The sequence below is a fragment of the Xenia sp. Carnegie-2017 genome, unplaced genomic scaffold (assembly GCF_021976095.1).
Source record: "Xenia sp. Carnegie-2017 unplaced genomic scaffold, XeniaSp_v1 HiC_scaffold_6, whole genome shotgun sequence".
Classification (NCBI taxonomy): Eukaryota; Metazoa; Cnidaria; class Anthozoa; order Malacalcyonacea; family Xeniidae; genus Xenia; species Xenia sp. Carnegie-2017.
This window is the reverse complement of record NW_025813526.1, coordinates 4,382,951-4,455,039: the sequence shown is the minus strand read 5'-3', so window position 1 is coordinate 4,455,039 and position 72,089 is coordinate 4,382,951. Positions and strand designations below refer to the sequence as shown.

At 33.2% G+C, this 72,089-nt stretch overlaps 2 protein-coding genes, 3 non-coding genes and 1 pseudogene across 6 annotated transcripts in view; all 6 read left to right on the top strand.

Annotated features, from left to right (window-relative positions):
* LOC124457672 (calumenin-like) overlaps nt 1–6,570 on the top strand; it is a 15,027-nt gene extending 8,457 nt beyond the window's left edge. Inside the window, exons 4-6 of one of the 2 annotated variants that reach the window (XM_047007882.1) lie at nt 2,914–3,032; nt 3,564–3,653; nt 6,341–6,570. In XM_047007882.1, the coding sequence (XP_046863838.1) occupies nt 2,914–3,032; nt 3,564–3,653; nt 6,341–6,445 (314 nt within the window). In that variant the 3' untranslated portion in view covers nt 6,446–6,570. The remainder of the gene's footprint in view (nt 1–2,913; nt 3,033–3,563; nt 3,654–6,340) is intronic. The other variant, XM_047007883.1, reaches the window with a different exon arrangement.
* Nucleotides 6,571–32,742: 26,172 nt separating this feature from the next.
* LOC124458355 lies at nt 32,743–33,681 on the top strand. Its single transcript, XM_047008385.1, has one exon. It carries the CDS (start codon nt 32,792–32,794, stop codon nt 33,437–33,439), a length of 648 nt encoding a protein of 215 aa, XP_046864341.1. The 5' UTR covers nt 32,743–32,791; the 3' UTR covers nt 33,440–33,681.
* A 9,276-nt stretch (nt 33,682–42,957) lies between these two features.
* On the top strand, nt 42,958–71,885 carry LOC124456931 (annotated as a pseudogene).
* Nucleotides 54,865–54,937, top strand: Trnav-uac. Its single transcript has one exon. It is a non-coding gene; the product is annotated as a tRNA-Val (tRNA).
* On the top strand, nt 56,524–56,596 carry Trnav-uac. Its single transcript has one exon. It is a non-coding gene; the product is annotated as a tRNA-Val (tRNA).
* Trnav-uac lies at nt 58,347–58,419 on the top strand. Its single transcript has one exon. It is a non-coding gene; the product is annotated as a tRNA-Val (tRNA).
* Nucleotides 71,886–72,089: the final 204 nt, after the last annotated feature.

The window sequence follows — 72,089 nt, the reverse complement described above, 5'->3', positions numbered from 1 at the left end:
TTATTTATTTTCACGTCATTTTCATCAGACAAACAGATACACACAGTCATGACTCACACTTTCACTTTATGATGCAAAGATTTACCATACACACAGTCATGACTCATAAGTAAATCTTTGCATCATAAAGTGAAAGTAGCTATTTTATGTTAAACTGTTTAGTATTAAAATGCACACTGCATTTGAAGAAACACCAAATGTCATTAATAAAACAAGAAGCATCAAGCAGAACATTACCGCCATTATCTTTGTTGCTTACATTCTTACGTTTTTACAAATAAAGCAGTGTAAGTAGTATAATGCTTGAAATGCTCAAAAGCAGTCAATTTTAACACAACAATAAACTTCACATTTACTCATATTTTCTGAAAAATATTTTGAATAATTCCTACTTGATCCATGTCTTGAGTACGGAGATTCAATTCATACGTGATGAGTGAGTTTCGTTTGATGGAAGGTACGCTTATTTCGAAAAGAATCGGCTGTTTAAAAATACTGAACATTGTAAATGACAAACAAAATTATCTGGCTTTCCGGTGTGATGAAACGTTTTCTTTTCTGGCACTAATTCCCCAATCGTTTACCACAAGTTTTCAGCATGTTTTGTTGATGAGATTTTAAAATAGTTTGCGATTGAAAGCATCGTTTCAATATTTTATTTCTTTTATAATCTCGTCTATTGAAGTTTTGGGTGAAATCCGGAGGGGAGAAAAAGTTTTGAAAACATTTACCTTTCAACTAGATACTTCAGCAAGATCGTAATAGAAATTTTAGAAGAATTTTACAAATATGTCATTTTTTAAGAAGTAAACCGAATTTATCTTAAAAATTTTGCTGTCAAATTGTGTTAGACAGAAAATACACTTCAGGAAATCAAATGAAGTTGTATTTATTACATGAGAAGTCTTTATTACGCGGGAAAATTCGTCGAAGTCTGAAGTTCTTATTGACATTTCTCAGGACAGACGACAACAAACATTTTCAAACAAAAATCAGTTTCTACTTCAAATGCTTCTTAATGAACTACGGGTTAGATTTGCATGATTGTAGACACATATGTTTCATTGTAACATAATTGCTAGACGATTTGTTGCTGGAAATAATTCGCGACACTGGAGGCATAAGTGAAATGGAATTGGAATCCCTAAGAGTTTCTTGAGAATGTGTGTACTAACATTTTTTAAATGATTATCTCCAAATAGCAGAAGTTTGGGGATTCAAGTCACCTAAATTTATTCTTCCATGTGCTTTACAGGAACAGGAACAAAATAACTTTCCACTGTCTTTAACGCTATTTGATGATAATGCATGCTTGCAACTGGTGCAGTTTTGAATCTTAGATGACTTTTTGAGCAAGTAGCCCGTAACATAATCAACAGGATTGTATTGTATATTATTTGAGCTGAAAATTTATTCTCTGTAGTCTGGTGGCCCATTTGATGTTGATGATGTCTGAACATTGTAAACAGCTTCAGAACAATACAAATGAAACGCATTTAGGCTTTTCCCTCATCTTTTGTGGGAGAATAATAATTTATTACAGATATGAATGACGGCATTTAAAGTAACCACGCATTGACCAAATTCATAATTGTTATTAAGACATTCAGAACTTTTGTTCAAAAGGTCCTGACTCCTGACAATGCAACTTAGTACCCATTCTTTCATTTTGAAACAATGCAAGATTTATGAAGAACAAGCTGCAGTTACCGTTTCTTATTGTTTGACAAAATATATTTATCATGTTCCCAAAAGTCACAAGTTATCTTGTGTGGTGTTTTGGAAACAATTTCAAATCTGACCTTGTTAGCTTACGTTTAAAACAGTTTATTTCTGAACAGTGTGTTCTTGTCCCATCTTTAATCTTTAATTGTTTTTTGTTGTCATTTGCAACTTTAAGATGGTTACAGTCAAGCATGTGTTGGTTTTCAAATTTGTTTTTACTTAACAATTTTTTAGCCTAATTCTCAATGACAACATGCGCCTTTTACTAAAAAATATTTGCAACTTGTTTTCAGCAATTAGTGTCAAGGACATGGATCAACATTGTTGTGACTTTGATGAAATAGGATTTCTGATTTTCTTTGCCTTTTACATAAAACTTATATGTAAAAACTTATATGTTGTATACTGCATAGAAATAATAAAAGAATGTGTTGCATGAATGACGAATGTATGATTGTGGCGTGCCAAATGTCCTTATGTATCCGCTTCGTAAGTGCGCATACAAATTTACGTTTGTTTACGCAATCTTGATAAGCACTTCTCGAAATGAATTTCAGCTTAGAATTTTTTGAAACGCAAAGGTTCGATACTAAGCTTTCTTATTTTATTTGCCATGATTAGGAACATTTTTTCTTAGAAACTTTGCACTATCCTTGGATCCTTTGTTATATTTATTTACTCAAAAACGTGGCTCACTAAAGCGTTCAGATAAAGTGCGATTTTCTCACTCCTTTTGTTTACATTTTTGCGCTTTGCGAGTTCTGATTAGCTAAGTTTTAAAAAAGTAAGCAAACCGCTGATTGGCTCAAAACGAAATTCCCCCTTGTTCCTGTTCCCTTTTCTTTTTTTTCTTATGTTATCTTAGTAATAAGTTTGAATGTATAAGTTTGGTCATGTTATGAAGATGTTTCGGTATTTTGTCACTGTAAAAAAAATATGTTTGTCTTTGAGACATAATGCTTAGCTATTGTGATAAAGTCATTATTGTTCAGATTATCATGTATCTTTCATTTTATGCGTACTTTCGATTTTTGTATATTTTTTATAGCTTATGAAATTGGTAAGTAGGTAAATGTGAACTGTGTTTATGGGCCACAATTTGCTGGCAATATTCTTTCTGTGTGTTTTTTAAAGGATCGCTTCTATAATGCGTTGATTATTATGATGTTGTAATTTTCTTTTCTCTAGGTGACATGTATTCAGAGGAGGAAAGAAAAAATAACGCTGAAGAACCCGATTGGCTAAAAACTGAGAAAGAACAGTTTTCAAAATATAGAGATAAAAACATGGATGGTTATTTGGATAAGGTTTGTAGCTAGAAGCAAATCTGCAGTTAAGATTATGGAACCCGCTTGTGTAGACATTCATTGCTGAAGCAACAAAAAATAATAATTGCATTACGTCATTCTGACTAGATTCTACGCACGGAAATAGTTCATGTCGTGTCTCTGAGACACGCAGCTTTATTATTTCCAGGAAAGCTAATTTACCAGTAAAAGGAAAACATACTTTCGATCATATGTATTGGTGATCAATGTTGTTTCAAGAAAACCAACAAAGTTTTTCAACAGTGGCGTAACCAGCTAGATAATTAGGGGGCTCATATATTCATGTTTTACCGAATTGAGTTTCTTTAAAATCAATTCTTTTTGCGGATTATAACATGCATTAAAAAATATTGCCCCCCCCCAATTATTGATCTTCATACACCACAGCTTCTCGATGGTCATCATTCAGAGTTAAATGTTATAAATTGTGCAAAGACTTGCTTATCACTTATAAGAAGCTTGTTTAACTTGTATGCTCATATGATTTCAACAAACGACTTCATACCCCAGGCTGAAGTGAAGGACTGGATTCTACCCGCAGAATATGATAATGTTGCTGCAGAGGCTACTCATCTAATGCATGAAGCTGATGCTAACAAAGTGAGTTGTAAAAATTTTGGAATAACTACTTAACCAAATACACGTGATTGATTTGTTTTATCTATGGCACAATATATATTTCACGTTTACAGATTTCCTCCTCGCTTTCTTAAAAAAAAATCTGCACTTATTTGTCTTGCATTTTTCTTTTCGTAAACGTCCATTTTACGCATGTATCGAGCTTACAATTACCTTTTTACAATGTCCTAGAATCCAATCTTCTAGTTACCAGACTCCGCCAAAATTCTGTTTTAACGTTTGCGCCACTGACCTGTATAGAAATTACCTGGACTGGAAAGTACATCAAAATTATTATAGATTATAAAGCGCAACATAACGGATTAGGATCTCAATAGTTTTTTTCCCTCCTGATTTCTATCAACACATATATATAGATGCGATTATAAAACATATCAAAAGCATTCCAAACGGAAAATGTTTTTAAATTTCATCTCTAAGACATTCTAAAAACTTATGTGCTATACTGATGCTGAAGTCGTCCAAGAAAAGGAAACAACAATGGTTTTGCAAGACTGGTAATCAAAATAATGTTGTTTTTCATTCAAAGTGTTCAGTATTTTCACTAATTTGTTTGCCGTATTGTTTTTACAAAACTTGTAGTTGTTAACATTTTTTTATTACTAAGTTACAAGATTGATGTTGGCCAATCATTTATATTTATTAAGTAAATGCTTGTCAGACATATGAATTTGCCAATTCTTTTCTAGATGTGCATATCTTGCACAGAAAAAATTAACAAAATTCTCCCATTCATTAGGAATTGAGTTTATGTCCAGGAAATGGATTAGGATCTTTTTAAAAGATAATTCAGAAAATATGAAAGAAAAGTTAAGAATAAATTTGTGTTGAAATTTGAATGAAGCACTTGTAAACAATATTCAAAAACACTGAGATATGTACACGGTATAAAACCAGAAAAAATATCTTAAAATAAACCCTTATCTGATTTTCCCAAATTGAGAGATTGTAATCAATAAACATATTGGGGTTTAAGGATTGTTGATGCTACTGGTTTTATAAATAACTCTTGGTTTTTCTGTAAAAGAAGCATGCATTGTAATAGTGAACAGGTTAATACATCAAAACCAACATAACAGAGCTGCTTCGGACAATACTCAGCCAACATTTGCTTCTACCTAGAAGTTTTTATTCAAGGAGTGCTTATGACTGTCTGCATGAATAGAAAATTGTAGCATTGAGCTTCAATTATGCATGACAAAATCCAACCTTGGATAATTCCAGGTGATGCAGGACTCACTTGGGATGCATAAGTTGTAATAAAGTTGAAGGCAGAAGAAGCAAAAATGGATAGAAAACAACTTCTATATGTTTGATGAAAATGAAGTATAAATAGATAACATAGTTTAAATAAATGAGAAATCATATACAGTTTTGAATTGCTAAGTATGAAGATGAACCTGTACAAACATGTGGCCCTGCCAAAGTCTCTTTGTTCAGTTTATGTAACGTTATGGTTTCTCTAAACTAACTGTAGACTAACCTGGATGATCTATATATCTACAAACATGATTTTTAGTCTCTGGAACAAACTTTTTGTCCAAAATTGATTGTTAATTCATTACAAAATGCCAAAACCTTACATATAATGCACCATTATATTTATAAAATTTGTGAAATATCTTCATTCAAACTCTACTATTTAAACATTGTAACTCTCATGCAGCCGTGAAACAATGATATGTGAAATAAGCAAGTAGACACTATAATTTCAGTGGTGATTTCTATAAAAAATAATGTAGTGCTCTTCTGCAGTTGGTACTGAGTTGTGGTGAATAGTTTTCAATCCTGTTGAAATATCTTGCAAGAATATCAATTATTATACACGAGCCAGTATCCTAGCAGAGTTAACTCAAATTTAATCACTAGTTGATTACAAACTTAGTCAAGATATATTTTAATACTTTGCAGTTGACATGCCGTAGTTGTAGGGGGCGAGGCCAACGTTTTCTCTTGCCTTTTAGACGTAATCGATCAAGATAATAGCATTAAACTGTTTGCAGACATTTATTAATAATACGTGTGTTAGTGTTTAAACCACAGTTTCAACAAACGTAAACTTGATATTGACGGTCACCTGAAGAATGCCGTCTAGTGTTATTTTTACATTAAATTGTTATCTAGACACAACAAAAGTTCTGCGCCTTACATTGTTTAAGTATTAATATGTGTATGGGGACAAGTAGCAAGGCTTCACGTGCCGTCCCTGATTTCGACTGATTGCTACAGCACGCGCCACAATTCCAAACTTCCAGCCCGAGTTTGGATCGCCCTGGCGCGAAAAGATATGATGATGATGAATGTTCAAGCCGAAAGGTGGCTTATATGCGCACGTCATTGAACTTTTCAATGAAATAATCACATTTGGTCCCGTTTCAAACGTTGTACTTTACATGTGACGTATGCATTTAAAACTAAAGATAACGAGGAATTTTACAACATTTACTGTCTTTATTGTACCCAGCGCATGCAAAGTTTCGTGTTTGAAACGGCCTAGCGTTTTTCATTTTTTATACAAATTTTTTATTCCGATTAACTTGTTCACAAATAGTCAGGAGGAGCGGGAGAGAGGTTTAATTCATTTGATCATGCGTGGGAACGGTCATTTTTATGTGAATTCATGCTAAATATGTATTCTTTCTTTTAAGGATGGCACACTGACCAAGCAAGAAATTTTAGAGAAACACGATATATTTGTGGGCAGTCAGGTGACCGATTTTGGAGAGGCCTTAGCTCGACATGACGAGTTTTGAACTCAGTACGGGAGCGAATTATCTGCACTTTATAACAAAAATATTTATATGAGAGTATTACGAAACTACATTTGATATCCTTTGTACAGGAGTAAACATTATAAAAATACTCAATTTTTCTCATATGTGTCGGCGTCACTGATCTAATAATAGACTGGATATTGCAACATCGAGTTCTAGTCATAGAAATGTTCACAAATCACATTAGATATACTCTCCAGATAATCTTCACGTTTTTCTGTTTTGATGCTCTGATGTTCTCGAAAGATTTCTGTTTTCTAATGTGTTCTAATGTTTAATGTACGGTGGCCCAGAGGTGCAATACACAAATTCAAATACATAAACACAAATTCAAATACACAAACGCAAATTCAAATACACAAACGCAAATTCAAATACACAAGCGCAAATTCAAATACACAAACGCAAATTTAAATACACAAACGCAAATTCAAATACACAAACCCAAATTCAAATACACAAAAGCAAATTCAAATACACAAGCGCAAATTCAAATACACAAACGCAAATTCAAATACACAAAAGCAACACAAGCGCAAATTCAAATACACAAACGCAAATTCAAATACACAAACGCAAATTCAAATACACAAGCGCAAATTCAAATACACAAACGCAAATTATAATACACAAGCGCAAATTCAAATACACAAACGCAAATTATAATATGCAAAATTCATATCCGGTTATTTGCTAGCAAAATGTTTTCTGAAATTACCAAATAAGTTAACCTATCCCTATGCCGAAGCGTAGATTAATTTTATATTCTCATACTTTCGTTTGATTTCGAGAAAGAAAATCTATGTTTCATACACTGATGTAAAATAAATACGGAACATCCAAGAGGTGTTTATGGTGTTTAGCGTTTGTGAATATGTTCGTATCATCTTACCCGGCTACTAGTTAATTTAAACCAGTGATTTAAACAACATGTTTTGTACTGTATGTGGGAGTTCACTAAATACAAGGGGTAATTTTTGCGCTCACTGTGGGGCTGATCTTCGAAAGCACGACGAATCAAAGACCTTTCAGAACAGTGACCAACATCAGCTGGGTCTTCTACTGATCATCCTCGTTCCACCAAATCTTTGACCTTTAAAGAGTATTTGCCAGATGTTTCATTTGCCACCGTTGAGAAAAGAAAGCGTAAAGATTGTTTTGTCTCACGAAAAAGGGGAAGAAGGATGAGACTGTCAAGGTTTGTGATTTGCTTTTTTATTCATACCATCAATCCTAACCTTTTATTACTACCTCTGCAAACAGGTCATGTCATAAATTATTTCAGGGTTGCGTGATGACCGTGAATGCTTGTTTTTATGTATATATTTGTTCTGTAATTGCCACCTAGTTAAGCTGAAATATAAAATGCCTGCTATAAAAAATTGGTTTTTTTTGCTGTTATTGGAACCAACACAATAATATTTTTGTGGCATGCTTTTAAAGTCAGGCTCAGGTTTTCTTCACTCAACACTGTTTAGTGCTCACCAACCCCATATGAAATGGAAAAGGATAGAATAGTTTTTGCCATTACTGCTCTTTTCATATGAGCGCGCCGAATTTTCTGATTACTTTGTATAGTGTCAACGTAGCGTTTGTATTGTGTGAGAGTAACGTTTAGTCAAGGTCAATGCAACGTTTGGCGGTTGTCAACCAAGATGAAAACAAGATAACCTCGTTGAACATGAACGTTGGAGTTAGCAAACTTAAGCAATTGTTATTTCGACTCTCACTTTGATACTTCACACCATTGATAAAGCCATGTAAAATCGTAAATATGTCAATCAAATGTGTTTGTCGTTAATAAAAAATATAATGATAATAAATCAAATGAGCTGAACTGTAAAGCTAAAAATAGGAATCTTTTTTGCTGTGTTATCCAATAGCTTTGATATTCTCATTTATTAATATAAAAGTGACTGTTGGTGTAAACGTACGTTTTTTCAAGTTTTTGTGTTACCAGCCCAAACGTCGCACTTTACTAAACCTTGACTAAACGTTGCTTTAACACAATACAAACGTTACGTTGACACTATACAAACTCGTTAGAAAATTCAGCGCGCGGCGCGCTAATATGAATAGAGCAGTAAAATGTCTAATTATTTTTTTCATTCTTCATCACACATTTTGTGATGCCAGGTTATGAACATTAAGATGGGAATCAATTGAAAATTAAGCGAAGCTCGCTTCTTCCTATTGATGTAAAAAAATGTGATTCTCATGTTGTGGTAAAAACTGCTGGGGTGGAAAAGCAACTGGCTCACAATAAGAAACACCGTGATGAAAATTCAGAATGGGTTTTGTTGTACCCAGATATGGAGTTAGTTTTATATTTACCAGGAACTATAGAACCATTTTCTGTAGAAAAGTACGAGGAGTCCCTTGGCTGGCCATACAGTAGTGTCAATTTTTATGTTTGCAAGACTTTGGATTATGAAAACGAAGAGGTTTTTCATTAATTATTAAAAACACTTTGTTAATGAATAATTATGAGCATTTAATAATTAATGTAATTCTATAAGGTCAGGTATATATTAATTATTGCACCATTTGGTTAATTTTATGACACTATCAAGATGCAAATAAAATTAAACAATTACTTTATAAGGAGCTAATTTTAAATATGACAATAAATACTGCGAAAGGCAACATTCATTCAGTTGTTATACTTGAGAATTCCAGTATGAAGTGCATATGTCAAGCAGTAAAAGTGTTACATGCAGCAATCTTTATTTAAAAAAAATGCATATTTGATAAAAATACAAATATTTGTTTTATAGTTACTAATGAATTGGTAGATGTTGTGGAAGAGCAATTAGATTTTGTAGAAATCGCACTAGCAGAGACTCAAAATGAATCATTGTGCGCTGAACCGCAACTTGGAGAAGAATCGCATTCCACGACTTTGGCTGGACAGTCATCTATTGATGATGCGACTTTAACACTGCTTGCACTATAGAGCCTCCAAATATGTGATGCTTTTGAGATGAATTCTTTCCAAGGTTTGTGAGTAATATATATTCTACTTTTACTTGTCAGTCTTTTTAAAAAAAAGATGTTCCAGTTACATATTATAAGAGAAAAGCATCTACTAATTTGATGTCCTATTTCATGAAGTGATAAGTATTGTGATAATGGTGTAAAATATCATTGGGAAATCATTCAAGTGGAATTTAAAAATAGAACAGTCAGTAATAATGTGGCTTGCTGCCCATATTTACTACATTAAATTTTGTACGTTGCAGGTGAAAATTCTGAAGGGGCTACTTTTTTTCCCAGAAAGTATCGCAAATGAGGTTATGGAGCGAGAAGTATTGCTTATTGCTTGACTGGTTCGACGGATAAAGGAGTCTATGAACGTCAAAAACGCTTATTTTAATGGTCAATGGCCAGATCAGTGGTCAATGGCGGCTTAGCTTCTCAAAGACAATTATGGGCGAGATGTTGTTGATCAACAAGGTTTTACCTTGAGTTTTTTAATCACATATGTATCTTCCATGGCTAAGGCTTTTAGAATAAAAGCTTTATGGACGGTGTACTACATTCGTCAGTAGTGTTAACATCCCAAGTTTTGCTGACGAAAAACAACTTATCCGCGTAACAAATCCCTTTTTACACAAGAGCATTTGCATTTTTGTATTGTCTTTTCTTGCGTCCGGTAGCTCTTTCATCTTATTAGCGAGACTCTCAATTGAGATAGAGCCACTTCTTTAAGATTAGTGCACATAACTCGCTGACATTGTCTTACAAACACGTAAAATTTGTTCAATGACAAAAAAAGAAATAATGTTATTCGAGCAATGAATCCTATAGCCTTGGACGTATCAAATATTCAAATTGCGGGTTTTCCCCTATGCATTTTGCATATCATATGCATCATTTAAACGTATTTTTCCATGGAAAATAAGCTAGATTATGTTAAAACAAAGAGGTAGTACAGTATGAATGTTGTGCTAAGTATACCAATGATAATACATATAGATACACGAGCTTTACAACAGTTTATATTCTTGACTACTTATTAGTGTATCAGCTGCATGAGATACAATGATGTTAGTTTTTTAAATACGTAAAACATTTCATTAGCATGCATGGTGAAGGTCCATGTTGCTTGATATATATACATTATCCATTGCACATGGTTTAGAACAGAAGCAGAAAATATACATGACAGTCAATTAGTGGGTTTTATTGATATTTCATCATATATTTCCTATGTAAAAATGTTTATTTTTAATGTACATACAATCTTTCCTGCCAATATTTTTCTAAGAAGCAGAAAGCTCTAGGTACTGTAAGATGATTTCCCAAGCTTTAGACGAAAATAGGCTAATAAATCACAAGGACAGAAATAAAAGTTTCATAGCTAAGGCTCATTAACAAATATACCCAATAGTTTTTATAACTCAGTTTCTTGCAAGGCAGAATTAAGAACAAAAAAGTATTTTGTGTACAGGGGCGGATCTAGAGTATGTCAAATCCGTCGCGCGACTGACGTTTGAAATTCAAAAATTACCTACTCATATTAATTAAAAACATTAATTATTCTTACTTTATTATCGCATTTACTTCGTGATAAAAATCCCGCTTTATTTATTATTGAAAACTAATGACTAATCCAATGAATATCTCGTTGGTAACCAGAGCAGTTGAATTTTAATTGACCTGGAATAACCGACTAATAAGCGGGGTGGCTTGACTGGTTCGACGGATAAAGGAGTCTATGAACGCCAAAAACGCTTACTTTATTGGTCAATGGCCAGATCAGTGGACAGTCTGGAATGGTCTCGACTGATAAGAGGGGTGGCCGGACGTATAAGGGAGTCCAATTGCTATCTTACAATTGGTTCATTTGAATTTTTGTTTTATTGTGATTGGTTTGACGGATTTCGACTGATAGCCAACTGAACTAACATAGTCAAGCTCACTGTCTGAGTTGAATGTTGGATCGTTTCATAGTAATTTTTATAAGCATGATAGAAACTAAACTACAATCAGATGGAATTTACCGAAATCTTTTACAAATTCATATATTGACATGAATGCTGCTGTCCAAACCGTGAATTTTTTCAAGAGGGTGAAAAATTTATGGATAAATTGTAAATGCTTGGCAAAGACGATCTCGCGAGCGACATTTCAGTCATTGATGTTCAAAAGAAAGCCAGGGACAAGTAGCAAGGCTTCATGTGCCTTCCCTGATTTCGACTGATTGCTACAACACGCGCAACACTTCCTAACTTCCAGCCCGAGTTTGGATCGCCCTGGCGCGAAAAGATATGATGATGATGAAAAGAAAGCCAACATTGTTTTGAGTTTTATCAGCAGAAATTTACATCGAAAATCGTAAGTAAAGGACAACTGAAGTGTATGCATGAATGTAATATATCAAAGTCAATTTATGCGAGTGTGTGACGCGATTTATGTTAATATGGCGTATGGTAAGCAGATTGATGCTTCTAAAATTGTTGTTGCCGAAGGACTTTTAGCTATGATTTCTTTAGTGCAGGGGTTCTTAACCTGGGGTCCATGAACCGCTAAGGGGTCCATGATGGTGCTTTAAGGGGTCCGCAAATCCAAATAAGAATATCTACAGTAGGCTACGTATTTCTATTGACCGATTAGAACCTAAAAAAGCAACATCGTTTAATGATCGTTCGAAGTATATGCTCACAAATCTTTGGACGGAATAAAAACAAGATGTTTTCGCCTTCGATATGTATATTTAACTGAAGTATGATTGACATGTTTTTCTTTTCTATTGTGCATTTATAATTAGTAGTCTAATGTTTCTTACACATCGCATTTGTGATAAATAGGCCTATGTAATCATACACAATGTCTATGACATAGACATTGTGTATGATTCTATTACGGCATTGATTTAAAAAGTTATTTGCGTTCTACTTATTGGTTACTGCACTGTATTTTTTGATTCTTTATGGTTTTGTAATTGTTGTATAACTTAATTGACTCGGTAATTGATTTATTATTCATTATTATTCGTTGAATTATTAATTTGCTTCTGTTTGGTCTGCAAATTTCTGGACTATATTACTAAGTTAATTAAAAGCTAATTTTGACAATTGCGATGTGTTTCTTCTAAAGGGGTCCAAAGCTTTCATTAGAATGTTTTGGGGGTCCATGACCAACAAAAGGTTAAGAACCCCTGCTTTAGTGCTTGGGGAATCGTGGCCGTTATATGGCAGCGAAATCCTACATTCCTGCAAATATATTTCAATGGACAAAAAATCTGTAGCCATAAGGCGCCATACTATTATTTACTTTATCATAAACAAATGTTTGGGGCTATTGAGTTTATGATCATTGATCATTCATTCATTTTGAAGAACTTAAAACTGCCATCACAGCAAAAATAAGAGCCATCCCGAAAGAGGAGTGTATAAAAGTGATTAAAAACTTTGCCAGACGAGTACAGGTTTGCTTGCAACGAAATGGTGGACATTTGGAACACATCTTGGGAAAGCCATAAATTGACTAGAAATTGACAGAAATAGCCGAAACTTGTGAATAGTCTTCCATAATCTGAATGATGTGTGGTTGTAATTTGAAATAAATAGCTTTTTAATTGAAGCCATAATTGAAATTTTCATGGGTACGAATCTTTTTGGGTCACCCTGTATGTGTGACTTATGTCTGTGTACAAACACATTTTGGACATTTTCTTTTGTTACCTTCGATCTCTCAGTTTTAAATTCTCTAAAAGCAAGGCCATTTAAATATTTAAATCCTTGCATCAATTTGAGAAGAGTTCATTGTTTTGTTTGCCCAAGTCCATTATGTATAATTGGTACATGAAAGAAAGCAGTCTTTGCCGAGACGCATATCATTCATCAACATCGCACTGTACTACACAGAAGATAAGAGTCGATTTTCTTGAGAAAATAATTTAATCTGGTTATCATGTCACCGTGAATCGTTAATTAAATTTTTTTTTCGAACTATCAACATCCGTAAAAACGCCAACAGTTTGCCATATTTTAAGATTTTTACATAGGCCAAGAGATTTTTCTTGATTTTAAAGTCACTTTATAGTTCACTTGCCCGCCATTACAGAGCATAAATTGATTAAACTTTATGTCTTTTAACGTAATCAACACTACACGCAATTTCCACGCAAGTTAACTACGCAGTTACTTAACTATCCCACTAACTTCGTTTAGTGCAACGCGGTTAAGTCGAGCAGTTAAGTTACAACGGTAAAGGAGTTAACTACGGTAGTTAGCGTTAACTATAGTTAAGTTAACTACGTTTTTATACAACCGGCCCCAGATCAGTACATTTTAACATATATGGAATTATATTAATTGGCTGACTGATAAGCGGGGGGCTGGACTGGTTCGACCGAAAACGGAGTTCAAGAATGCTCATTTAAGCCATTCCATTAGTCAATAGCCAGATCAGTGGACAATATGGAATAATCTTGTCCGATAAGCGGGGTGGCCGGACCGATAAGGGAGTCCAATTGCTATCGTGTACTTGGTTCGTTTAAATTTTTGTCTTACTGTGATTGGTTTGACCAATTTCGACTGATAAGCAACTGAACTAACATAGTCAAGCTCACTGCCTGAATTGAATGTTTGATCGTTTCATAGTAATTTTCTAAAGCATGATAGTGTTAAGATACGAACATTAAACGAAAAGACATAAACAACATAGCATTAAGTAGATATGACACATGTCATATTAAGTGACATTCAGAACTTGTTATGGTAATATTGTTGTTCGCAGATACTCAACTTGTTATTTTGTTCAAGAATAAAAATCCTAATATTTCATACATTTTCCGAGCGTTATTGCAGAATCGCGAATAATTTAACAGGTTAAGGGCCCAGGAGCGTTTGATTTTCTGTTTATGACGGCAAATACGGAAAGTATATGAGATTATCGCGATTTCATGAGAATATAACTTAAATAAGTGCGAAATATTGAATATGGCAACTTCGGGAAATTACGAAGCATTTACACGGATCGAAAAGTTCAATGGCCAAAACTTTCACCTTTAGAAGTTTAAGATGCAGATGATACTTGAAGAAAAGGATCTCTGGCAAATATTTATCGGCGATGAGGTAGAAGCTAATGGTGAAGGAACTACTGATACTCAACGTAGACAATATCAAAGGCGGGAAAGGAAGGCATTTGCAACAATATGTTTGTCTCTCGGCGATGAACAGCTATCTCTCGTGCGATCAGCGCGTACTGCAAAAGATAGTTGGGCGAAATTAGAAAGTCATTATGAAGTCAAATCTTTGGCCAATAAGTTATTCTTGCGAAAGAAATATTTCACTACAAGTATGGGTCCTGATGATTCCATGACCGAACATCTCAACAAGATGAAGGATATTGCAAGTCAATTAGAAGCATTGGGTGCGTCTGTTTCTGAGGAAGATCAAATGGCGACACTCCTTCGTAGTTTACCTGATTCGTACAGTGGCTTAATAACAGCATTGGAATCTAGAGCGGATGACTTATCATTAGAATTCGTTACTGCTAGACTTCTTCATGAAGAACAGAAACGTAAAGAATCCAATGAAAGTAAGGATATTGGTGAGAAAGCACTACTATGTCAAAAGTCCAAAAACGACAAAGTAAAGAATACCAAATTCAAAATACCATAACTGCGGGTTACGTGGACATTGGGCTAGAGAATGTCGCAAACCCAAACAAAATCAGCAAAGTTACAATAGAAACAAAACGGAAGAAGCATCCTACGGAGCCACAGTTCAGAATTCATCATTGTTTACTGATAGCAAAGAATCTGCATGGTACATTGATTCAGGTGCATCATCTCATATGTCATATAATAAGGACATCATTATTGATTTCATCCCATTCAAATTCCCTGAAAAGGTAAAGCTAGGAGATGACAGAATAGTTCAAGCACTGGGAAAAGGAAATGTACACATTGAGATTAAGTCTAAGAAGAAGTATGAACCAAGAAGATTGGTTGACGTTCTATATGTTCCAGATTTAGGAAAAAATCTCTTCTCAGTTAGTGCTTCGGAAAAACGAGGATACTCAGTTGAATTTAATCAACACACGTGCTTGATACTTGATCAAAATGGATCTATATCCGGATCAGGAAGAATGATGAATAACCTGTATGTTCTTGATGTTAAAGAAGAGCAGGATGATTCGAAGCATGCGAATGTTTCTACAAGTGATACTAGCGAAGAAATATGGCATCAACGGTATGGCCATCTAAGCCTGAAAAATTTACGTCTACTTCGAGATCAAAAGTTGCTTAAAGGTCTTAATTTTCAATCCGATGACCACTTTGAAGTTTGTGAAGGATGTGCACAAGGAAAGCAGATACGAGCAACCTTTCCTCGAGAACCTGCAACGCGTGCTAAAGATGTACTTGATCTTGTCCCTAGCGATGTTTGTGGACCGATGGAAGAAACAAGTCTTGGTGGAAATAAATATTTCATAACATTTACTGATGATAAATCAAGGTACACAACAGTCTACTTTATGAAGAGTAAGGATGAAGCTTTTGAGAAATTTAAAGAGTTTGAAGCAATGGTGACCAATCTCACTAACAGAAAATTAAAGTACTTCGATCAGATAACGGTGGTAAGTACACTTGTCACATGTTTGAAAAATATCTAAAGGATAAGGGAATTCAGCATCAATTCAGTGTTCCAAGAACGCCACAACAGAACGGAGTTTCTGAAAGAATGAACAGAACCATTCAAGAAGCTGCACGATCTATGCTGAACAATGCAAAACTACCAAAGAAATTCTGGGCTGAAGCAGTTCATACTGCAGTCATCTTAAGAAATCGAAGTCCCACTGTATCCGTGAACGGAGTTACACCTTACGAATGTTTCCATTCTAAGAAACCTGATGTTTCACATCTGAAAATTTTTGGTTGCACAGCTTACATGCACGTTCCTAAGGAAACAAGGAAGAAATGGGACTCCAAAACCAAGAAATGCACATTTGTTGGGTACAGCCTCACAAGTAAAGGTTATCGACTCTACAACGCTTCAACTGGTAAAATTCACATATCATGAGACGTGTTATTTGACTAAAGCTCATTTGATCGACGAAAGAAATCTACTATAGTAATACATGGATATGATAGAGATACTGTGACCGAAAAACAGAATGATGAACTATTTGAAGACAATGAAGAACATGAAGTCAATGAAGAAATGGAAGATAGTTCCAACAACAGTATGACAGATGAAATACAACAACCACGACGATACACAAATCTCCTGATAGACATGGTGTGGTGATCACAGGTAATTGGTGGCAGAACAATGTCGCTAGCAATGATTATGAATCTATCCGTCACGATGAACCACTCAACACCAATGAAGCTTTTGACAGTCCAGATAAGGCGAAATGGAAACAAGCAATGGACAATGAATATTCCTCCCACATAAAAAACAATACGTGGACATTGGTTGACTTACCTAAATATCGTAAAGCCATAGATTCTCGATGGATATTTAAAGTAAAGTACAAAGCAGACGGTTCAATTTAACGACATAAAGCTCGGTTAGTTGCTAAGGGATACTTACAAGAATATGGTTTAGATTATGAAGAAACATTTTCTCCAGTAGTAAAATATACATCAATTCGCTCTCTCTTGGCAATTGCTAATCAGTTAGATTTGGACGTACACCAAATGGATGTTTCAACGGCATTTCTGAACGGCGAACTTAAAGAGGAAATATACATGAAGCAACCTGAAGGATATGAGAAAAAGGGACAAGAACAGAAGGTCTGTAAATTAAACAAAAGCATATATGGCTTGAAGCAATATAGAGCTTGAAGCAATATCGAACCAGCATCTTCGAGATGCTGGTTCGATACCATTGATCAGTTCTTAAAGAAATCGGCTTACGTTCAATCCAATTCTGATCCGTGCCTGTACATTAAACGAAAGGGAGATAATATCATGCTTTTAGCGTTATACGTCGATGATTTGATTCTTGCAAGTAACAACAAGAAAATGCTAGAAGAGGAGAAAGGTATTTTAAAGAAACGCTTTGAAATGAAAGATCTAGGTGAAATTCACTTCTGTCTTGGCATTCAAATTCAACGAGACAGGGAAAAGAAACAAATGCGACTTCATCAATCAAAGTATTTGACGAATTTATTGAAGAGATTTGGAATGCAAGACTGCAAACCTGTTGCAACCCCCGTTGAGCTCGGAACCAAGTTGTTGAATAATGAAGGAGAGCCAATGAACATAACCAAATATCAAGCATTAATTGGTGCATTAATGTATGCAGTTACAGCGACAAGACCAGACCTGGCACAAGCACTTTCAACAGTTAATCAATTCTGTGCTAACCCTAGCCAAAACCATTGGAATGCTGCCAAACGTATTTTACGTTTCATTAAAGGTATGATTGACTATGGCATTTGCTTTGACGGACATAAGGAATCTGAAGTCAAATTAAGTGGATTTGTTGATGCTGATTGGGGATGTGATCCAAATAATCGAAAATCACATTCAGGATACCTATTCATGATTTGTGTTGGATTGGTAAGTTGGGCAAGCAAAAAGCAAAGTATTGTAGCTCTCTCATCTACTGAAGCTGAGTATGTTGCAGCATCACAAGCAAGTCAAGAAGCAATATGGTTAAGAGGATTACTACGTGATTTAAACTTCACTCAAAATAAACCAACTATCATAAAAGAGGATAATCAAGGAGCAATAGGTTTAAAATTAAATGAAATTAAATGAGATATGATCTTCGCACTTAGCTGGACAATTTAAGCAATCGTCTCAGGACCTGAAAACATTCACATGAGCAATAAAACATTCACATGAGCAATAGGTTTGTCGAAAAATCCGAAATATCATCCAAGAACGAAACACATTGACATAAAATATCATTTCATTCGCGACAAAGTACTGAAGAAAGAAATTGCACTTGAGTATTGTACGTCAAAACAAATGGTTGCTGATATGTTAACGAAACCATTAGGAAAAACTGTATTTCAACGAATGAGATCTAATATGGGAGTAACAAACATTTAAAGGAATAGTGATTAGTTTATATTTTTCGAAAGGGAGTGTTAAGATACGAACATTAAACGAAAAGACATAAACAACATAGCATTAAGTAGATATGACGCATGTCATATTAAGTGACATTCAGAACTTGTTATCGTAATATTGTTGTTCGCAGATACTTAACTTGTTATTTTGTTCAAGAATAAAAATCCTAATATTTCATATATTTTCCGAGCGTTATTGCAGAATCGCGAATAATTTAACAGATAGAAACTACAATCAGATGGAATTTATGGAAATCTTTTACAAATTCATATATTATAATATGGTATGAATGCTGCTGTCCAGACTGTGAATTTTTTAAAAAGGATGAAAAATTTATGGATGAATTGTTAATGCTTGGCAAAGACGATCTCGCGAGAGACATTTCAGTCATTGATGTTCAAAAGCATGCCATTATTGTTTAGAGTTTTCGCAGCAGAAATTTACATCCAAAATCGTATGTAATGGACAACTGAAGTGTATGCATAAATGTAAAATATCAAAGTCAATTTATGCGAGTATGTGATGCGATTTATGTCAATGTTGCGTATGGTAAGAAGATTGATGCTTCTAAAATTGTTATTGCCGAAGGACTTTTAGCTATGATTTCTCTACTGTTTGAGGAATCTTGGCCTTTATATGGCAGCGAAATCCTATATTTCTTCAAATGTATTTCAATGGACAAAAAAATCTGTAGCCATAAGGTGCCATGCTATTATTTACCATATTATAAACAAATGTTTGGGGCTTTCAGTTTATGATCATTGATCATTCAATCATTGGTCAATCAATATACTACACATTGTTTAAGATTTGAGAAAACTAATATTGATTACACGAGAAGCTGTTTACTATAACCTGTGATTATGAGTCTTTCTGATCATTAAAGCTTTTTATTTTGACAATTTGACTGGAACGGTATTAAACCTGACTGTTTCACATACATGAAAAATGTTGTCCCATGTCACATATTGTCCCCTTTTCTAACTGAACACCTCATGTAGAGATGTCAAGGTGTACTGATCTACGGCTCAAATCAGATTGTTCGCCAGAAATTAAGCTGTCCTTCAGGTGCATACGTAATGGTAGGCTGGATAACCATACAAGCACATGGGTTTATCATTGTAAAAGGCATATAACTGTAGATCCTGCAGTAGCCCTGATGAGGCTAACATAGCAGAATCATGCCTTTTTCCTTCTATAAAACAAAAAAATTAAGTGAAACTCAAAGTAGACATAAGGATATTAGTCAAATGATGTGCTTACTAACTGGTCCAAACAAATTGGCTATCATTCCATTAGGAAGAGTGATCGATTGAAACTTATAGCATGTACCCTCTTATGACCATTGTATAGTAAACTTTGCATTTCATCTGGACGACAAATTGGCCTCACTGTGCCATCAAGAAAACAAAAACAATTGTCTAAGGCTTCTCCTTTCAGGTGAATTGCTTCAGATAAATTTTCAAGTTATTGGGACTGAGTAGATCGTGATTCCAATTTGTTATTTTTTCCCCGTGCCTTTCATAAATAGAATCACAAACACACAAACAGAAAAGGGTGAAATTTAGCGATATAAAAAGTGTATTTTTTGAAACACTAAGGTTACAAAGGACTGGCACTACCTACGAAACACGGATTCAATTTCCCCCTGAGTTATCATTCCAGTATACTTATAATTCAATGGGCAGACCGCTGTCAAAATAAGTGAACTCTATAAATAACTGGAACGATAACTTCGCCGCCATCTTTGATTGATGACGCTACTTCTTAAAAAATGTGGAAATATTACAGAATCCTAATATTCCCACCACAATTTTATCTGCAATGACGTTTAGGAAAGATTGCTACAAATTTACACGGGTTGTTGTTAACATCGCAACGATCACAATAATTTCAAATTACGTCTTTATTATATCAGTGAAGAAACAAAAAAATTGACATAGACAAATAATCAGAAAGACATTTTGATGAACAATGGTGGAAAACGGTATCATCAAACTCTACGAGGTGTACATCATCAAACTCTACGAGGTGTACATCATTAGTTTCCAGTCCTAGCAAGTAAACAGGGCGCGCGCGTGTAAACCGGAAACGAACTTAGTGGGGGAATGTTGAATGTGATAGGTTATCATAAAAAAGGGAAATGAAACAATTGACAAGAAATATTATCTAATATTATTATCCAATAAAATGTCTTAAAGCGCTCATCGTGTATTTCATTACACGATTCACTATATAGTCGAACTATCGTCTTAAAAAATGTTATTTGCGTTGTTTGTTATTGCATTGCTTTTGGACGTTTGAAAAAAAACAAAAAATATGGCACACATGTTTAATCAGATATATGCAGACACTGTTGAGTCTGAGGAAGTAGTAGTAGTTTCGTATGGTCGTCACTCCTAGTTTGAGGAAGTTAGTCACAGCGATCTTATCAGTATGATTTTCGTCGATTTTATAAGTAAAAAGATTCAAGAGCTACGAAGAGCTGAAGAGCTTTCCTTCTTCATTTCTTTCTTCGCGCGATGAATTCTCCGCTTGAATTTCTCTCTACCTCAAAACATTTCTTACTAAATCATGAGGAATACTCATCTTTGATAAAACACGAAAGTATTCTTTAGAGCCTTTAGGATTGAAATTTTTTCTCGCCCTCAAAGCATCGCTAATTAAATATGATATGCTCGATTGAGGGATAGTGACACTATCAAGTTTGACATGCTCATCCCACGAAATAACATCAGGACGTGTTTCAAGACGCTGCAATAATGCTAACGCACGTTCACCTAAAGTTTTTGGAATACTTTCCACAATGAGAGAATATTAGTTTATTACTGTTTCTTCTTCTCTACTGTCAACACTGTCCATTACGCATACCAATGGTATGTGACTATCTTTTTGTCGCTTTAAATTGAGGAATTGCTCTAAGTTAGCATTAAAAAGTTTTTACTTTCGATCGTCGCTCATATCGCTATGCTTAAGGATGTGTGAGAGCTGCGAATCTTTGCTCATCATATTCATGATTAGAGAAGCTACAAGTTTTTGCTTTTGTTCATATCTATTGTAAACGTCTTCAGGTACAAGAATCATACGCTTGGCATGCTTCATTTTGTCAACAAACTACCTAGCACTGTCGAAACTGGAGGTAGTAACGCAGTCAGCAGATTTCCTTCTTCTTGATTTAAAACCTTTTTCTTCTTTGCCTTTGACATTTTCTTGTTGGTTAATGCTCTGAGATGTTTCTTATACCTCGACAATGGACGTTTTTGATTCACATATATATGTACAGTTCCTTTTAACACTTTCACTGCACTATGGCAAGCCAAACCTGCCAAAAGTGTATCGTGATTTATATGTCGTATTAAAATTATTATAAGTGTATTCGAGATTCGTGAAGTGGTAGTCGAAATTACTATAATGCGGCGTGAAAACTAAATTATTATTGTTGAGTTGTGTATGACGAGATTCATATGTCGAGTTTTATATGACGAGATTTATATGATGAGTTGTTTTATAAACTGTGACGACATTTATAAGACGAGTTTTTTTATAAACTGTAACGAAATTTTTATATCAGGCGAGATTTATATGATTAGTTTTCCTCGAACAACATGAAGTAATTGAGTTAAGAACATTTGTTTGTTTCAAAAGCAGTTATTAATTATATGCAAAATTTCGGCAGGTTGGTAACTTTGTATTTTCTATCTATACTGTATCGCTCTCACCAAAATGATAGAAATGAGCAATAGTGAAATTATTCAGGAGCTTCTTGGCAGAGTTACAGAGCTGTCTGAAAGAATATCACCTGACGTGGACAGTTCTGTAAGCTCAGAAGTTAGAACTATATTTGGACGACATACGACCGCTTTGAATTTGCCAAATGCTGAAATGAATCGCCAGAGAGAATTAACGCATCACCCTAATCAAATGGCATCAACAGCTACAATAGAGAATCGCCTCCCAATTAGAAGAAATTCATCAACTGCATATCAATCGAGGCGCTATTTTCCCGCAAGTAGACCTGTTGCAAGAAGTTGAACAAGGCGATTTCGTTTATCAACAGCAATTGATAACAGGCCATTTTTAAGAGATTTGATCCTATTTAGCGGTCCCAAAGTTAATACAGTTCAACGGCAAGGCACTCGGCTGATGTTGGTAGAAAATGGTCACATGATTTCATGTTGTCAGTTTTCAAAAGATTTGTCAGTCGCTGCTGTCAAAACTAATATAATGATAGCCTTTGATGGAAAAATTTCACATGGTACAGATGTAGAACTGTTAACATCGGTACATTCCATTCTGGTTGCTCCAACATTAGCCCCTGGTCAGACATTGGATTTGTGTTATCCTCCACAGATTATACGCACAGAAGCCAGTGTATGTACGACCTAGTGTCCAGCTGCTTAACATGGGAAATGCAACAAAGGTTTGAGAATTAGATTGCTACATGCTCATCATGTAAATAGTGTGCTTTTGAAAACTGATATATTGTTCATTTACAGGAACCAGGGATCAAGTCATTGTACACTAAAATAATGTAAAAAGTATTTTTTTATACTCAAACAAACTTTTTTACAATTATGTTTTTTTGTGACAGTAATATGTCGAGGTATATCATTTTATGTTCTTTCTTTTAGCAAATCTGTATAAATTTTCAGAATTAAGAAACTTCATTCATGACTATTGTTCACCGTGATTAAATTATTCATATGAATTCAGATAAGACAGCTCTCATTTGGGCACTTAGCTTTTAAAATAGTTTAATTTAATTATTGTAGTCTGCATTCATTTTCACAAGATTTTAGTCACTCAGAATTTTTATTCTTGGAATGTAAAGAAAAGTAATCGATTCAAACGAATATGCTCATAATGATAGGCAAATTATTATGCATTGCAATAGTTTTGCAAGAATTTGTTAAAAAATATGTTATATAGGAATGGATGAACCTTTGGATGATGATAATATAAGCATATCTGAAACCAGTGAAATTCATTCTGTGCCTGCTACTGATATTGTGCCTGCAAATTGTACTGTGCCTGCTACTGATATTGTGCCTGCAACTGATATTGTGCCTACAACTGATGGTGTGACTGAAAATAGTTCACTGACTGCAACTGGCACCTCAACTGAAACTAGCACACTCTATGAAACTGAACGAAACAGGTTCTCATCTTATGGCCTTGTTCAAATTTAGATTTATAAATTCATAGATCTTGGTAATATGGTTTGAAAATACTGGTATATTGTGTTTGTTAGAATTACAATTAAATCTTTTTTCTGCAGGTGTTTTTTCGGCATTGATAGATACTCCATTACTGTCTTTGCCAGCTGAGAACAGAGAAGTAAGCGCTGTTATTGTGCACAGAAATACAACACGTCAAGATGTCATAGCCATTTTTAATGAAGCAGATGTGCTTAATTGTTTGGTTTGCCCCACCGTGATTGATTACAGTGGCGGGGAAAAAAAAGGGAAAGGAAAAGGAGTAATGCTGGATGTTTTGACACAGATTTGGCATGAGGTATACAACACCTACTGTTTCGGCTCCAGCAATAAGATTCCTATGATTAGGCACGACATGCGAAAAAATGATTGGCAGTCTATTGCCAGAGTTATCGTATATGGTTACAACCTGCTGAAACACTTTCCTATGAAAATATCACCTGCACTGCTATATACATGCTTATTCAGAGAGACAAATTTAGGTTGAGAGTAGTTGCTGAATTCCTTTCGTGACTATGTGACTCTTGAAGATCAACGAGTTTTTGATAATTGCATGAACGAACATCGTGACATCGAAGACGAAGACATTCTTGACTTTCTCTCAATGTTCAAGTGTTTTAAACTTCCAACGAAAGGTAAAATCAAGGAGATTATGTTCAAGTTGGCCCACCAAGAACTTCTTCAAAAGCCGCCGTACCTAATTCACTGCGGGTCTCCAGTTTTAAAAATGCTCCAATACGATGACATGTTTAAAACACAAGAAGGCATTCTTCAAATGTATACCAGTAGGCAACCTACGGCCAAAAAATTTATAAAAGTGATTAACGCCGAAACCGGAAGTGAAATAGAGCACCTTACAATAGATCATCTGAAAAGGTACATTCGGTCGTTAGAAGGCAAAGCTATCGAGAGATTTCTCCATTTCATCACTGGAAGCGACTGTATTACATGCACATCGATAGAAGTAACTTTTTCAAATCTAAGTGGACTCCAAAGACGACCTATTGCTGATACATGTGGACCTTGTTTAGAAATTCCTACCACATATGAGAGCTATGGTGATCTTGCATCTGAGTTTAATAACTTATTGAAGGAAGAACAATCTTGATCATTTAACATTGTATAAAATTACGTTAACAGTTCGTTTTTACATCTTGAACAATGCTTATAACTACGTTTGATTGAAATTTTACTAAAATCGTTCAATTTATAATTTGTTCACTATTGATATGTATGGACTATCAGAGATATATCTGCGAGCAAACCGTACAAATTATGATGAAGTCATTTAAAGGAACAAACTTATTTATTCTTTACTTTGTTTGGAAGCTTTACTTACAATAATTGCGATATGGTTAAATGTGATAGGACCTTATCGCACCCATTTTTTTCATTTTAAGGTAGCTAGTAAATAATTAATGCACATTCATACGCGGTAACATTGCTGACATTGCTTCAAGTATATGATCGATGCATCCTCTATTTATATTTGTTATTTACCTCGATTTTGGATCATAAATTAGTTCAATCATTGAACATAAAATGTGTAGACAATATCAAGTGTTTGTATGAAGTGACTGATTCCATAATTGCCGTCATCGCTTAAAGGGTTGACTTCACTAAATAGAAGCTCCAGTTGTTCTTCCGTCAGCTGCAGTATGTTTTCAGGTACCACAACATAATTATATGTATCGACGTCTGGAACTGGGCCATCTGAATCCAGACCATATTCTTCGAAGTTAACAATAGGAGATTCATCTGCAACAGGAATCGTGTTCGTTTGCCAAAGTGTCATGGGGGTTTGGTGACCGGCAGTCCTTAGTCCATGATGGTTCCATTGCTCCCTGAATTCCGAAAGTGCAAAAGTGACGCACTTACAGGTAGTTTGAAAACGAAGTGAAGGGCGAATAGATGATGCTCATTGAACGGATCTAACAGGTTTTCGTTTTCCATGAATTTAAAGATACCAACGTATAGAGCACAAAGAACCCGGCTTACTTCTGCCCACAACTGTTTTATCCTTAGTTATGCACACTATGCCCGGCAATGAAACTTCCTATATTCTCACTACGACGTGATATCATTAGCCGTGCTACACGTTAAAGTTTTCAACACCTCGATCTCCACGAACGCTAAAAGGCAAAATGAATTTATCAATCCTTTTTTGAAAAGATTAACTACTGTCTGAGCTCTATTATCAGCACAGCACTCTCGGTAAATGACTGCCCGACTAAACCCGTCGATGCAACCATGGATGACGAATGGCAAGGATATAAGCTTATGGTTTGAGTCAACATGCCAAAGAAAATTTGGCCCGGGAACGTTATAAACTCTTCTACAGGTCGCACACCTCTTTCGCATATTTCTTCCAATAGTATCGATCCTGCGAAGACTTTCTCTGACCCATTCTCTTTGGACATAAATCTTTCTAGCCCTTAAACTACTCCTGATATAACATTCTCCATTATATGGGGTAAGCCTTAAAATATCTCGTATCTGCCCATCTAAACTATCATCGGTGATGTCTGTAAAGCTAGCCTCAACTCCATATTCAATCCTTCTCCCGTAAATTGCTTGTTCTGATACACCTAGGAAGCTAGCTACACTTTTCCATTTCATTCCGGTATCGCGTAATTGCTTTATCTGTACTTTGGTTTTATAAAAACAAGGCCTCCCTCCCGTATATCACCGGAATGAAATAACTTCTCTTCTATGCTCAGGAGACATGTAATCCAAGATCGCTCTTAGCCTGCTTATTTCCTCTTCTATTCCAACACTTAATCTTTCCAACAGCGAGACAAATGAGGGCTGAGGTGATAGTAAGTCTATCCTGTCATCATATCTTTCATTGTTAACGGCCACGAGCATTTCTGTAACAATTTGGAGATTTCGTTCTAACTTGCATTTACAATGTTTCAAATCAAGAGTATCATTAAGTACTATAGACATTTCTAAATGGGTAAACAATGCATCCAACATTTGGAAAAATTCAGTAAGTTCTTCATTTGCTTCAAAATAAGTTGCATTACTAGCAAACGCCATCTTGGGAAATCTCGTCACAGTTTATAAAACAACTCGTCATATATATCTCGTCGTATAAACCTTGTCACAGTTTATAAAAACACTCGTCATACACAACTCAACAATAATAATATAGTTTTCACACTGCATTATAGTAATTTCGACCACTACTTTACGAACCTCGAATACAATTATAGTAATTCTAATACGACATATAAATCTCGATACACTTTTGGCAGGTTTGGCTTGCCATACTGATGCATATCCAGCATTAGATAACCGAAAGGGCGGTTTGTAGGATCTTGAAATGATTCCAGAATGTAATTCGTTTTCTTCGGATATATTTGTCGTGCCAGTGTGGAGAAACCTAAAATGTCTCTACGGTTTTTGAAAATGATCATGTAATGGGAATTTAGACTTATAGTTCGCGATTGTTTACCAGGCAGAAATAAATATTGTATTAAATACATGACAGATATTCCGCAATGATGTGACCCACGGGTAAATAAATCAGACATTCGTTGATCATTAAAACACTCGGACATCAAATCGTCAACGATCACTAAAGAGTTTTGACAACGTTCCAGTATATCAAACAAGTTCTCTGGGAATCCTTCGACGAAGCATATGTTTGGAATTTTCGATTCCATTTCACCAAATTCACTTTGCCGTACGCCATAACAGTAAATAATTTTATTCGGAACAGGATAAAAAAGTTCATTAAGATAATAAAGCATCGACCTATCCAAATAGCTTTTGTCCGACTGACTTTGACCACACACATAAAAGTTGGCAGGTGTTCTAAAACGTACGTCCATTGTCTCGCTAATAAAAGATAACATGTTCTGCTTTCACTTTTTCTAACCACTCGCTAGTAAGCATTTTGACGTATTCTAAGAAAGAATGACTCGACTGGCTTGAATGGAGCGGTATTTGTAAAATAGTGAACAAAGTGCATACATTAAGAATACATTGGACAATGAGCAATTTTTATTAAATATTTTTCTAATTATCTACATCAATCAAACAACACGATCTCTTTTTATTACATATGAACAGATCTTACTCTAGCAAACATTTATGACAGAAAATTTTAAAAAAGCACTTGAGGGTTTAACTTTAAAATCCTCACATCGTTCATTCGTTTCGTAACTACATTCATAGTTCACAAGAGTTATTTGTAACATTTCCAAATTTCCATAATGAATTCCTTGCTGTCTGCATGTTTTTTATGGCGGTAGGTGTAACCCATGGTCAAAAATGTGGTTATGTGAAAAGATACCATCTTTTAGATTGTTGTAACATGAACCTGAAGCATGTTCCAGTCGGAACGGTAAAAGATACAGGGATAAGGATTTTGTCGTTCAGACGAAACAATACTAAAGCTGTGAATGAACTGGACGTAATTCGTACACGAGACTTATGTACATTGATTTACGTGAAAACCCTCTGTCATGTCCTGTAAATTTCTCAATGTTAAATGTGCTGTATGATCCGTGTCCAACCAGAAAAAAAAAGATGTATATTTGATGCCTGTGAACTCATTTTCGTCTGTGACACAACTTTTTTCGTATATGTCAGCCACAAGAAATAGTTTACTTCAGTCGTCCATCAGTTTTTCTCCTCTTCCATCGTCGTTGATTATGTCCACCCTGCGTAAATCATCTCAAGATTCGTCGTCCCCACAAAAGTTTTACATTCATCCTTCGCTGATTTTTGTTATCATGTCAACCTCCATTTCAACCTCATCACAGTCACTGTTAATATCGTCTACATCTTTGTTGTTGTCGCCGTCAACGTCATCAGCACCTCCACAATCAGCGATATCATTCTCAACGTCAAAGTCATCACCTCTGTTGTCGTTATCACCACTATTACCATCACCCTCATTACCAGCATCACCACTGTTACAATCGCAGCTATCGTCTTCGTCTTTACAGTCATCACTCTCCTTGCCGTTATCACCATCACCGTCAGAATCAATGGTATTGTCTTCATCGTTTATGTATTTTCTTCCACGAGCGAAAGAAAAAACTGTCAACTTTTATGTGTTGGTTCTATCTAGGATAGTTTTCATATTTGTCCGTATAATGTTAATATATTGCATAGTTCACAATTGTCGTCGCTGTTTCTTATCTGTACATACCGATCAATAGAAATGACTGCGTATCGTTTCAATCATCGTTGGGCTTGTCCAGTGTAGAAATGTGTCAAACAACCTCAGTCTAAAAACATGTATATTTGCTTGTTGGTTTGCTTGTCGTTAATTCAAAACTGTTTAACTATTCACCGTTTGTTTTTGTTAAAAATGTATACAATATATGTATGTAACTTTAATTTACCTGCATCGGCATTTTATTTGTTGATCCACTTGTCTGTAAAATGAAAGTTCACTGTCGGATTGATCACTGTCATCTAGAAACTCCATATCTGATTGTCGTTCGGAAAAGACTTCTTGCTTTAAAATTAGATGCTGAAAAATTGAATGTAGAAATTATACTTCTTAACCACAAGATAAAAAAACAAGATATTATAATAAAAGATAAAGCAACGAGAATTATTGAATTAATCAACTGTCCCCTTATACCTAACTGCGGTGGCGGCAACAATGTGTGCCTGTCCAGAAGAACCTTATATTTGTTTATGTGTAAGAATACAAGATTTCATTGGTTGGTTTTGGTTATGTATGAAGCTGACTTAAATTTAAATTTCTATTGTATTGACGAATATTTGCATTTACACAAAGGATATAATAACTGATGTCACAAGAATCTGTTAAAAAAAAGATGGAATATCATGATGAAGATAATATAAAACCCATTTTTAATTTTTTTTTTGAGTATATTTATTATCACTTTTATTATTTTAATTTTTGTTTGGGTGTACATATAATGATGCTGTTGAACAATAAGAAGAGAAAAATGGATGATTCCTATTTTTGTCTTTTATTCATATCAGTCTGCATTCTTTTTACATTGGGTGAAATACATTCAGATACGACAAATAGTGAAGTGGAAATTTTAAAGGCAAGGGTTGAGATATTAGAAGAAAATATCAAGGATTTAAAGAAATCTAAAGATTTTACTTGATGAAAGTACTTTTAGATTATTGGATTATAACATTTTTTGTGATATTTTTTTTCAATATGTGTATCATGGTATATTTGTTATCATTGCTATAATATTGAAATTTTATGAGAAAGATAGAATACCAAGAAAAGAAAATTCTTGAGATACAGAAATCTATAAAAGAAACGTATTTGTTTGAAGAAATTATCTGCATTGGTGGTGATGATGAATGGGATTGACATAATTCATTGTTATTTTAATGGAATTTATTTGTTTCAACTTCATGAAAAAGTTTTTAAAAGAACTTTTTCTGAAAATCATACTTTTTATCAAATACTAACGAATTAACAATTGCTGATAAAAAAAATTATATTTTAAAATATAAATCATCCCTCAAAAACCATAAAATAAATATAAATGAACAAAAATGTATAGAAAAAATATTTGTAAAGAATTGTATTTTTTAAGGGACCATTTGTTAATATAACAGAAATGGAAAAGTATACCATTAACAAAAAATTTTTTAGAGATTTGGTAACAGTTTTACAAATTTATTCTAATGGAAAAGCAATCGTGTTAAATAGAGTATGCTGTTTTAATCGCTTTAGTAGTCTGGGTTTTTTTCAAAATCTTTTTACTCTCCATATAATGATGGATTGTGTTGTAAATATGAGTTGCAAATGAATTTGTAAGCATGTGAAAAATTGGCAAATATGTTGAATAAAATTGCAAATAAAGATGAGAGTGAAATTTTGTATGAAGGTTTGTTTTAATCTAATGAGAAACGCCTCATTTTGGAACATGATTCAGGAAATAGATTAATTTTAAAAACACAAAAATCATCTCGTGTTGTGCATGAAAGTGGAACTGTTTATGTTCATAATGATGAGGAGGAGGATGATTATTTCAAACCTGCTGATCTAAATGATATTTCAATGGTTGATTGAACGGATGAGTTTTACAAAACATATTTCAGAAAAGCTGACGATTTAAGAGCTATATCACAAAATTTGCGACAATTTGTTGTATTTTGTTGTGATTTATTAAAAAGTAAAGAAAAGAAAAAACAAAGCAAAAAAATTTAAAGAAAAAAACGTAAGAACGAAATGTTAAGGACTGCACCAAGTAGAAAAAGAAAAAAAGATATTGAAAATGGTAATGACATTGAAGCTATTTATGTATTGAAAGAGTTTTCTAATAAATTGGATATTTCAATATATGATTGCATTGCTAATCATAGTGACTTTATGAATGAAATTTTAGAGGAAAAAATTGGAAAGAAACAGGATTTTGTAGAATTTCATAAAAAATATGGAAATGATGAAATCGAAAGAATATATAATAACAATTTTCTTTCAGTGCTTGATTATCATTGCCCTCCTCCTCCTACGATTGTAAAGCCCCGGTGAAACGAGCGCAACATTTTGATCCAACATCATCCAACTTTGTTGTCACAAAATGTTGGCCCCGTTTGACCACCCTTTTTTATAATGTTGCATGATGTTGGACAATGTTGCATGGAATTTGATTGTAGTCAAATTTTTATCCAACAAATTATGCTAATTTTGCATGTTGCGATCGTTTGACCTGGCGTTAGCAACAATGTTGGTCATACGCATGCGCAATATACGTTTAGCTTGATAATAAACATGGCGGACGAAATAGCAAACTGAAGTGACGAAGAAGTAATTGTAGAAGAATATAATACCAAAAAGAAAAAAGCAGTTAGAAAGTGGACCACGAATGAGACCAACACCTTGATTGACTTGTTCGAAGAAAGACCTTGTCTGTGGGACATATTTCAAAAGGACTACCACTGCCGAGATGTAAAGGAACTAGCTTATGCATGAGTCAATTCCAACAGTTACCATCCCCCCCCCCGGGAAACCCCTGGGCATTTGCCCTGGAGACCTTTCTCGGGGGTCGGGAATTTGCTCGTAAAAGAGATGCTCGGGAGCCGGGTATTTACTCCGGCAATAATACCCCCGGGGATTTGGCACCATTTGAGTACGCGAGTCGCGAGTATTGATTTCTATTAATTGCGACATTAAATAGTTAAAAAGGTCGTATATTGGTAGTAAATATGGATGAGTTTGCGGGGAAAAGCGTACAATTTGTTAGCGATTGGTTAAAGGAATCCAACCTTGAAAAACCGGTGGATATTTTTGAAGGTAATTCCTTAAAAAAATGTACAGACAATATAATATAACTTTATTTAAATATTGTATTTGCCAATTAGTGTATGCACATGTGCTGCTCACTTGCACTTTTATGCCGTACGTTTGTTTGATTTGTATTTGTACTCTGAAAAAGTTCAATTTTCCTCCGTTTTTGTTTTTGACTTTTACATATTTGGTTTTTATATATTTATTATGCTTCCCAATAAAAAATTGTCGCACTGAAATTTTATTGTGTTTAGCAAAATCTGAACTCTAGTTATCTTTAAATATACCAAATTTTTCCGAATATTTTTTGTGATATAATGTAGATTCGCAGAAGTTTTTTTTGTATTAAAAATATTTACATAAAAAGATATTTTACTGAAATATCCCTAAAAGACATAATGTTTGCCCCTGTTGTTATGTATGTTGATATATTGAGTATTGTTGCTGTATGTCAATTGACAAAATCTAATTACAATTATTTGTATACTTGAATAAGTTTATAAGATCTTTGTAGGCAAAACACTCCCATTTGCTTGTTCAAATGGCAATACGCAATTGTTTGAAATTTTATTTGTGACCAGCATGTATATATGTAGCATAAATTAAATATTTATATTTTCCATTGGTTATATTATAAGATTAACATGACAGATAGTTGTATGTATTTTTAGAGTATGGAACAATAAATGTATTTTGTGAGTATATATAAGGATCTTGTTGACAGGTATGCTGAAAAAAATATTTTATATACTTTAGAGAATGAAATTGATGGTGATGCCTTTGTTCTTTTGACAACTGAGTCAATTAAGGCAATGATTAAGAAGCAGGGTCTTTTGTTGAAATTTAAACATAAATTTCAACAGCTTAAAGAAAAAAATATTGAGCAGCATGTATATCAAAAGGCACAAGGAGTTTCATCTGGAGACGATACCACCAACAAGATTTCATTTCCAATAAATGTGTCTCCATGCATGAGTACTGATCTTATGTTAGAACAGAGTAAGATTTATGGCAGATTTAAAAGCAATGCCAAACTGTCAAGCTGGCAAAAGGCAGTGAATGATGCAGCATTTGCTATAACACAAGATGCCCCAGTTAAGCTTTATGACCGTTCCCAGCTGAAATTGGAAGCTGAAGAAAAGGCACGTGCTTCATACATTTTCAAAAAGAAGTCTGGATCGCGATCAAAGTTTGAAGGTACACATTCGTCAAAAAGAAAAAAAATGTCAACTGCAGAGCGAAACCAAGAGCTGACATCATCTTCAAGCCAAATTGAGAGCCTGACCACATTGATAGATAAACTTGAAAAGGACATGAATAGAGCAAAAGCGATCCATGATTTTGAATTATGTACTAAACTGTACAATGAGAAACGAAAGATGATAGTGGAGCAGAATAAATTAAAGAAAAAATGCAAAAGAAACCAGATGATTCAAATATTAGCAACACCAAGATTGTGAAAGCGATCAATCGTCTAGGAAGTGATGATATGTTGATACTTGACAGTAGTACTAGTGAAGAAGAAGAACTCAATAGCTCAAGTGATAGAGGATCGCTTGATGGGAGAGTTCCGGAATTGAAAAGGAAAATCCAAACTGCAAGCAATGAAATAGTTTATGCAACAGAACAGTTGGCAGCTGGTAATGAAAGCGAAGATATAAAAAAGAAGATTAAAATTGATGTGGTAAAGCATCAAGAAGAGGAAGACATGAAATGTTTGGAGCATCACAACTCATCTATAGTAAATGGAAAAGAAATTGTTTGTTTGCGACAAGCAGATCCTTTGCACACTGATGTCAAAGCAGGATCCAATCATCTAGATGATGAAAACTCTTTTTTATGAGTTAGAGCCCCATGTACATTACCAAGGGGTTTCACACACGAGAACAATAAAAGATTTAGTTAACATTTTGCGGACCCAAGAACATAGAAAACTTACAGACTGTAAAGTGCAGACAGTCACAGAATTTGTTAAAGTTTATGTTAGTTTATTTGAGGGTTTAAGTTTATCAGAATATATAGTTGCCAAGAAGGCAAGATGTAAAGAAATACACAGCAGTCTACCTTTGTGTTTGAAGTGCTACTCGTTGATTGATGCTGCAACCATGATTCTTAGAGAAAACACAGTAACTTTACCTTGTCTTTGGAATAGATGTTTCAGTAACATTCCATATAATAGTGGAAAAGCTAAAAGCAAAATGCTTCAGATGCCAGTTTCTGCTCTCAGTGTAAATGATGCAATTTACGTCACTGAGAAGAAAAAAGCACTAGAAGACTATGCCTTGCTTGCGAAGAAGATACAATCAAATTTTATGACTTCTAAGAACAAGTCCTACTTACAGCCAAAAGACTATGACGTGATGTTTTCTGTTGCCCAAGGAGACGTTGAAAAAACTTTGTTGAAACATACTGTGTGCAGCACTCAAAATCTATCTAGAAGGAGAGCAAGTCAACTTTATGGGATATCAAAACTTAAAGAGAGAGCTAATAATATCAACAAAACTGCACTCACGATGAAGGAAATAAAGGATAGACACTCAGCTTTAGCAAAGTCTGAGCAAAAACAGTTCTTGCTATCGTGTGGTGAAAACATTGATAATTACTTTATAAGCAGTTCGGATTCATTTGTGGAAACGGACTATGGAAGTTCAAGCAATGACAGTGGCAGTGACATGGAAGAATATGTTCCTGAGATAGAATTTAGAGAGGAAAGTGTAAAGGATAAGTGTAGAGGTGAGAGTAACATTCAAAAAGCAGCGAAATTACTTAAAGAAGTCTCTTTTAATTGGTTTGCGTTTGTTGTCCTGCTACAATCCAAATTTCGCTCCGAAGACGAATCAGTAGTTGACTCGTTAATGATTGAAATTGCATTGCTTTTACCAAAACTTGGATTCAGCGAAGAGGAAGTTCAGTTAATTGAGCAATCACGTGCTGCTTATCTGCAAGCAATTGAACAAAGCGAAGAAATTGTGCAAACTATTTCACTCTCCTCTACTGATTCAAGTTGCGAAGAATCGGAAGAAGATAACCTGAAACGACTAAATCATCAAGAATCAATTCATAGTAAGCTACGAAAAATAAAAGATAATGCCAGAAAAAGAATGTTTAAAGAAATTCAGGGAAAACGATTTCTTCGGAAGAGAATATCAAAGTCTACGAAAAGAATATTGGATAAGTATAATGACATTGGTGAAGTCATCGAGAACATCGTTCAGGAAAGTGATGTAGGAGCTGATCGTTGGTGCAGAACTGGTGTGTACACATTTTCTGGGGATATTAAATCATCACAGCGCATCACGTACGGTAAAATAAAAAAAAAACTTAAAGAACATTATGGTAGACACTTCAGCTATGGATCAGTAGTTCAATTATGTGTACCAAAACATAAACGACATCGCTCATGTAAACGGTACAGTGGTGTTGCCAATGTCAAATACATGAGAGCGAGGAAAGGTTTTATATTAAAGTTTAATCCTGATTGCAAGTGGAGTCGTTCCATGTATAAGTCTCTGAATCAATTACAAAAAGATGGGAGCCACATGTTGCTTGTCAATAGAGATGATCAAGCTGGCTTTCGATTAGACTCCACATTTACCCATAAAAACTTTCCTGTATTATCGGTAAAACCAACTCTTACTACCTGCACTGACTTTCTTAATAAATATCAAGCACAATTGCAAGTTACAAGCTATAACTTTTCAAAGACATCCAACACAGTTGAACAGTGTGTTGGAGTGGTAAAAGCATCTGGACTTCATGAAAAATCGCCAGCACAACACAGCGCAGATCTGTCTGTTGTCGAAAATATGGATGTGATTGCATCAGCATTTCATAATACCAACAAGAAAGCTAAAGAATTTGAGTGTATTAGAGTTGATGGTGCGACAGACGAGGGCCCTTCCCATGCTGAAGTTCAATTTATGTGGTGCGAACGGCATGTAAACAAGAAAACAAAGGTGACACTTGTAACAACCCGGTGCAGTGGTGACAGCTACCTCAATCGTGTCGAGCTACAAAATGGGTGTTTAAGTCGTGGGCATTCAAACACATTCATTCCATCGACTTTACATGGTTCACCATATTCAGATAATGTAGAATTTGACAAGAAAAAGCACGAAAAAAACATGTCTGCTGCCATTGATCAATACATTAGTCGTGTTGATGGAACGCCGTGTATGAATACTGTTATTCATTTGATAAGGGGTGCAGAAAACCATGATTTCGTGTCACGGAGAAATAAGCTATTAATATTTCTGAAAGGAACTAAAAAAGAAAGGCTAAGTCTGAAAAACGAAAATCCCAGTTTGTTTGACTATTTTTCGGAAATTTGGGACGTACGAAACAATCATATGGATAAAAGTTTGCCGGAAAAATATGTTTTTATGCTGAGGTGTTGTGGTAAATCAGGATGCCCACATCCACTGTGTCAGGAAGGTAAAATATCAAAGAGAAATAAATCTGAGAAAGTCAATAAATTTAGTAAACTTAAATTGAACTAACAAATATTTTTTTAATTTTTTATTAGCGTCCAAACAACCAAAGTCAGCAGAAGGTATTTCTACATTTGGAGGCAGCTTTTGCATTTGTGGTTCCTCTGAAGACACTAAGAGGTAACTTTCCTCAGCTTTAAAAACTTGTATTTGATGATCGTTGTAGCTAACAAGTCATTTGGATCGATCTTTGTAGATTTATGATATGTTGTGATCAATGCGGACAGTGGTTACATGGGGATTGTGTAAAGACAACAGAGGAAGAAGCACAAAATTTGGAGAAATTTGTTTGTAGTGCCTGCAACGAACAAGGTACATTAATCGGAAAGAGTTGTATATTTTGCTTTAATTGTTAAAGTAATATTTTTAAGGTGTTAAAAGTGCATATTGTTATTACGTCCCTTAAACTTTAAATCAAATTGCACTCTTGTTGATATTTTATAAGGTGGAAGAAATCTACCGATTCCCATCTCCTGGTATCCAGACGGACCATCGTGTGGTTTTTTTCCTTACCCAGTTGCTGATGCAAGAAGACCTTGGGGAGGGGAGGATTGCGAAACATGCACGGGAGATTGCTATGGGCATTATGTCACCGAAGTATCAGAGCTGCTAAATTTATATGCAGTTGGCAAAGCTATAAGGAGCCCGCCGCCGTCTGAAATACTGGCAGACTTTCACAAGAGTCACAGTGGCGGATGTGTAGAGGATGCTGACATAAGCATGCTTGCCAGAAATGTTTGCTGTCAACCGAGGATGTTAGCTTGTGGATTCAGCACTTGACGCAAATTTCTGTGAACAGGAAAAGAGGTGCTGGAAAAGCAAAAGCAGCAAGAGAAAAGCGGAGCAAGGGAAAGTAACAAGGGAACGAATTTCTTTTACCACATTTATTTTTTATAGGATATATGTGTTAGTTTGTGTTAGTTTAATAAAGTATTAAAAAGTGTTCCTAATTTTCGTAATTTAAAATTACTTGGTCCCGGAGCGGGGCATTTGCCATTGGCAGCTTGCCCGGGGGCTGAGTATTTGCCTTCTTGCCTTTCCCCGGCAGCGGGGAAATTGAACTATTAAAACAAAAAAAATCAAATGCCCGGCCAAAGTCCCGGGGGGGGGATGGTAACTCTTGGAATTGACTCATGCATTACGAGGAAATGAAGAATATATTGGGGATTAGCGTGAAAGATACTAAAGCTAGACTTGTTTCCCTAAGGGCGCAACTTGGCCGAGAAATCGCGAAAACAAACAAAACGAAATCTGGTCAAAGTTCGAGTCAGAACTATTCATCGTCGTGGGCTTATTGGGACCGATTACAATTCCTTCGTCCGGTTATGAACGCTGGCAAAAGTAAAGACAACCTTTCAAAGCATTCATCTTCAAATATATCTCCTCGTCTTGATTCTGTTGATGATGAGATGGATACAGGATTGGATTCGGAGTCGGTTTCATCCAAATCATCACGTGGCAGTTATAAAACACCCACTAGGATACGAGCTGAAGCAGAAGAAAAGAAGAGAGACCTTATTACTACTTGCATTGACGTTTTAAAAGAGCCAATGCCTGCTTCAAATAGTGTTAGTCAGTGTCCATTTTCAATGTATGTGGCAGAGAAGTTATCGAAATTTCCACCAAGAACCAGAATAGTTGCTGAAAAACGCATCACAGATATAATTTTTGAGCTGGAAATAAATGAAATGAATAGTTCGACATCCCATCCAACACTTTTTTATTCAAATCATACAAATGCAAATCAAAACATTGGTCAGCAATTCACAGATGAACGTCCGTACGAAATGCAGTTAAATCCACAAGTGACTACAGAAACTGAAATCCGCATTCCATTTTTAAGAAATGCTGTGCAATATTAAGGAAGCTTTCTATGTATAGCAAATAATAAGTTCCATGTTTAGTATTCTACTGTTGCTATTGTTGTAATTGAGGATGACAGAATGAGGTAGAAAAATTTTGTATTTTACTTAAAATAGATGTGTTATTTTTAAAAAAATAGACAGCTTGCAACATTTTCATCAACTTCATATCACCTTTGTATAGTGACTAAAATTTACTTAGTTTTGTTTTACAAAATTGCATGAAATTGAGTTTGTTGATGAATTATCAATGTAATGGCTATTCAATATTTTAGTAAATAGTAACTAGCATCTTTCCCATTGCCATTCTATAGCACCATGAGTGCAAAAATATTCCATAAATGCATTCCTAATTGATTTTGCAAGATTTGAAGAGTTATAACCAGATGATGATACACTGAGTGATGTAAGTATAGCTGAATTGTCTTGTCGCCATTGACTAGGAATGAGGTTACCACTTGAATCTTCAGCATCACATAAACCAGGTGGACAATAATCATTTCTGGAGGCACCTTTTCTCAAGAAATTATGAAGTACAAATGCAGCTTTGATTAAGGATTCCACAGTTTCTGGTGGTAGCTGAAGTGTTGTCCTCAAAAATCTCCATCTGTTAACTACAATTCCAAAGAGGTTTTCAGATATGCGCCTAGCTCTAATATGTCGATAATTATACACTCTCTTTTCTATGGAAAGACCTTGTTGGGGGTATGGTTTCATAAAGTACGGTTTCAGAGCAAATGCATCATCACCCACCAAAACAAAAGGTAAACACTCTGAACATCCGGCAAGATATTCAGGACTTGGTAAGGATAATTTATTGTCCTCAATAACCAATGCCAATCCACATTTATTCCATATTCCGCCATCGGATACACGACCATTTGTGCCAATGTCTGCATACAAACACTCATAATCAGGTCCTGCTACAGCAAGGACAACTATAGAACGAGTGTGCTTGTAATTGTAGAAGTAGGAGCCTGAATTTGGTGGTTGTTGTACAACTACATGTTTGCCATCAATGGCTCCAAGGCAATGAGGGTACTGCCACTTCTCATTAAATTTTTTGGCAATATGCAACCATTCTCCTTTTTTGGATGGCACTTTCATATAATCTGGTTGAACATGATCGTTTATAGCATCACAAACATTTTTTACAATATATGAAATTGCAGATCTTGATATTCGAAACTGAAAACTTAATGATCTATATGATTCCCCAGTGGCCAAAAAACGCATGGCCAATGTTAATCTTTCTGCAGCTGTGATCACTTTGTGACCACCAGAGACCTGACACGGCGTAATGCCTTTTTCAATATATCGTAATAACGTTTGAAAGTCGTCATAGCTCATTCGCATCATTTCTTTATATCCTGCGGTATCCTCCATTCTTAATTCCTTAACAATGTTGGTAAAATAGCCCTTTTCTTTTCTTTTCTTCATCCATGGTCTTGTTTTTCCTCTTGTCCAACTTCTTTTGTTTTCCTCTAGAAGTTCTACTACACATAAGGCAGCTGCACAACGACGAATTTTGTGATATTGATGAATTTCAAAATTAGTGGCCGCCATATTTATTCGAATTGCGTAATGTTTAATCATCAATGATATAAAATGTTGTTTTTGTTTGACCAGTAGGGCACAACATCTTCCAACATCTTCCAACAAAGTTGGATGGTGTTAGTTGAAAATGTTGCGCTCGTTTGACCAGGGCTTAAATGATGACGATGATGAGGAGAACAAAGAAGAATAAGACTAATTTAATTAATGACGATTTTATAAAAAAAGCCGCAAGATTATTAAAAGGCGAACATTTAGAAGATAATGAACAAAATATATATAATTTGTATCAAAAGAAAAAGGAAAATATAATCGTTTAAATGTAAATGTATGGAAAAAAATGACTAATGAAGTATTGATTTAGCTGAAATGAAAGCTTTGGCAAGATATAATGATAATTTGCATTATTTGTTATGTGTAGTTTATGTTTATTCAAGATATGGTTTTGTTCGTTTGTTGCAAAATAAATCTAGTAAAAATGTTATGAAAAAATTTGAAGATTTTTTATTGAAAGAAAATGAATTTCCTAAAAAAATAGTATCAGATGAGGGAACTGAATTTGAAGGGATTCAAAACGATTTGTCAAAAAAATATAATTTTACAATTTATAATACTTATAATCGCGAAATTAAAGCTACTCGTGCTGAAAGATTTAAACGAGCAATAAAACAGATGATTAGAAGAACTACTGACTTGTTGCAAACAAGAAATGAAAAAAAAAATTAATTATAAAAAATACTTACATTTAATTGTGGAAAGATATAACGAGTCTCCTCATCGTGAATTACTTTCTGACAATCTTTCACCATATGATGTCTATTTAAGTGAAAAAAAAATTACATCAAAAGATTATCTAATATTTTAAACAAAAAAGGGATTAAAAATTTAAATATATTTAAAAAAATGATAAAATGCAAATTTCAAGAATTAAAAATAATATTTTTGAAAAGGGACAGTGGTTAATGAGATTTTTTATATAAATAAAGTTTTGCTGACTTTGTTGAATTTTTTATATAAATAAAGTCTTGTTTCTTATAAGCTTTGTGATAACAATGGTGAAGAAAATCAAGGGAAATTTTATCGCGAAGAATTAAAAAAGGTTTAAAAATAAAAAATATTAATATTACATTAATTAGTAATGTTAATAATAAAAATGGTGAAAAAACTATATTAATCATTTTACTACAACATTACCTGGTCAAATTGATGCATTAAATAATAAACATATAAGTGTGTTAGATGTTTTTTATCCAAAAACAGCAAAAAATATTAATGAAGATGAATGCTGGTGTGATTTAGAATTAAAAATTTCAAAATTCTTTATTCAAACGGATGTTCCTACTAAAAATATAAATAAAAGCTTATATCCAATTTTGAAGTTTAATTTACCAAGAATTAAAATACCGTCGGGAATATATAACAATAAAAAAGTTATATCACTTTTGAATGATTATTTAAATGATTTTAATATTTTTTTTAATAATAAAAATGGTAAAAATAATATAATTTTAACAAATGAATATACTTGTTACTATATTCAGGGGAAAGAATCTTATTCTAATCAGGGTAAAAACTATGATTTTAAAAATTATATTTGGACAAAACCCACAATGAACAATGAACAAAATAGAATACATTGATTATGCTACAGGAAATAATACAATGAAATTTAAATTAACTTTTTCAAAAAAACTAAGTTTTATGTTGGGATTAGACAAAGTAGAAATAAAACATATGATTGATTCTGGATTTAATTCTAGCCAACATAAATTTGTAAAAAAAATTATTTCATTGCCCATATCTTCCTGATGAGACAGTTGGAATAAATAAAATTTTTATATATTGTGATAAAATTGATAGTAAAATTGTTGGTGATTCAAAAAGTGAATTGTTATGTATTGTTCCTTTACATTATGCAAATGAAGTGGAGATGAATTATTTGTGTACAATCCTCCAATTATAAAAAAATAATTGATTTCTTCATTTACTAAAGTAAAGTATTAATAAAAGTATTGGATCATCAAGGCAATTATATTCCATTTGATTATGGAAATATAATGTTGGAATGTCAAATAAAAAAAAAAATGGATAATTAAATTTTAAATGGAAATTAAATTACGTCCTATTAAAATACCACAATATAATGATACTTTATCTCGAAATTTTTTTAGGACAGAGAAGGATATAGTATATCCATTTAATTTAACAGGAATTAATAAAAATAATATTTTATATGGAATAAAGAGTTTAAAACCAAAAAATTCAAAAAAAGAGGTATTAAATTAAATATTTATTCAGCAATTCCATATAATTATATTGATTTTACAAGTGGAAATGTACAAAAAAACCCAGAACTTGGTGAAGTAACTAATGTGCAAAACTGTTCAACAAACATCATAAGAAATTCCAATAGCTAACCAAATATTTCATTTTTTTTATTATTACATAAAAAACTTTTTCCATATTTAAATGGCGGATTATCTAAATTAGATGCTGTTGCTAATTTTAATTTACAATCAATGTAAATAATGGAATATGTAAAAGCTCCTTCGATTCTACTTTCAAATAATATATTATTTGAATTGGAGTATGATGATTCAGATAATAACTACATCACTAACGAAGAACTAGATATACTTCTGGACTTAAAATTGAAGAAAATAATGAATTTCAATGAAGAAAGTAAAAATAATTTGTATAAATATTATGGACATGTATTAGAGGGTAATGGAATGAAATTTTGTAGTCCATATTATAATTATACAAAAATATTAATCTAATTCTATCACTGAAAAAAAGGAATTTGTCCACCTATTGGCTTAACTGATACTGCACTTAATTATTTATTAAAAAAAAAATTATCAGAATTTGTTTTAAAAGAGAAAGAAAAGGAAAATAAAAAAATTTTCCGAAGAGAAGCATACGAATAGATGATAATTTGTTGAATTTTTTGCAGAAATAAATTTAATTTCTTGTAAATGATATATATTTATAAGTTATTGCAAAAAATTTATGACTACATTTATATTTCTTGTTGGTTGTGTGAACTTCTCACTAATAAAATAATAAAATATGGCGAGTGTTAGTGAAAATGAAAGTGATAAGAATGACCATGTTGTAAGTAATAATTTAAATATGTTTCAACCAGTTCGCTGGAAAATGATTATTTGCATATAAAAATCCTTTTACAAAAAACAAAAAAATTGCTAACTACAGTGGAAGGCATCTTACCTCAAGACAAATAATTACAAAATATGTTGATGGTTTAGCAGAACATGCAATTTGGGATAAAGGAAAATGTGTTGATGCTAATGAAACAACTGATAATGCAGCAAGGTATGCGAAGATTGCTCGAAGTTCACGCTTTAAAAACAACTTGTTTTTACTTTGGAAAAAATTTAATTATTTCTTAAAATCATCAAAAAACATTAAACCACACCAAGAAATATTTACTAATTATGGTAAAGAATATTGGAAAAAAAGGTAGAAAGTGAAATATGTTGCATATAAATAATATTTTTATTGAAAAAAATATTTTTTACATAGACAATGTTTTATTCAATTAATTAAATGATTTTCGCTAATAATGGTAACAATGGTATAATTCCTCCCTTTGACCTCTTCTTCTTATATCCCTTACATACATTTGTAATCCTCTAAATGCACTTTTACCCAATTTCTATTTGCAATTTCAAATGCTTTATCCATTAAAGGCGAATTTGTAAATTTTTTTGTTTTAGAACCCAGTATTCCCGACCTTGCTAAAGGTCTTGCAGCTTTTGCAGATTTTAACACTAAATGTTTTTTACTTAAAGGACATTGGACATATATTTTAAGTTAGGCTTAATTAACGGGAAATATCGCATAGACTTATAATATACCTTTGTTAGTTCAACTAAAGTTTTTGTCTTCATGTAACAAAGGTTTTTCTGACTCAAATTTCAAAGTTCCGCCGCCCATTTCGATTTGTTTTGAATATAATGAGATATGCAGATTTATGCAATGAAATCACAACTGGGAGGCATATCTGGTAACACAATATACTTTTATATGTGTTTTGATGAAGTCAGTGTGAATTATTCTTAAAAAACATTTTTTCACACTTATTTTACATTATGTACATGCAATATACATGAAATAAAAAAAAGAAAAATCAGTTATGTATTTATATATTCAGTATACATATTGTATGGTTGTATCGGAGCTTGTTCGTTCCCATGTTCGTGCTCGTGTTTGTGCTCTTGTTCTTACTCGTAGGAAATCGTAGACGATGAAAAACATCAACAAATATGACAGCTAAAGCTTCATGAAACATATTTGCAAAAGTCTGAGAGATGATTACAAATAGAAGAAAGTTATAAGAATTGTATTACTGTAGGCAGCAGATATCAGCGATCATGTACTGCACAGTATATGGATGTTACAGTAACAGCAAAAATAATTCTGACCATTCTATTCATTTTTTCACTTTCCCAAACGGCGCAAGAAATACAGATGAAAAAAACGAGAAAAAATTTGGATTGAAATTTTGTAAAAGAAAGGGTTAGAAACCTACAAAGAACTCGACTATTTGCTCTCTGCATTTTGAGAACGATGCCTTTATACCATCCTGTTCACCGTCTTTTCTAAATTCAATTAACGTATCAGGGAAAAAGAAAGCCATGCTAAAGGGTGATACTATACCCACATTAAATAAACCCAAGACCGCAAGCGAAGCTGAAAAACTAACTGCAAAGAGTCGATGCACAGGCAGTCTCGAGAAGAAAGGTAAAATGTCAAAAAGTCTTTAAAATTTAGGAAAACAATTATTTCTACTTTCACAGAAACTTGCTAACTTTAGTTTCTGGCTATTTTGCTTAATGACAGGATACTGATGCCATGGTAGGAGAATACATAGATAACAAATGTGCCCCAGTTGAAGAAGAAATTGTAAACGCAGATGCATGCAGTTCTCGTGGGGAGGTTATTTTCCATGAGAACTCAGATTTAATCCAAACAACGCACCATGCTAGTTCTTTGTCAAAAAGAAAAATTACACAAAGTAAAAAAGACAAATCGACACAAATTGCAGAGCCGTGCAGATGCTACAATCATCGAAAACAATTTAAAAGTGTCGCTGTTCAAACATTCATAACGGTAGAGAGACTAACGGAAGACCTTTTTACAATAAGTGTAAAATGACATCCACTAGTTCACAGACAGATGAAAAAAAGCCACTCTGGATTGTGTACAGTTGCCTTTTGGCACATCTGATATTGATCTTGACGATAACAGATTTTCCAAAACTGTGGACAAAAATGATAGAAATGAATATGATCAGGAGCAAGATACAGATAGTGAAGAATTTGTACTTGGAGATACGAATAGTGAAGACTCAGAGTTTGAAGACAATATTAACTGCAATGTAGAATCTAAATGCACGAGTAAGATTTTGTCACGCAACAAGCTTCCCCAAGATCAAAGGAAATTTATTGAGTTTGAAGATTCCCTGGTTGAATGTTTCGATCGCTGCTCTAAATGTGGTAGTAAATGCCTTGTTAGCGTGGCAAACACCATTAGAACCTTTTCCAGAATATCCGTTCAATGTTTACTAGACAAAACCCATAGCTTTACATGGTGCAGAGGCCCCTTGTGTAATAGACTACCAGTATTTCACCTGATGCTGGCCTCAGGCATCTTGGCCACAGGCTAGAATGTGCAAAGGTTGTTCGACTACTCAGTGCATTGAAAACAAAATGTTTCACACGTCGTGAATTATAAAGATTGCAATCGGCGTATGTTATACCTGTCGTGTTCAATGTTTGGGGTGGTGAGAAAAAGAGATTGTTACAAAAAATAAATGGACAAACTTGCTGTATTGCGTCAGATATGCGAGTAGAAAGCCCAGGTCACAGCGGGTTGTTTGGTTCCAGGAGTTCATTGGACGTCAATAGCAATGTCATACTTGATACACAGATCATGAAAGTAATGACAGAGCCTATTAACATATTATAACGAGCGTCTGAAAATATTCCGTTGATATAATATAGTCTTCTTTCGTATGATATTTCTCTATACTTTATCAATACTCAGAGCACTGAAGTCAAGAATTCCAATGCCACGGAGCTAGAATCCATCAAGCGTCAACTTGCATACCTTGAAATTGGTGATGTTAAAATTACCAAGCTTGTGACTGACAGACACATCCAGGTTACATCTTACATGGCTAAGGAGAAGCCAGAAATAGGACATGTTTATGATGTTTGGCATGTGGCCAAAGGTGCAGCTAATTCTCTATTTGCAAGTTTTAATCAGTCAAATATAAGTGCATCAGTTGTGAATCAAATCACTGGAATTGTGAATCATGTGATAAAGTAAGATATATTTAAATTGAACCTTTTAGGAGAGAAAAAGAGGTTACTTAAACTTGTAAAAAAGAAGAAATTTTGTGCAATTAAGATTGGGGTAACTACATTTAAAAAATGTATATCACACCATTCCAGAGGAGTATGAGTGATACTTGTAGCTATATCTTAAACTTTATCTAACAGTCCACTATAAATCATTTGTATTGGGTGGCAAGCTCCAGCAGCACTGAAATTGAAAAAGAAGAAAAGTAGAAAAGTTTGGCAAATCACATTGCTGATATTCATACTCACAAAGACAACAAGGTGTTTACCAAATGCTTGCATGAAGCTACTGAACAGCAATGGTTAAAAAAAGGTAAAGGGTAGTATCTAGCTCCAATTCATTCATGGAGACTTCATCACTATACACAAAAAAAATAAGTGCACGGTGCACCTGTTCTTTAACAAGTCTCAAAGCATTTGCATGTATATTATAATCTTGCTTCTTATCAATCTATTCATAAGACTGACCTCTTTATACTTTTTAAGGTAGTGCAGCTCATAAGAAACTGGACTTATTTCAAGACCAAGATTGATAAGTGCAGTTAGAAAGTTGTCAAGTCACCAACAAACATCTGGCTTGGAAGCAAAGCATTCACTTGATAATCTTTTTGCATCAAAAAATACATACTATCCATATCATTCACTCATGGCCAGGTGAAAACATGCATTTTTTCTCACATATTTTACTTTAAAAAAGGGTTGCATTGACCAATAAAGAGTAATGTGTTATTCTAGCCTATACAGTTAGCCATTGTGAATTTTTCAGGTTATTTTGTGCAAATTTACATTACAATGCTAATAGACCCCAAGCAACAACACAAAAAGGTGATAAAAGATAGTCAGTTGCATATCCTAAATTTCACAAAGGAGAAAAAGCTGTGGCCAAACCAATAAGCAACTGTCCCACCTACAGTAAGAATTAATAGACAAATCAGAATCATTAATGACAAAATGTTAATGCGAAATACATTTAAAATTTTCAGATTATGTGTAAGATGTTCAGAGTGTCTGCGACTTCGCAAAGATTTCAACACCACAAAAATAGCATTGGAGAATGTAAAAACATTGCTTCCGAAAGAACCTCCCTCACTTGTGGAAACATACTTGTGTGGGAAGCAAAGGCAGCCAAAAAATGAAGTCATCACTAGCAGACACAGTAGATTCACAACGCCTGCTTTGCCTGACGATAAAATTAATGACATAGTATGTCTTTGCAAGGGAAAATGTGCTACAAGCCGATGTTATTGTAGGAATAAGAATCGTCCATGTACGGAAAGTTGTGGTTGCCAAACCATGAAATGCAACAAAAGATGATGAAAATTTAAAAGCCTTGAAATCTCAAATACCTCAAATCCAATTTCAATTTACTTGGCATATTATCTATTTCTAAGTATCTATTTCAAGGATGTTTGCGGATATGTTTTGATTGAAGGAAGAAGTTCAGTCACGCAAGACAAGCCTGCATCCTGTGCCGATTTAAGTTTGCCATCATATTCGTCATATTCAACCGCTTTTTCATGACAGCAAAAGCATTCAATCGTTTTTGCCATCAACTCACAATGGCCGCATTTACACTGAGTGAAGTTTTACGCCAACTATACATAGCTTCAAACTCGTCGTCTGTCTGATCATCTACTACGCTCGATGAAGAACTTTCTGAGTCATAATTCTCACTCTCTACAAATTCATCTGGCATTGGCTCAAACATATATGGTTGAACCATAGCATCTTTGTCAATATTTTCCATTTTGAGTGTTGTAACAGCAGTGAAAAAAGTCCCAAACTTTGCGTAATAAATGAGAATGCTTGTCAATTCGCAATATAAACAATATTCATTACCGAAAGTCTCCCTGTTGTGACGTCACATATGAAATCTAATTAATTTGGCTGCTTATTTCAAGATGGCGGAACAGCCTTTGAAATAAGCAAACTTTCATTCTAAATTGCGCTTTAAATATATATTTTCAAACTGGAAAAATAATGTTTTACGGAATACTAAACAGCAATGAATGATATCCCGACATGAAAAAATATATTTCCCATGTCCTTAATGCTATTTTAAATCCAGATTTAAGCGTATTGCAAATTCTAGAAAACTTAATAAACCCTCCTTTTTGTCATCTTTCTCCTCTGTCGTCTTCCCAGTTTTTTGTAATTAATTTTAATTATAAGATAAGTACTATTTAAAGTTTAAATGTCGTTTTTTGCAAAAAAATCTATATTTGTAACTATATACACAATTGTACAATTTCTGCATAAATAAACAGATATTGCTTTTCATGCATATATTTATTGAATTTGCTTACTATATATTTTATTTATTTATTTTTAAAAAAAAATAAAAAATGTATAAAAGAAAAAGAAAATATAGAAAAAAACCTCATAAGGGAGGATTTGCAGGACTATCGGCGTTGGCATTAAAAGGAATCATTCCAACTGTAGCTGGCAGGATTATTAAAATAATAATTTGATAATAAAGCAAAAAGGGAATAATTTTTTCTGGTGAAGCAAACAAATATGGATTAAAAAACTCTCAAATAAAATAAAATGTCTAAAAGAAAAAGGAAAAGAAAAAATTATTGTATAAGAGGATCAATAAAAAAAATCAAACAAAAGGGTAGTGGATACTTAAAGACAATGATGAATAAAAATAGAAAAAATAGAAAATTTGTATTTAATTAATCCATTATTTATCATTACAATTTGAAAAACTAAAATATAGTGCTAAATTATAGTATCAAGTCTATCAAATCCATTTTTTTAAAAAAATAAATATCATTACAATTTGAATGATGAAAATTAGGGTCTTTTCAAATATTAAACATAAATTTTCGAGTGTTAGATGACTACATGTCATTAATAAATTAGTTGTTTTGCTTTTTTTACATTTTACAACAATTAAAAATATAAAATAATTTAACAATTTATTACAATATTTACATGACAATATGTGTCGAGCATAATCAATATATATTCTATTTTTTATAGGAAATCTATAAATTACTTCTTTATTTACATTAATTAATTTGATTTTATTAATTACATTGAAAAATTGTTTACTTGATATATAAATTGGTAAATCACTTATAAATTCAAAAAAATTTCTATAGATATTATTACACCCTAAATGAAAAATATCTTTTTTTACAACATGAGAATCATGCAAATAAATTTTAAAATGATCATATAAAATAATATCCCTTTTTTCAAATTAAAATAACTATATCTACAACAAAAATTTTCATTAAATAATATTTTCTATGTTGGATATAAATTTTACCCACCCAATAATTTGAAATTAAATAAGTTCAGTGTTTTCATAATCCCAACAACGTATAAACTCCAATGTCCTATATTTTCAATAAAATCTAATTTTTTGTATATTTCAACATTTGAATGATAAAAAAATTTTGAATGTTCTAAATCTTTTGCAGTTGGTTTAATCTTCATCAATGTAATTTTGGATGGTGCTATTTTAAATTTCCATAAATGGTTGGATACAAAATGCAATTGGTATAGTAAAGGATGACCAGAATATTCGTTTAGTAAAACAGCAAATGCTTGAATTATTAAATTAGAAAAATCCACATCATCGAACTAAAAAAGAAAATATTTTTTCATAAAATCATAAAATTAAATTATTTAAAAAAAACAAGAGCTGTTATGCAATCTGCCAAAAATTACAAGTAAAAAACACTTAAAAAATGAAAAAACATTTAAAAATTAAACAATTGATTTTTAATAGCATACTCAATTATATGCATTGTGTAATTAGAATTCATATCAACTCTAGGTTTGTATTTATTATAACAAAAATTCAATATATCCAATATGTCCAATTTTTTGGAGATTACACGATAGAAAAATATAAAGTTTTTAATCATGTAATCTCCAAAAAATTAATTTATTTTTATTCCTTTCATGGATTTTGTCACTTTATGTTATCTGCAAAAAATTACTATTAAAAAACAATAAAAAATAAAACAAGTGATTTTTAATAGCATATTCATTTATATATATTGTATAGTTAGACTTCCTATCAACTCTAGGTTTGTACCGATTATAGTAAAAATTACAATCATGTCCACCACTATGTCCAACATGACAAAAATATAACCATTTTGTCCTATTACAGAACATGATTTTTTATATTAAGTTTTTCCATCATGTAATTTCCAAAAAATTACTAATAAAAATTAAAAAAAACACTAATTTATTTTTATTAGTTTCATAGGTTTTTTCACTTATTCTTTTTCATTTCTTGCCTTTGTTATTTAAGCCAGTGATGTCATTATCATATACTTCTTTAGTATCATCATCATCATCAATTTTTAAATGAGTATACACTTTATCCAATACCCATTGGCATTTAGTCATCAATGAAAGATTTTCAAAATTTGACCAAGAAAATCTTCAAAAGAAAGTCGAAGACTGCAAACTGAGGTGTCTCAAAGAGTCTTTCTTCTTTCACCCGCTTGCTAAATATTCAGTTGAGTCTTTAATTACTCAAGAAAGTAGTGTTGATAACAAGACGACGATGATGATGAAAACAGTTTGGCCAGAGTCAAAAAATGGATTGTTATTCATTCACCAGACTGTTTTGAGAATCTTGCTCGTCATCCAGGCAATATTCCTTTGATTATGTCAAATGGATACAACAACTGGAGCCTCATGAATAACGAAATTTATTCTCTTGCAATGTTTACCTTATACATATATTGCTCACTCAGACTATATCTTCAACCCATTCACAACAAAACATCACTAAAAATTTTGCTAAGCCTATTGGTTAACAAAAATTATAATAATAAAGGAGAATTTGTCTCTTTGTCAGTAGGACAATCAAATAATATAACTTATTTCCAACAACTCTTAATCAGAAACGCCTTCCAAAGAGATATAGTAAGGAGCCTACCCTTCTAGATGCCACTTACAAAAGGACAAAACACAGGCTCACTTTGTTTTTTCTAGAGGTTAAAACTAATGTAAGCTGTCAAGTTGATTTTTCTTTTGTCCTGCTAAATTAAACATCGTATGCAATTGCGGAGGCTCTTCAAGTTATAAGAGACTGGAACAACCAGTGGAATCCAGCGTATTTTATGGTAGATTATATTGAAGAGAAAATGTCGGCGATACACCAAGTATTCCCAGGTTAGTCAGGAAACCTAGAACTAAACTGCTTTCAAAAGCAAACACAAAATGCTTCACGCCTGATACAAATCGTGTTGCTACACATCTCTTTTGTTTTTAATTGAGGCAGAAATATACAAATTTCTTTTTTGTGGGGTGGAGTAAAAAGTACAATCTAGTCAATACACTTCATGTTAATTGTCCGTATATATTACAGAAAGTCAGACGTACATCTGCTATTTCTATCGAGAGGAAGCGTAAAAGCGATGACTTTTAAAAGCAGTAACGGTTCTTGCAAAATGATTCTTGCAAAACTTTGATTAATTGCCCGAGCAAGGATGGAGACTGATTACGAGGAAAATGTGAAAAATTTTAAGTCATCAGAAGAATGGAAGACAAACCCAAAAGTTCACAACTGGATTGGCAATAGATGGTTATCCCAATAGAAGGCAAGAGGATTTTATAATTTGCTAATAATATCATTCTTACAGTGCTTAACCATAATAACAATACATGCTGACTTCGTTAATTTTCTCGCGCGGACAAAATTTATAGAAATGGGTGTGGACCTTTTGAAAAGATCCCACTGCTAACATTCATAAACATAAATAATGGCATGGAAAGGCAAAACAAAGCTTTCAAGCATGAATATTTGGATGGCTACAAGAATTCAACGTTGAGCGTCATGCTGACAGTGTTAAGTGAAGACGTTTGCCCGACCTTTATTTGAAGTACTTCTTTTTTTCTTTTTATTAACTTCAACAAGTCTATTAGGCGATGGCGAAGCCAGCCCGATCTTTTCCTACAACAAATCAGATTTCTCAGCAAAATTATTGTTCATTTCTTTAGAAATTCGATTCCATTCATTGTCTTTCCACTGATTAAACACAAAAATATATGATTTCTAGAGGTACAAAAAAGGGGCTGGGAAATTCGCTGCTCCTCTTAGCACTAGTATTTTAGCAGCGGCAACAACATAGGAATTCTTCACTAATTTTACAGATATGTCAAATTTAACATAAAATTGAAGGAGAATTACTGGCAGTACAATTCTGATGTCCCATCATACCTTCACGAAAGACCACACTCTATGATTACGCATTGTATGGAAAGACTTGCATCTTCAGAAGATACCATTGCATCACACATCATGGTTTTAGACAAAATGCATGGGAATTTTCAAAGTTCGTAGTCAAGACAACATATGCCAGTTTTATACATTGTCATTTGGAAGTGATCCAAGTGATCTTCCAAGATGTGATTGTTATGACTGGGAAAGACACAGGTTGCCATATAAGCACTTCTTTGAGATATTCAAGAACTTTCCACTTGGGTCATTTGATAAACTACTAAAGTCGTTAACTGAATATCCATTTTTAACAGTTGATCAAATAGGTTGCATGTCTGTGCTGGAAACAAAGCCATTTGTGGTAAGCCAATGTCACGCCAATTGTTCTTCAGAAACCATCGAAGCACCAGAGGAAAATGAAATCCACGCAACTTAGGACAAGAACAATTTTCTCACCATTGTAGCTGAGCTAAAACGAAAGCCATCTTCATATAGAACAGAAGACGCAAGGCGCGGAGAACGGCTGGGACACAAAAAGAATTTAACTTATGTTGCTGAAGGATGGGGAAATGGCAATGTTTTGCATGAAGTAAAGGTCAAGTTGGATGAATGTTATAAAATACAGACTGATGCTTCTCCAAAAGAAAATGGTTTAGTGTTGGGAGTGCCAGAAATAAAAAATCTGCCTCAAAATGTAGCGTCAAAAATAGCAAGTGTTTAGTAAATCCGTTTAAACCCATCCCAAAACCAGCAAAGAAAAATCCCTGGTCAGGTCGAAGTGGTGGAAAAGCAGCAACTTTAAAAAAAAGTTATGCTTCAACACTAACAGAACTTGAAGGAAAGCAAGCAAAGATTGGACGAAATGATTCAAATATTGTGACAGATGAATTAATGTATGTTGTGTGCGTACGTATACCTGTCAATTTCATAATCTCCTGAATTACTTTGAAAGCGATCAACCTGTCAGTTTAAAATAATAATTTTAGACTGTCATATTGCTACTCCAGTGTCAATATTTGAAATAATTGTGATCAAGGTAACGAGACGTCTGGGTTAGCACAATAACCCCAGAATCTTGACGTGCAATTCATCCATGTTGGTGGTCTGATACAAAAGAATATTTTATCAGAGTTATTGTTGGCACCAGCAGGCGTGGGCGAGCAACATTGTTTTGCAAATCTCAAGAGAATGGTTGCAAGTCAAGAATACTTTTTCCTAATGAGAAGTCAAGGACAAATATTCGGTTTCCAGAAGTTTGACTTTTTAAAATGAATTTCTATAATAATCTAAGGGAAATCACCAGCAATGGCGATGACCCTCAATTTTTTATTCAACATCATTTTTATATGTATAAGTAGACAGTCTAAAGACAGACAGGCTGAGACAGCCCCTCGTCAAAGCATTTCAACAAACAAACATCTCTGTGTACCATTGTGATGAAAAAGTGCTGAGAAAAAGGGATAAATACCTGATTAAGTTGCTCGCTGGAATTTCCCGACGACTCGTTGCTCGCTTGTCGAATTGCGTTAGCAACTGCCTCCGAAATAACTCTCGTTAACTGTTCGTTGTCCTCCATGTTGAATTTCTCCCGCCAATTAATTATCGACCCAATTTTCAGGCAAAACAGGCTAAGCCTGTTTTAAATCGCAATGACATAGCACTTGCGATTTATTAAATAACAATGACATTGCGCTTGCTATTTAATAAATCGCAATGACATAGCACTTGCGATTTATTAAATAACAATGACATTGCTCTTGCTATTTAATAAATCGCAAAGACATAGCACTTGCGATTTAATAAATCGCAATGACATAGCACTTGCGATATAATAAATCACAAATAAATTGCACTTGCGATATATTAAATGGCAATGACATTGGACTTGCGATTTAATAAATCGCAAAAACAATGCACTTGTGATTTAATAAATGACAATACAATTGCACTTGTCATTTAATAAATTGAAACAATTTTGATGCCTGCAAGTCAAAATACAAATTAAATTGCATTAGAAACAGAAATGTTTTGTGTGTTTAATTTTTTTACAAACGGCACCCCATAGTCCAGTTGAATATTTTTCTTTGTTCTGGGATTCTATCATCTGGGAGTTGTTTCTAACAGAAACTAACCGACAAGCTCAGAGATTAGCTACTCATGAACCAAATGGCAACATTGCAAAAACATTGGGCGAAAATATCTTGTCAATGGAGGAATTGAAAGCTTTCTTTGGACTCAGAGTTGCCATGGAAATGCTTCTACACAAGGATTGGTATGAAACTCTACACAAGGATTGGTATCTACACAACATAGAGTTCTGTCTAAAATATATTTGCAACATCAATAACTCTTATATGATTTGTTTCTTTTTTAGTATGAATAAATACAGTTGATTCTGTGGTGTAGTGGTTATCACATGTGTTTTACATGCACAAGGCCCTCAGTTCGATCCTGAGCAGAAGCAATGTATAACATTTGGAAGTAATTTTTAATAATCAAATCAGTATTAATGTCAAACTAATTTTAAATACTACTGAATTCAAGCCAATGCAGAACAATGATGATTTAATGTTTAATATAAATTATAAATGAAAATAAAAATAATGAGTTTATAAATAATTTTCCAATTGCTGTTTTGTATATTTTGTAACATGAAACACATTTACATACAATTTTCATGTGAACATTTTTATGGCATTTTAGAAAAGCAGAAATCAAACAAGCTATGATATTAAATCATTTCATATTCAAAGAAAATTTTACATTATTTGACAATCACTTGAAAAGTTTTATATTTTCTTTAAATAAACATTGACAAATTTGATAGTATGTATATTTGTATGTAGTATGTATATGTTATGACATGTATTTTATACTTGCTAAAAAAATGACCTAAAAATTTTAAATCTTATTGTAGATATTTAAAACATAGGTAATATTACAATTAAGAAGAAACTTAGTATGAAATAATGCTAAATCTAAAATATATGTGTAAAATGAATTAGTCTTATATGATTTATTTCTTTTTGAATAAGTAATATCAAACACCCCAAGAAGTCATTTATGTGGTATAGTGGTTATTTTTTGTTTTTAGCATTTATGTTTAACATGAAAAACACCTTCATCTGTATACTGAGAAAAAACAATTAATAGCAAATTTTTATACTTTTGGTCAATGTAAGTAATTTATATTGAAAGAAACATGACTTATGCCAATAGAAAACACTGACAATTTCATATTAAATAAAACTGAATCAATGGCAATGCAGATAAATGGCAGTGTAATATTTAATTTATATTTTAATATAATATGAAATTTATGCATTTATAAATAGTTTCTAAAATGGTTGTTGCTTTATTTTTTGTGCCTAAAACTGTGAATGCCACATATAATCAACGAGGAAAAAATATTAAGTCCATTTATATCTTTTAAAGAATTTACTGCTAATTTATTGTTGTAGCGACAAACTTGAAAAGGAATAAGTTTTAGAATTGGACAATTTTCTTTACCCAGCATGTAATAAAATAAAGACAATTGAAATCTGATTTATTCGGTATACATTTTGTTGCTTGAGATGCTTAATTCCTTTACATGTTGGAAAGGGTACAAATTTGATTATGTTGCGCGTACATTGTAAGTGATATCATAGGTGTGTTACATGCCAAATGTTGTCAGTGCATTGTGATTAAGTCAAGTATATTCAAAGTTGTTCATTTATTTATAACTTAAATTATGACATATGTATTGTATTTGCATAAAACTTAAAAAAAGATTTTGCTCTATTTATTATTTATAAAATAAAAAAGATATAATTTATTTTTGTATACATTATTGTATGTCTTATACATAAATAGTAACATGTGTTTTATATTTGCATGAATAAATTGGCTAAAAAAACAATTAAAACTGATAGGAAATTTGTAAAAAAAATTTGTAATATCACAAGATAGAAGAAACTATGTATAACATAGAGTTCTGTCTAAAATATATTTGCAACATCAATAACTCTTATATGATTTGTTTCTTTTTTAGTATGAACAAATACAGTTGATTCTGTGGTGTAGTGGTTATCACATGTGTTTTACATGCACAAGGCCCTCAGTTCGATCCTGAGCAGAAGCAATGTGTAACAATTGGAAGTAATTTATAATAGTCAAAAGAATTAATGTCTAACTAATTTTAAATACTACTGAATTTTATGCCAATGCAGAACAATGATGATTTAAAGTTTAATATAAAGTATAAATGAAAATAAAAATAATTAGTTATAAATAATTTTCCAATTGCTGTTTTGTATATTTTGTAACATGAAACACATTTACATACAATTTTCATGTGAACGCTTTTATGGCATTTTAGAAAAGCAGAAACCAAACAAGCTAAGATATTAAACCATTTCATATTCAAAGAAAATTTTACATTATTTGACAATCACTTGAAAAGTTTTATATTTTCTTTAAATAAACATTTACAAATTTGATAGTATGTATATTTGTATGTAGTATGTATATGTTATGACATGTATTTTATACTTGCTAAAAAAATGACCTAAAAATTTTAAATCTTATTGTAGATATTTAAAACATAGGTAATATTACAATTAAGAAGAAACTTAGTATGAAATAATGTTAAATCTAAAATATATGTGTAAAATGAATTAGTCTTATATGATTTATTTCTTTTTTATTAAGTAATATCAAACACCCCAAGAAGTCATTTATGTGGTATAGTGGTTATTGCATTTGTGTTAACATGAAAAACACGTTCATCTGTATACTGAGAAAAAACAAGTAATAGCAAATTTTTATACTTTTGGTCAATGTAAGTAATTTATATTGAAAGAAACATGACTTATGCCAATAGAAACCACTGATATTTAATATTACATAAAACTGAATCAATGGCAATGCAAAAAAATGGCAGTGTAATATTTAATTTATATTTTAATATAATTTGAAATTTATGCATTGATAAATAGTTTCTAAAATGGTTATTGGTTTATTTTTTGTACCTAAAGCTAATTTATTATTGTTGGACATTTTTTTTATGGCTTGTTCCAAATCTGAATGAAAACAAACAAATATGTTACACAATTTAATACGAAAATAAAATTTTAGGTTACTCGTTAATCGTTTATAAATGATTATTTTGTCTTGACTGAAACATCGACAAATCCAACAGTAGATTGAGTTGCATTTATATGTGAATGCCACATATAATCAATGATGAAAAAATATTAAGTCCATTTATATCTTTTAAACAATTTACTGCTAATTTATTGTTGTAGCGACAAACTTGAAAAAGAAATAAGTTTTAGAATTGGACAATTTACTTTACCCAGCATGTAAGAAAATAAAGACAATTCAAATCTGCTTTATTCGGCATACATTTTGTTGTTTGAGACGCTTAATTCCTTTAAGTGTTGGAAGCGATACAAATTTGAGTTTGTTGCTCTACATTATAAGTGATTTCATAGGTGTGTTACATGCCAAAGGTTGTCAGTGCATTGTGATTATGTGAAGTGTATTTAAATTTGTTCATTTATTTATAACTTAAATTATGACATATGTATTGTATTTGCATAAAACTTAAAAAAACATTTTCCTCCATTTATTATTTTTTGAAGGCAAAAGATTTAATTTATTTTTGTATACATTATTGTATGTCTTATACATAAATAGTGACATGTGTTTTATTTTTGCATAAATAAATTGGCTAAAAACTTTTAAAACTAATTGGAAAAATGCAAAACACATGTGATATCACAAGAAAGAAGAAACTATGTATAAAATAGTGTTCTGTCTAAAACATATTTGCAACATCAATAACTCTTATATGATTTGTTTCTTTTTTAATAGGGACAAATACAGTTGTTTCTGTGGTGTAGTGGTTATCACATGTGTTTTACAAGCACAAGGCCCTCAGTTCAATCCTGAGCAGAAGCAATGTATAACAATTGGAAGTAATTTTTAATAATCATAACAGAATTAAAGTCAAACTAATTTTAAATTAATTTTATGCCAATGCAGAACAATGATGATTTAACGTTTAATATAAAGTATAAATGAAAATAAAACTAGTGAGTTTATAAATAATTTTCCAATTGGTGTTTTGTATATTTTATAACATGAAACACATTTATGTACAACTTTCATGTGATCGTTGTTATGGCATTTTAGAAAAGCAGAAACCAAATAAGCTAAGATAATAAACCATTTCATATGCAAAGAAAATTTTACATTATTCGTCAATCACATCAAAAGTTTTATATTTTCTTTAAATAAACATTGACAAATTTGATAGTATGTATACTTGTATGTAGTATGTATATGTTATGACATGTATTTTATACTTGCTAAAAAAATGACCTAAAAATTGTAGATATTTAAAACATAGGTAATATTACAATTAAGAAGAAACTTAGTAGGAAATAATGCTAACTCTAAAATATATGTTGTGTAGTACTCTATGTTGTGTAGATACCAATCCTTATATGTTGCAATATATAATGCTAACTCTAAAATATATGTTGTGTAGTACTCTATGTTGTGTAGATATCTACACAACAGAACTCTATGTTGTGTAGATACCAATCCTTGTGTATTGGCGGTCGAAAGATTTAAATATTTGTGCAACTCCAGGATTCTCAAATGTTGTGTCCCGAGACCGATTTCTTTCAATATGGTCATGCCTGCACTGTGTGAATGAGGAAGATGAGCAGCTTGATAAAACTGATAAAATTTACAAAGCTCGACCAGTTTTCAATCACTTGATGGCCAAGTTCAAGCACTATTACAATCCTGGATGCAAATTATCCCTTGAGGAGGGAATGATTCCAACAAAAAACAAAGTTTCTTTCAAACAATACATAAAAGATAAACCTATCAAGTGGGGGATAAAATCATTTCTGCTTTGCAACAGCGAAAATGGATATGTTGTAAATGCTGAAGTTTATACTGGAAAAAGGGAAGATGCAGAAGAAATTGATAAGCTTGGCATAACTGGAAATCTGGTTGTTCGACTAACTAAGGATTACTATCATCAGAATTACGAACTGTACACAGATCGCTTTTACACATCAGTTGCATTGGCCCAGTATTTGCTTGACAAGGGTATTGGTTTATGTGGTACTGCTAACATTAATCGTAAAGAATTTCCAAAGCAGCTCATACGAAAAAAGAAAGAAATGGTAAGAGGTGAGTATCATCTTCTCTTCAATGGCTCTGTTGCAGCTATTGTGTGGATGGATAAGAAGCCAATATATTTTGTAACATCCCTTTATAATACTTCACCTGATGAGCATCTTTTGCGCTATGATCCGAATCTGCATAAAAGGGTGCCTGTGCTTCTCCAAAAGCTGTGAAGTCTTATAATGAATACATGGGTGGGACAGACAGAAATGATGAAATGACCAAATTTCAGAAATGTAGACGTCATTACAAGTGGCCTAGACGATTAGTGATGAAGTTTTTCTTATAAGCTGCATATAATTCATATGTGCTGATGGGAATTGTTAGATGTCACTCTTCTCCTGGCCATAGGTCGTGTACATTTCAGTTATTTGTTGAAACACTCTGTGAGTGCAGCTTGTGGGGACCATTCAGAACAAAAATAGGGCATTTGGTCTACGCACTTCAGTGGCTGCTAGTAATGGGAAACATTTCAAGTTGGATGTCCATCATGATGTTGAAAAACCCTCGCATGCTACTAGCAACCAGCGCTGTCGTGTATGTCAAGAATAATACCTGAGAGCAAAGAAGTCAAACCCAAACCAAAGTGACAGTGTTCTACCAAAAAGGAAAAAACCTATGTTCTGGTGTAAATTTTGCCAGGTATTTTTTTGTAAAAGAAATCCGGAAGAAAACCTCTGGTATGACTGGGATAATAAAGTTTAATACTGGCGCTAAAATGTTAGTTCTATATATACAAATAGTCTAAGATAACTATATTTGAGGTAAATAGATGGAAAACATATTCAAACAACTCTAACTGTCGGCTTCAATTTTTTCATATCTTCTGGGAGCACAGTGTGTGAAGTCAGTCATATTTTGGGAGCGCCATGTTCAATTGCTTAAATTGTCCAGCAAAGTGCGAAGATCATATCTTCATTTAATTTCAAACACCGCACTGCATACAACATTCTTGAACACGAGCGTCCGTTATTCCAGCCACAAAATATCATCGTCCAAAGTGCGAGCAGCCAGAAAAACGGCCGCCACACCTTTCTGTTACTAACCGGTCTTGCACGTATAGGTTCATTGTCATTGCACACTCCGACTTCGTAACCTAACCGGTCACCACCCAAAATAAGATCATATCTTCATTTAATCTCAAACACCGCACTGCATATAACATTCTTTCATATGACATTCTTTTCACGGGAAAACATGACCCCAACAAATTGAGTTGCTCTCCACTGAGTGACTTCATAGCTCAGTTGGTTAGAACACTGTACCAGCATCGCGGAGGTCATGGGTTTGAATCCTGTTGAGTCACCTGAATTTTTCAGGTTTATGAGACAATTGCTTAAATTGTCCAGCAAAGTGCAAAGATCATATCTTCATTTAATTTCAAACACGGCACTGCATATAACATTCTTTTATAATGAAGGCATATCACTAAGATCGTCGTTCTATTACCAGCAGAGGATTACAAGGAAAATTAAAGATTACCTTTCGAACATTTAAAGGAACACAAACTTGGTGGTGGGGAGGCTATTTACATAGCTTAATGTATTATTACGTAACATATCTGTTTGACTGATGGATTTTAGGTGATGTTATGTTTTGGCACAAAAACCACATCAAGGAAAGGTTTTATGAGAAATATTGTTGTTTTTGGATGTAAATTACAAAGCTCGCCACAGAAGTAAGTAAATTAAGTGTATTTCCCTTTAAAGTTTGTTGTTATCTTATGTTTAATTACAGATCGAATAAAATTACTTTGAATTATACGATTTGCGAGCTTCGTGAATCTGACTGATAAAACAATCACAATAATGATTGAGAATCACAGGAGACCATTTGTGTTTATTTACTTAAATGCAACTCTGTTGAATAACATGTCAATAATATAAATATATATTACAAAGTAAATGGTTTGAACCCAGGAGTATGGTTACATGTTTGTAAATGTAGATCGTCCAGGTTGGTATTGTCCTGAGAAAGACTGTTTTTGTTGTAAACACAACACTTACAAACCCAACGAAAAAAACAACTCAGTGACAACAACAACCGTACCTAACACCAAAGGTATGACTGCCACGCCTCTTATATCAGGGAAACTGGCAGGAACTTAAACATAAAACTTACTGTACACAAACTTGCTACAAAGAAACAAGACAAAACTAATCACATTTCTGAACATCATGGAATTAGAAAGCACAACATTGACTTGGACTTGGAAAATGCATTATTTACGACCATTTATCTATCTGTTGTTTTTATTTAAATTGTATGCAGCGATATTTATCGCGCACATGTACGCGCAATCCACGCAATACGAAAAATCAACCTTGGGTGTCAGAAATCATATTCGTAACAAGTTTCCAAATGCCTCTACTTTTGCTAGATGTCCGAGTGTGAATTCCTGTTGAATGTTGTGTTGAACGCGGTGCATAATGTGGTGCCAACTTAACTTTGATAATACATAAGCCTTTTTTAAAAATTCTTGCCATACAGTTGATGAAATCACTTTCTCAATATTTTTTTGACAAAACAGGCCACAATATTCTTGCAAACCGAAGGTATCTTCGTCTTATACCAAGAAAAAAACATGAAAATGCGGGAAAAACTTGAAGTAACATTCAACCCTAAGACGACCAATGGGCCAATGCGTTATTGGCTTTGTTGACTTCAGAATATATTTGCTTTTGTTTGATGTAAAGTACAGTACACCAAGTATAAAGATGCTTATGGAAAATCGTTGAATTTTTTTATTTATATTACAACAATGACCTTCAATCTCAAAATCTAAATTGCAAGACATCACTACAACGTAACACAAGAGTTGGATTTCATTTTTATCGATATTAAGCCTGGTTCACACGAGTGAAATAATCATAAATGCAAAGGACTTAAGACAGCGCACTCTTGCTGCTCTAGTTGTAAACTTAAAGCTGGCGGAGAATAACCAAAAAATATTCTGCTTTTGTTGTTGGTTATTCTTCTTTGCTGAAGACATCAAAGAGGTGTCAAAAGGAAATATTGGATAAAAGATATATTTTTGCCAGTCAGAAGAAAAGCACGAGGAGATTTTCACAATCTCCTTCACGAACTTCATATAGGAAATGGTGAATTATTTTTCAGGTATGTACTTAAAATCAGGCACGCACGTAACACAAGACACTGTAATGAGAAAAGGAATACAACCATCTGAGCGCTTAAGTTTGACTATCTAGCGTATGGAGATTGCGAGCAGTCTATCTCTTTCAATACAAAGTTGGAAAGTCAACTGTGTCAATTATTGTTCGTGAAACATGTTGTGCCATTTGGAAGATGCTTAATCTTGAATATTTGAATGCTCCAAGCAGTTCACAAGACTGGAAAAAAATTGCTTCCAAATTTGAAAGATTGTGGAACCTACCCCACTGCATTAGAGCCATAGATGGAAAACATATTTGCATTAAGTGCCCTTTGAAGAATGGCTCATTGTACCATAACTACAAAGGATGGTTTAGTTTAGTACTTTTAGCGATATGTGATGCTTGCTACACATTTACACTTGTGGATATTGGCAGCTAAGGACGTATCAATAACAGTGGTATCTTCTCAAGTTCAATCATGGGCCAAGCATATGAGAAAGAAATGAATGTACCAATAGCTGATACCATTGATAATTTGCCCAATTGTTCTGTTCCTTATATTTTAGTGGGAGGTGAAGCTTTTGCATTAAAGAAGCGGATGCTTCGACCATATTCTGGAAGAGATTTGTCAAATGCCCAAAAAATTTTCAATTACTGTCTATCACGGGCACGCAGGTCATAGAAAATACATTTGGCATTCCTGTTGCAAGATGGCAAATATTTCATCATTCCATTCAGGCAAGTGTTGAAACAGGTGAGTGCATGATTAAAGCAGCTGTATGTCTACACAATTACATTAAACTTACTTGTAATGCTTCCTAGTGCCCAGTTGGATTTGTTGATTGCCAAGACAGCAGAGGTGAATGGAGAAGCATTTTGCATCATATACAAGAAGGTGCAATGAGTTCCTTTTCTTGCTGTAAAGGAACATGATATCCAAAATCAGAAGTAGATTTGAGGGAGCTAATGAAGAGTTATGTTAATTCAAAACATGGTGCTGTGACTTGGCAAATCAGTCATGTTTGTGGACATGCATAATGACCAGAAAGTTTTTTTTGTCAAGCAAATCTGGTCCAGCAATTCCTATATGTGCAATTCCTGTATAAAGATTGTAATATCTCCTATATGTGCTATATTCCTGTATAAACATTGTAATATTTCCTATATGTGCTATATTCCTGCAAATGAAGTGCCAGGCAGGAAACGGATTCTCAAAATAAATATTAGAGCCCAACAAATAATTTTGAGCATAGTCATAAACAATTTGGTTTTATGAAATTTATAAAAATAGTGACGTTTTGTCTTGACTCAAGACATCTTCAGACTAATAAGGAAGTTAACAAGAATTATAGATATATAAAGAGTTATTTACAGTTATTTTCCGATCGTGACAACTCGAAGAAATTAAACCAACACCAACACATACATGATCAAAAGCTATTTCACCTTTGAATGACAATAACATTCAAATCAACCCTGACAATGTGGTGTTAATAATAATAGCTAATCTTTATTGAGGATGCCAACATCACTAAAATGTGGTTTACAGAGGGGTCCTCTAAAAGTAACTAAATATAATATAACTACTTAAAAAGAAAAAGAAAAAGAATACAAATCGAAAAATATGAAGATAAAACTACATCATTTGAAAATGAACATGCTTAAAACGAAACTAATTAAAATAGTGCTTTATTGATACCACGCTTAATTTGGCTTAAGGTGGGCAGATCTCTTACGGAAACGGGTAAGGCATTCCAAACGAAATTAATTTCTTTTCAAGCAAGATGTATATTGTTAGAAGTGAGAACTGTCGATATAAGTTAATGTTTTATGTAATTGAATGAAATAAAAAAGGTTTTCTCTTTCAGCTAAAAGCCAATTCAATCTTCCTCTTATGCTTTGCAAACAAATCAATAACTTTTTGATTATCCAACTCTATGTCATTGTGAATGTAAAGCAACGCCAAACCATTTCAACGAGTCTCAACCATCGTACTTTGACCCAACGCTTCAAGTCTCCTTAAAGCTGAAAACTATCTCTTACACTCACAAAAAGTTACGGAACTGATTCCTAAAATTCTCAACAAAACTTTGATATTCTCAAACTCCGGAAACTTGATGGCTTTTAGGGTTGAACTGATATTTTCGGGAAGACTATCTTGCTCCTTAGATTTCCAATATGTTTCCCACAATTCAAGCTCAACATCCAAAGCAATAGGATTTGGAAGATCATCAGTAAACATGGTAGGAAATAAAGTGAACTTATCCTGCCAGCGTGCAGATCCAGACTTGGAATGAGAGAGAAAAAAATTAATTTGGATGGAATTAGATATAAACTATAGTAAACATTAGTAGAAGATTCTTCAAATCTTCTGGCTAACTCCAAATTTAAATGATCGACCACAGGAATCGTGATAGATCTCTTATAGTAATCTAAAGTGCAGTCAGCAGGGATGTTGCTGCAATTTATCTGACGATGACAAGTAAGAGGTTTACCTTCTTCAACATTGACCTTAGCTGCTAAGTATAAAGCAATTTTATACCATCTAGGATGAGAGTTATCGATATCATTACGTATTGCACGACCAAAGTTTTTTCAAGAATAAATCAAATGCAAACCATCTGCAATATCGTTACTAGAAGATTGGAGTATTTGGGTAACAGGAAGAGTAAGGTTGAAAACGCATCTTGTTATCACGAGGCAAACAATGAACTCAAAACTAGGTAGAAAATGAAAGAGAGGGCCTGCTTTGCTGGTTGTCTCTACATTGCTGTTGCGTTGAAGATTGTAGTACATCTCCTCACGTGTGAAAACGATTGGCAAAAATAGCTCCTCAAACATGTCAAGACTTTGAATGTGCTCCACCCACCTAGTTTTGCAAGCACTTTTCAAACTTTTTATTAAGAGTGAGGGCAATATTTGGTGATATTGGTTTCTACTAGAAGCAGCCTTGTATCAGAAGAATTGAGACAATTTGCGACTTCTTTTACTACTCTTTTCATAAGATTTCTAACAGATTGGACAGAGCAAGATGAAGAAATGCTTAAGTTAAATCTATGGGTATAGCAATAAGTGTAGATGGCTTTTTTGTTTAAGCGTTTAATATGTGCAACAAGACCGTTTATTTGGCCAGAAACGGCACGAGCACTATCATAACCATGTCCACGACAATCATTTATGTCCAAGGAAAGATCCTCTTTTAAGCATTTTAAAATGAAAGAGGCAAGATTCTTCCCAGCTATACCTTCACTGCAATAAATAAAACGAAAGAATTCTTCATTGATATTGAGCTCAGAATCAATAAAACGTGGCACAATTGACGTTTGTTCTTTATGAGAAATGTCGCAGGTCTCATCAGCAATGATCGAACAATACTTGCTTTTCTTAACCGCATCTGATTAACTTATTTCTTCACAGCATCTGATTAACTTATTTTGAGTGGTTTTGGAAAAATAGGAATCATTCTTAGGATAGTCTTTTAAGTGACCCTCTAGATTAACATCGCCACCTCAAACATGGTAGTTAAGCAACCTCACAAAATTTCCTAAACCTGGACACTAGTAATTACCTATTTCAGGGTGATATTTGAAATCATCCCGATGACCGCGGAGACGCAGATTTAATTGACCCGAAATAATGGCCGTGTTAACTACAGGAACCAGTTTACAACGATTGGCTAAAATCTTATTTTTTAAATTAGAATCTAACACCACATCAGTTAGTTTCATTTTACTAGAAGATTGAGAAAGAAAAGCCTTATACAAAGCATCCGTGTTATATGCCTTAGCATCAGAACTAAAAATTGTTACCTGTTTCCAAACAAAGAAATTTTGCTATTGCATTCCAAACATCATCTTTTTTCTTTTATCTTTAAAATTGGGGCAAGATGTGTCGTAAATTATTGGATATTGACAAACCTTTTTAGCTAGTCTTTCTTCGAGGCTAAATATCATTTCGGCTATCTTTTTTAAAACAAACAGCATCTTATTGGTTGAATCCGTTTATGCCTATTTTACTCCGGTTGACCCATTGACAGCACAAACATAAGCACAATGAAACAAACATTTTCTTTTTCTTGTGCTTATGGTTGTGCTTGTTATACACTGGTTCAGTTGTACGCTTATGTTAGTGTTTGTGTTTATGTTTATTTCACTCGTGTGAACCAGGCTTTAAAGACGAATATATAGCGACATTGATGAACATTTGTAAATATGACATCAAGTAAAGGTTCGAGAGGTCAAGTTCGCTTTATTGGACATAAAATACTTTAGCTCATGAGCGAGAGATGCGCATATGTTTTTGGATAAAGATGTACACAAAGTAACCACCAAAACATCTCGTGAATTTTGACGTTTAGTTTGCACATTAAAGAGTAAATATTGCTGTTTGGATATATATTCAACAATACAAAAGACAGACTTTATTTATATTATATACATATATATATAAATATAATAAAGTATTTTTATTATAAACTTGGTCTATCAAGGCAAGCTATCTAAGCTCAAATATTTGAATACATAATCTTATTTCTTGCTCCAAATATTGTGCAAGAATGGGTTATTAAGAAAACAAGCGTAATATGAGAATGAGATTAGAAACCATGCCATCATTCCCATTTAGATATGAAAGTGCTTATATTGAAGAAATAGTACCTTTCAATGACATATAGTAACTTTAATTTGATAAGTGAATTTTCCATTTGTGCATGATTATTTTTCAACTGATCCTATAATCTATTATTTGATGTTGTTTTTTGATTGAACAGTCCACCATTTCTGAGTGTGTGACTGTTTCATGTAACATTATATTGCTTATGTCTTGCTTTTGCAACAATCTTGTTTATCTTGAAAATTGATGATTATAATAAACATATCAGTATGGCTTAATTTTCAGTAATGAATGCTTTCATATGAATGTATGTTATCAATTTGTACAGTTAGCACATATAGGGAAAATACACCTGTTTGAATGTAATTCAACATTACAGAAGACAGCATTAGTTTATAAACTAAATTTTATTATTTATGCTCTTGGCCTATTAAGGAAAACTATCTAAACTAAAATATTTGAAAATGTAATCTTATTTTTTGCTCTATCTATTGTACAAGAATTGCTTGATAAAACAACTTTATAGACAAGAGTAATGAAAATGAAATTAAGAAGCCCTCAAGATATAATAGCGCTTCCTTATATTGAATAAATATTGGCTCACAGGACAAAAATTAGACTAGTGAATCTTCAATATTGTAAATTTGAATAGTCCACCATTTCAGAATATGTTAATGTTTTGTATATCATGCATTGGTTAAGTTGTACTAAGGCAAAAATCTTGCATATCTGAGAAAAATATTGATAATTATGATATGTATTTAAATATTTGGCCTTATTTCCAATAATGAATGGGTTTCATTTGATGAATATATAATTTATATGACATAAAAATTGGACATTAAGTTTTAGACATGTTGTGAAAGTAGCTAAATAGTGGTATTTTGGTAAAAAATTTGTCATTGCAAAAATGCTTATTGAAACTGAAAATATAAAGAAAAATACGTAAATTTTTCAATTATAGTTTCATATTTCTCTCCATTTCTAAAATTATATCTAGGCATAAAACTGAAAAGTCAGTTTTAGAAAATGTAGTTTGCTGTGTATGTATAAACACACCCAGTGTAGATATATACTAAAGTTTAAGTGCAAAATTCGAAAACAATGACCTACAACAATTAAGTTATTTTAATGTTTTAAGAGAACCCTGCAAGAGCAATTTTTCATCAATTGGAAGCTTTTAATTGAATTATTTTAAGTGTTTATTGCTATTGACCAAACCAAATGTTTTTCTGTTCTTCAATTCTTGTTAAATTTGTATGACCTGTTATAAAATTCTATGCTTTTTTACTACAGCAAACATTTAAGCATTTCACAGGAAAACTTTAGAATGCATCCCATGCAAATGACTTGTATAGCAAAGTCTTTATGCTCATTTAAGTCCAATATTCAAACTTTCTTACATATACAAAGCAAAACAGAGAATAAAAACTATCTATATTCCTATCAAATGATTTACTTCCCTCTCTTGGTAGTTATGTGCAAGTGTATGAACAAAAAAACTCCTGAAGCATGCAGCATGAATAAAGTGTAATTATAAAGAAAGTCTTAATAATTTAGTTTCTCGTAGGTTTGATGAATATATTACCCCCAAATGTTAATTTGGTAAACATACCAATTCTTATACTTAACTTTTTATATTTCAAGGTTTATTTTTATAGAAAAGTAATGTATTTTGAAGTGTAGAGTTGAACTAGACAGTGTTTGTGGAGCAAATGTCTCGTTACACGTTTTGACGTCCCTCCACTCCTTCAGATTTCATAATCTTTTTATGTTTTCAGTGAAAACTATTTTCCTGGAATTCTTAAAAAAGTGAGTTATAAGCAAATTATATCTCTTTGCTGCTGAAAATATGTAGTTTGCCCTTTTGATTTTTTTCCTCGACCAAGTAAAATTGATCAACTTTTCACCACTTTTCACAACCCATTTTGAAAAAGTCAAAACGACCATTTTAACTTTGATTGCAACCAAATTAATTTAGTCAGATTTTAGCAACTCAATTAATAATTGGTCAAAGTGACCTTATAACTATGGTTGTAACCTAATTTAATTGGTCAATTTTGAGTTGGCCTATTACACAATTGGTCAAAATCACCTTTTATCAATGGTTGTGACTGTAAAAATTGGTCATTTCGACCAATCTGTTTTTACAGTGTAAGGTGGTGGATACGCCATTATTTTCAAAAAGACTGTCAACTGCAATGAGACTATTTATTGAGCCTTGGACTCAAGTATGGTGGCCTATTGTTAACATAGCAATTTCGAAGACATGTTTTTAGTATTGCTAAAAAATCATTTATAATTTTGAATATAAATAAAAGAATTTAAAAAATTTAAAAGTTTTTTTATAACTTAATAAAAAAATTAAAAGAAATGTTATAATAAAATTAAAAATAAAAAAATTAAAATAGAAATTAAAGTAAAATAAAAAAATCAACTTGGGAAATTTCATAACATTGCAGTTTTTATTTAAAATTGAAAATCAAATGTTAGTTGATGACCAACTGTTGCCAAGGCCTGTTATAATTCAGGACAGAGGATTGTCTCACAAAAATAATACACTAAATGATCAGTTCATTCCATAGTTATTAAGTTTGGTTGAGTTCGGTCGGCATTAATGGTTGGCATGATAATCTTTGAAATAGTATCCTTCAGACAAACCATCACATACGAAATGGCAGATGGTTTAGATAGAATTCGGAATCCGGATTGGGAAAATGACATGAATTTAGTGCATGAATGAAATGAAATGAAGAATTGCTTGACTTTTTAAGAAGAGACTATCCACAGTATGCTTGGAGCTCTTAGCCAAATAAAATATTTCAATGTGACATACATAGTTTATAAGACTGATCTTGCAGCCGTTGAAACAGCTGTGCGTCATGAAATTGACGGGCCTGGACAATTCCTTCGTTATAGACCTGTGAATAAGAAGTTGAGAGAGCAGCATAATTTAGCTGTTCCAAGGGAGTTTCTTTAGGTTATGATGACAAAGATTGACCCAGAGAGTCTTGAGAGAAGAGGAAATGTGGGTAAGAACAAAGGACATCGTGGTCAAACCGTCGATGGTAGGAGAAATAGTATTCTTAATTAACATGATGTCATTTGTAGTCACCACAGAAATTTACTGTAGACATGATTGCAGTAAGCACTAAACATTTCCTCATGGCTTGTGTCCCAACCACACTCATTCTGGTGATGGGCATGATAAAATGATGGATTTCATGAACAACAAATTTCCTCTAGCTGTTAATGACCTTCAGGATGTCTTCAGTGGTTACATCCTATACTTAAAGGTGTGGACGTCAAATTCAGATCCCAAACTAATTGGATGCTGGTATTTGGAACATCTATATAAAACAAAGGGTATGTTATCATTTTTGTAAAAAAAAGCCACGCTGGAATGCTCAAACTGTACATCTTTATAGATATATGTAATGTCATGACACTACAAAAATATTGTCTCCAATTTCAGTGATAAGTAAAAATCTACGACTTGACAAGGGATCTGAAACAGGTCACATGGCTACCATACATGCTCTTTTGAGACAGCATCATGGTGATGAAAGTGATGACTGGGATTCATCTCAAAGTGAGCATTTTGGTCCTTCAACCAATAACAAGGTACTAATTCTTTATCACATGTTTCTTTGCATTAGTTGTGATTATTCATTTTTAAACTCCACATGAGCTTAATTTGGGTTTATTCCATTCTTGCGTTTATAAGATTGAGTGGTCGTGGCGTGACGTGCATCAGCGTTTTGAGAAGTTTTATAAAGACAATGGAGTATGCTTCTTGAAAGAGGATACTATGATCCAAATAACACCACTGACAGGTTTGAGTAAACATAGTTTCATTAGATCATTACTTTGTATTATTTGCTTTGCTAAACAGGTTGTATCTTTCAATAGAGATCTCCTTGCTTTTGTTTTCATTCCCATCATCCAAAAAGAATATATTTCGGGATACAATATGGAACTCTCATCAAATCAGAAGTCAAAAAGAACCTTAAATGCCCAAAGCAATCCCTAACCATTTGTATGCTTTCCCAGAAAATTATGATGCTGATGAATGTGGTAAAATAACTCTATGAATTTTAAAATGTGGTAGATATTTTGTGATTTAAAATTATCATTCTTTGATCAAAAAACTTGATTTAGGTATATATACAAATTGCAAAGAAACTTTGGATAAAGTATCACAGTTATCTAGTGTTATGGACTGCTAGACAGGATTTTTTGTCCCAAAGTGTGCGAAATGCCTGTGAGAAAATTATTCCAGACATCGACATCATAAAATCAGTTGATGCAAGTGATGCTTATTTTTTCTCAAAGAACACTATTGTGAACTATAGTAATTTTTATTTATTTAGAAGACAAAATGTTGTATTTCTTGTTAAATGTGCTGATATCCCAACCAAAAAAACAAAGATGGCGAAAAAGTCAAACCTTTTGCTGCAAGTTTTCAGTAATAGCTACATGTTTGACTTGCCATAACTTTCTGCATTCCAATGGTAGTGCAATTGCAACAACAGAAATACATTTCACTGCTTTCATCGTCCATTATATTGTTAGTGGCTATTTCCAAATCATATAACACAAACCCAGATCCTTGAATATAAAGAAGCATTAGTTTCTTCTCAGATGTTTCATATGTAAAATGTACCAAGCATTAGGCCTTGGAAAAAATTTCCTTACACA

What these genes read in the sequence shown, in the direction of transcription:
- LOC124458355 (XM_047008385.1), top strand. Translation starts at nt 32,792, where the DNA reads ATGATTAAGAAGCAGGGTCTTTTGTTGAAATTTAAACATAAATTTCAA.